The sequence below is a fragment of the Lissotriton vulgaris genome, chromosome 8, assembly GCF_964263255.1.
Source record: "Lissotriton vulgaris chromosome 8, aLisVul1.2, whole genome shotgun sequence".
Classification (NCBI taxonomy): domain Eukaryota; kingdom Metazoa; phylum Chordata; class Amphibia; order Caudata; family Salamandridae; genus Lissotriton; species Lissotriton vulgaris.
The window spans coordinates 1,213,404,697-1,213,476,785 of NC_141696.1; positions in this window are offsets into that span (position 1 = coordinate 1,213,404,697).

The window sequence follows — 72,089 nt, forward strand, 5'->3', positions numbered from 1 at the left end:
ATATTACAGTTAGATCCGTTGCTAGTGCATTCAATAAACATAGAAAAACAAGATGAGGAAGAAAACAATGTCTGATGTCCAGCTGGCTCCTCTGCTCACCTTAGGGGACCACATAGAGCAAAATGATAGAATCAAAACGGATTGCATCATTAATTCATACTTTGTTGACTACATTACAATCCTTACTTTATCTTAGGATAATTGCAATTGATTGATTTCCCCCTTTAAAAAAACTCAATCTCCATTATTCGCCATGTTAGTTTAAAATTGTTACATAATTCATCATATGCTTGGTTCATCTTGCTCAGAGGGGATGTGTCCATGTGTCTTAATATCTCTTGTTTCCATCCATGTCTGAGCTCTTTCTCATTTGTGCAAAAGGTACAGTTCCAAATTAAAAGCAAGTCTAAGAAATGTTCATACTATTCCACTGGAATTTTCAAACAGAATGATTTCTGAAAAATGTGTTTACAGTTTTTCATCTGAATTCAGTCCCCTTGGAGTCTTGGTGTTTGTTGATTATATATGGGGATTCCAGTGTTCTCAAGGCCATCACTCGATGACCACCATAGACTTGGCAGGTCTCTGTCTATACAGTAGAAATATAAGAGATTCCTATCAAAATTATGTATGATTTTAAAATGATGTTTAATTGCATAAAAGTCAGATCTTCATTAGTGTTGGCCCTCCTATGCTCCATAACAGTTTTTTTAAAGTTGGATAGTACTCCTTTTGTAGTGTTTGTTGCACAGATCCACTAAGCAATAAACAGTGTAGTCTGAATTACATGTGAGGAATTTCCTCATTTCTCTCCCCCAGGGACTGCTCGGTTTCTTGTATGGCAATTAATTGGTGCTATACCAGCAAGTTTTACACTTTGTAAATGTGTAGAAGCCCCTTCTCTGACCTAACCAGTTTTCAGTTTGTTTTTGGAAAATGATTGTACACTAGAAGGTCTTTCAGGGAGGAAGCCCTTCTGTATGTGACTTGCAGATGTGGCTGTAGGGTTTTTTCTATCATGTTATCTGTCTGTAGGAAAGGTAGTGATTGCTCTGTAGTTTATTTTCAACAACTTTGATCATCATACCTAAAAAGTCTACTTGGAGTCTGCTCATGTTGTTTGTAAAGTGTAAATTTACTTCACTACTGTTTAGCCAGGCTATATATTCCTCATCTGAATTTTTTTCACCCTTCTAGACTATCAGTAGATTGTTGATATAACAAAACCATAATATTGTGTGTTCCAGCCATTTTACATAATTTGTTACCCAAACTACCAGCTTCTTCCAACTCATCAATAATAAATAATTTGTGTAATTGGTGGCAAAGAAGGTGTCCATTGAAGTTCTCCTCTATTGTCTGTAGTACCTTTCCCCGAAAATAAAAATGTTTTCGGTAAGACAGTATTTAGTAATCTGGATTAGCATTTGATTATGTTGGTATAACTGGAGCGATCTTTCCCATAGGAAATACGCACTTGGTGCAATCCCATCATGATGTTTTACGCTTCTGTAGAGGATAGTTATACTGAGGGTGATATCAAGAAGTCCTCTTAACACCTCTAATCTTTTCAGGAAATCTTTGGTGTTTCCAGTGTAAGAACTCAGGCTAGTACAAAGGGAAATTGATAATGATCTATGTGAACCGATATGCTTTCTAACAGGCTTTTTTGCACCTTAGGCAAGTGGTAAAAGGTAGATAATTGTGGGTGGTCATACTTCAAAAACTAACATAGAGAACAGCAATTCTTCTGGACACCACCCAAACCGGATTCTGCCCCAACCACAGCACCAAAACAGGCCTGATCGCTGCTACCAATGAAATCAGAACCTTCCTCGACTGGGGAGAAATGGCAGCCCTGATTGTCCTCGACCTCTCAGCAGCGTTTGACACCATATCCCACCACACCCTTTTCAAGAGGCTTCACCTCATTGGAATTCAAGGAGACACACATCAAATGGATCGCCTCCTTCCTCACCTGAAGAACCCAGAGAACCCACCTACGACCTTTCACCTTGGAACTTAATACCAGCTGTGGCTACCCAAAAGCGGCTCGTTTGCCAGCTCTACACTGTTCAACATCTGCTGACCCCCTTTGCCAACATATTAGGAACCTCATATCCTACGCTAATGACACCCAGCTCATCCTCTCACTATCAAAAGACCCCTCCACCACGATGGACAGCTTCTCCAAGTGCATGACGAGCATCGCAGACTGGATGAAAGACTACTGCCTAAAACTCAACACAGTTAAAACGGATGTGCTGATCTTCGGAAACAACACCTGCCCATGGAACAACTCCTGCTGGCCTTCTGAACAAAGACCCTCACCCACTCCAACAGACCGAACATGCCTGCAACCTTGGCTTCATCCTGGACAGCAAGCTCAATATGAAAAGCCAGATCAACACAGTCTCATCCATCGGCTACCTCACTCTTTGCATGCTCCGTAAGAACTTCAAATGCATTCTATGTAGGAATCAGGTCGCCCCTCCTGAAGATCCTGCAGACCATACAGAACTCAGAGGCAAGGCTCATCTTCAACATCCCAAATCAATCCCCACCACAAGAAGCTCCACTGAAACCCCATTTAGAAAAGATGTCAATTCAAGATGCTGATTCACACCTACAAAGCCCTACACAACCAAGGACTAGCATACATCAACCACTGCCTGAACTTCCACTAACCCTCTAGACACCAGCACTCTGTCTCCCTCTCTCTTGCTCATGCCCCGCATTTGCTGAAGCAACAGCGGATGACTCTCCTTCTCCTACTTCACTGAGAAGTCCTGGCATAACCTACCCCTTCTGTCGGAATTCAGGAAAGGACTTAAGACCTGGTTTTTCAACTGAACCCTCTCTAAGCAGCAGGACTCTCAGTGCCTGGATACCCTCAAGGGTGATTAGCCCTTCTTTATAAGTACTGTTTTGATTGATTTGCATTGAATATTTATCACATTCTAGAGTTTTTTTGTCCCTCTATTCCTGGGGCACATCATGATATTTATGTATACTTGGAAAATAGGTCTGTTTGTCAATCAATTCATAGCAGTATTTATCCCTTAGTTGTTGTATGCTTCACCTAAATCGAAATCCTTCTCCAAAATCACTATCTTCCCACCCTTGTCAAAGGGCATGATCACAATATTGCAGTAATTCTTCCGGGCTGTCAGTGGCCTTCGATTAATTTTGATTTAGATTGTATTGCATCTGTTTATGTAATTTTCCTCTCATATATAATTTCCTTAGTTACCACTTTGTGAAAAATGTCCTTTGTATCATGTTTAATGCGTGGAACATACTTTGATTGATTTTTACTTGAACCCACTTTTCCACTTTGTTGTTGAATGCCCAGGAGCAGTTTTACATCCTGTGATTATACTGCGTCATTAATACTTTTATCTGGTATTTCCCTGAACAATATATCAAAGGATTTCAGAGTTTCCAAATTATTCATGGTCAAGCTCTGAGTTGCTCCAACTATCTTTGGGATATCTACTTGTTTTCAATTAGACAACATATAGACTTCTTTAGACTCTTTAGTTTCACTTTTCTTATGAACTTATACAGGTCTTTCCTTATATGGACATGATCTAGTTCAGTTGTGGGGTAAAAGTTCAACCCAAGTTTCAATATGCTTAGTTCTTTTGATGTCAAAACTCTTTGTGTGAGATTGATAACAGTGTTGCTAGTCATTATTATCAGTTCCTCACTCCTCTCTTGCTGCGTTTCGCTCAATGCTATTCCTCTTTTGATGTTTTTTCTAGGTTTGTTTTTTATCACCTCATCTTTTTTCTGTATTCCTGCCTTCTAGGTCTCTTCTGTTTGATTGATGATAGAGAGGTAGCTGAATTGGAGGACCTGCTTCTCTGGGAAAACTCTCACAGATTAGTGTTCTCTGCATATTTTGATGTGTGAATGGACTGTTGAAATTGTGGCAGCAGGGGCAGTAAAATTCCATAAGGCAATTGGTGGCTGTAAAAAAATAACATTATTTAAATTGATTAATTTATTATGTTTCGAAAAAGGTGGAGATGGCTTGGTTATCCTACTAATGAGAGTGTTTTGAATTTCTTCATGATATTAGACATTCGCCATTACCTGCCTCGTTTTTTGTTCCATAATAAGGAGGTAAGTAAAAAATATATATAAATTATAGAGAAATCAACAGAATGACAGTTGCATATCGATACCCTCTGCTCTTTTATAACATAATTGCCAAAAAGTCAAAATTGTGCTTTCATTTTTGGTGGTTGTGGGCCATTTGATCAATATGGGTCATTTCATTACCAGGGTTGCCCACTTCAAAAGAATTAGCACAAACCTTTGCATACCATATAATTTGACTACCTGGTATGCCTCAAGTTTCAATTACTGACAGATGTTCTCAATTCACCTCAAGATGTTGGTCCACTTTATGTAAACAATTAGATGCAGGACTCCATCTATTTACTAGTTACCACCAGCAGACAGATGGACAGCCTCAAAGATAAAACCAATGTATTGAACATTATTTGAGATGTAAATCTTTGAATGAAGAAGAAGATTGGAGTAAGACCATGTTAGAAGAATTAATATACAGCAATATGGAATATTCAGCTTCTGGGATGTGGCCTTTCTTTTGTATGTATGAAAATCATCCCACAAAAACACCATTAGATTTGTCATTGTTCACTTCATTAAGTACAATAACTTTTAACATAAATTAAGAAAATTCATAAATCAGCAAATTACAAAAGGTATATATAAGCTGTTTGAAAAAGAACCCCTGCACCAAAATACATTGTAGGTGAGAAAGTGTGTCTTCTCACTAAGAATCTATTTTCTCATTCACAACTATAACTGATTTGTCATTTTCATATTGAACAAACTTTAAAACCAGTTACTAATTGGCTAAAATTGCTCCCGTCCATGAAATTACCATGCTATCCCATGTATCCTTGTTGAAACCATGTTCTGCAAAAACAGATCACACTCCAAAGTCTGCACCAATTCATCAGAATACTGCAAAAGAATATTAATAAAAAAAGATTCTCCGTGCAAGAATTGTTAAAAAACAATTGCAATGTTTCGTAGGATGGAAGATTATCTGGTCAAAGGAGTGAATAGGAAACTGTTGTGTGAATTGTATGCCAATAACCTAGATAATCTGCAGAAACCTGGTGCTCCACTGCTGAGATATGGGTCTTGGGGGAATCTTTCACGATCTGTGGCCTACACTTACCTATCATCTCTTGGCAAGCATTTAATGAAAATACTTCAAATTGCAAGGTCATGCGCACATTTGGATGCTGGAAAAGTTGATAGCACACACTGCTTGGAGAAAGGCATCTTTGAATAATTCACTACGAAAGGCACTTCATTAAATGCCAGAAAACAACATTTTCCATGCTGTCTCAGAATTCTCATGCGATTTACAAATCGAGCCAGCTATTCTGTAGTTATTGAGAGTAAGTTCCTCATGGTCACCAGCACTCTAACTAGGCAATCAACATACATTGTTGCTGCTGGCAGGAGCTTGTGTCCGGAATTTCTAGAAAGTCTTGGAGATTGTTTGTGAACGATTCTGGAAACAAATTAAGTCACAGTCAACATATGGGAGTATTCTTAGGAATCCAACCCAACTGTGAAGATAACCTCTATTGTTAAAATACTATTTTGAAGATCTACTTAAATATAAATGTGTTTTTACAGGTACATTTTTGCTTAACTATGTAAAGAATGGAAAAGATCTTTGTCTCTTTAGAAGACTTTAATACTTTCCTCCTGACATATATTGTGTTAAAGTAGCAATATGAGATTTGGTACCAATGTGAACATTATAATTCTAATTGATATGTTTATATAGTTTAGGAAAACAACCTTGAATATATATTTGATCCAGAAGCATGTAAGTTACCTTATTAGTGAAAGAAGTGAGATCCTTCCAAAACCTCATTACTTGACTTTCATAGATATAATTGTATTATTCAATTTTTTGTTAGTTTAGAGTTCCAACATAACAAACAGAGCTATAGACATACATAGAGCATGAATATATATGATTGTAAAAAAAGTATTATATGCTGAAAAAAATTGTTGAGATACTAACAATTTTAAAATTGGTTTTAGATAATAATAATAATAATAATACAGATGCTTGTAGAGCGCGAACAGCTACCTCAGGTGAGGTGTCCCGGCGCTAGATGATCAGTCAGAGTGGCAGTATCCAGTATTTCTGTTTTCTCTCATATTCCACCCTCTTTCCCCTTGTCTACTGCTAACCAACATGTTCCTCTTGTGAATGGTTGGCTGTAGATTTGGAGAGGTACACAAATATTTATCGCTCCATTGGATCTGGACAACAAGTTTAGTGCTTTTTGACAGTAGGCCTCAGAACTTAATAGATGATAGTTTGGAAAGCCCATTATGCCAAATGTATCATTTCATCTTTTGAGCCAAACAACACATTTTTAGAATCACTTGTCCCCATCCATTAGCAGCTGTCCGAGAACAGCTGGGTCCTTGGCTTAATGAGCCTGGTCTGGTTAACAGCTATTTTTTCCTGAAAACCACATGCTGAAACAGGAGAGTGAAATTAAGCAGTGAGTGTAGTTAGCCATTAGTATCACAGCGATAGAGCATGTAAAACAGAGCAGACACTTTGGCTTCCAAGTGCTGTTGATCACATACAACTCCTGGGCATGTAGTATGTTCCCTGGTCCCTGATAACTGAAACATTAAAGAATGAAATGTTGCAAATAGCTTTTGAATACACCTCATATCACATAAATCATTATGCTACTCAGACATCAATAAGTATGGCCGCCACCGCAGGGGAGAGAGGAAGGGGCATTTCTATCGATAGACTGAAGATCTTGATGGTAATTCATTTTGCGGGAAGACTTCTGATCTCTTGCTGACAAGAAAAAGGCGAATGAGCCATAGCAAGATGTGCACTTTATTCGCAGAATGAACATACTTTATTGTTAAATTGTGTGGTGCTGGTGGTCTTTTGGGAGGTGTCAGATGTTCACAGTAAACTTTCTTGGCATAAAGCATTTATAGGATTTTATCTTTACATGTTCCTGGTAGCTGAGGCCCAGAGTCAAGAAATTCATGAACAGAGTAGTACTGGACTATGATCTCTATTTCATGTCCCTGCCGACAAGGAGAAATAAAGAATGCAGACTTTCAGACTTGTCCATTTCAGTGAATGAATCTACAACAATAAAACCATGTTTAATAGTTAGTAAGTAAGTACATCTGTTTGTCTGATTAATACAAATCATCACAAAATAGCACTTTACAACAAGTAACATATTAAATACAGAGGTACATAAAAATATATGGCCGTACAAATTCATACAACCATAAAAATTAAGTACAGTGCAATACTTTTGACAAACATACAAATATTGAGCTAAAATCTCTTGGTAAGAAAAACAATCAGTGCATTAAATTTGAACAACAAACAAAAGACCGTGTGAGACTTCAAAGTACCTAGTGCTTAAAAGCAGGTAGCGCTTTTCTGATCTTATAAAAACCCTTTCAGGAGGACATAAGCAAACAGAGCAAATCTACAGATACAAGCATTTTTTCAGCAATGGATAGAAAGTGTATCATCTGACAAATGAATAGAATCAAAGCAACAGCTAGGGCCTGATGAACAGTTCTCAGCCCTGCTTTAACAAATGCGGGATTTAATAATATATGGCGTACATTAAGCAGTTTTGGGCAGGCACACAGAATATGCAATAAAGTTTCATGAGACCACCCACACAGTCTATATTCACTGGTTGTATCCAGTTCGGTGTGCTTTCCTAAGTGGGGTACCTACCAAGTCTTAATTAAAAAATGTATCCCTTATATGTGCCGATAATAAGTAGTCAGATAGGGCTGGATTTGCAGTCTGATGAGAATTAATCACTGACTATGCATGTTTTTTTGCCGCTAAGGCCTCTTAATCCGCAACAAATAAATGAGTCTTATTCTTTCTATTTAAGAACTGTTTAAAACTAGACATATTCATTTCCGCAGACCCTGACTGCAAGTAAAAACACTGGAAACATGTTAAAATGTAGGATCTCCAAGCACCAGCAAAATCAGTATGATTTATTTAGAACCAGCAGTTATTTGCTGGGGAGCCGAGATTGGATAAAAACAAGGAGTGCATGCATTTCAAAAATGACCCTTGCACCAACATGGACTGTCTTCAGATACCAAACTCCAAACGGATTTCGGATTGGCCACTTGACCTAGGAATTCCAAAAACTGATATACAAGCCTTAATTAAGAATAGATTTAATAATTTAGCATCTTTTCCCCTGGTGATGGGCGCGCTATATGCAATAGTTGGCTGTAACTTGGCTCCTAGGACTTTAAGAAGGTGTTCATACGATTGACATCTCAATGATTTGCATAGTGATTTAAAAGCCCTTAAGACATTAAAATGCCTTTTGAACAAGACTTTATTATCCAATGAAATGCCCAAGTATGGCCAAGCTGCCGGCCAACATGGCCGCACTGCTCTGAAGCTTACTCCAGCCATCTCCAGTCCGACATCAATATACCCCGCACAGCGCCACATAATCGCCTTAGATCTACACCAGTAAATTGCAGACATCGAGATGAGCGCACGGTTACCAAACCATGTTCAGCTGGCGGCTAAGACAAGCTTTCAGCGATCCATGGCCCATGAGGTGGAGTGAGCTCCGGCCTGCACCGCTCCTTCTGGAGGCGCGACGCGCCCGCAAGGCAGGCACCAGCGAGAGCCGGCTTCCGACCAGATGTGACGTAGAGAGTTGTGGTGAGGCCACCAGGCACAGGCTGCGCTGTGCGCTCTCCCCCCAGACGCGCCCTGTCTCCTCAGATCCACGGCCCGTTTGGCCACGTACAGCCTACAACACCCATCCCTCCCCTCTAGAGGCCCCACAGGGACATGGCCCGCCCTGGGTTTGGGAGGAAGCCATTAACTGTAGCTGTAGATTGGGGTGGTGCAGGGGATCGAGCCGTAGTGCCTGGTGACCAGTGGCTCCCCCTGCAGCAACAAGCTTACCTCCTGCCCTCGGCCCAGTAATCCGGGCACTGGCCTGCCATCCAGCTACACAAACCCACAAGGACACAGCTGACTCCGCTATAGGCCGGTCTCCCCGCCACGCCACCTGCATCTACTCCTCAGCCACTGCTAAGAGTTGCCTCAAGTGAGGGGAGGCCCAGATACCACCACACACTCCCTCTGCGACCTAAGCTTCTATTGCGCACGCAGCACTATACTCATTTCTTGAGGGGTCTACCGAATCCCGGTGAGGTTGTTCTGAAAAGCGGTTCACCGACCCAATTCTGCGCTGGTTTGCCACCTCAACTGCCAGACCTCCATCCAGGCTGTGACGCGGTCATGATACCACTGCCTCTCCCGAAGCCTGGTCCCACAGTGGCATGGGCCGTAAAGACCCTAAACAAAGGACCCTCCCCGGGCCTCTCCCCACGGCCTCCAATCGCCCGCATCATGAACTTTCGTGCTGAGATACTGCGCTGCACCTTGCCAGAGGAAAAGGGGACACTGACTGGCAGGGCTTCAAAATAGCGCTTTATTCTGATTTTACACTCATGGTACAAGAAGCCCACCGTAAATACAATGGGGTGAAGGCCATCCTCAGAAACTTGGGATTGAAATATGGCATATTCTACCCAGCCAGGCTGCGTGTCGACATCAACGGCCAGTCTCTCATCTTTAACTCCCCGACCGCAACTCAGAAATTCTGCCATGCATACAAACAGTCCAACAACAAGGCGATTGCAGGTGACACAGGTCATCCCCCCATGGCAGCAGCTCCAACGCGAGCATGTAACTGTTTTCGATTTGCTGGCACTGAATGACTATACCTTCTCACACGGTGGCAAGACTCCGACATAACTAGTTTGGGATATCAACGTTCATTATTGCACAATGTTTCTAATGACTGACCGACTGGTGTGGCGTTGCCACCGCCCTTGGTGTACACCATTATTTTGTTTTTAGGGATTTGGATGTACCGAGTTAGGGTTCTTTCATTCCAGCTTCAAGTTTATTGGTATATCATGTTTCATTGTTCATTTTGGGGTGTACCTCACCTTTTTCAATGTGAGAGTGGGTGGGAGGGATGGGGTGGAATGCCGTTCTTCTGCAACAATTTAGACTTAGTTACTGTCAGGCTCACTGTCCTCTTAAATGTTTATCAACGATCGCTACATTGGCCATGCTTGTCAAAACGCTTAGATGGCGCAGCTAGGTAATGTTTATGGTCCCTCGGATTTATCCCGATTATCCTGGAATGTTTGGGCCTGAATGACAACTGTAAGAAACAACAGATTGTTCATTATTTGTTACGTCATAATGTCGATGTTGCTTTTTTACAGAAAACACACCTGCCCAAAACTGACCCGCCTGATTCGCCTTCAGCTAGGGCACTCATAGATATTTCTCCATTAGCTATTCCCGAGGTACGGCTATTATTATTCATAACCGGGTGCCCTTCAGTCCACATTCCGTTCTTAGAGACGACAAAGGTCGATTAATGATAGTCACTGGCCTCTTGATGGGCCACAGCATCACCCTGGTTTGCATCTATGCCCGAACACTGATTCTCCGGAATTCTTCCATTCCCTACAGGCCCAGCTCGCTAAGTTAGATTCCACCTTGTTGCTAATGGAAGGAGATCTTAATCTGCTTCTCGATCCCACTCTAGACAGCACCGCCATCTCCCCAGGTACTAAGCCACGCACACGCAAAGCCCTATCAGACATATACGGACAATTCTACCTACTTGACATATGGCGAATGGGCAATGCTTTCAGCACCAAATACACGCACTACTCCAGTTACCACAACACCTGGACCAGGATAGACTACTGGTTGTTCACCCCTGGCATCACTTGCTGGTATCACTCCATCTCAACACTTCCGAGACTGAGTCCGACCACTCCCCTGTTAAACTTCTTCTTACAGTGCCCAGACCCGATGGATACAAACGGCAATGGCATTTTCCCATTCGGGCCCTTAATGATGACCTCTTTCATTCAGAGGTTCACAAGGCTATAGAAGAGTATTTCACCATCAATACAGGCTCGGTAGACTCTTGGGCAGTTCTATTGAAAGGTTTTAAAGCCTACATTAGGGGTGTTTGCATTGCTAAACACGCAGGAGTCCTAACGGCTCTCCGCTCCGTGACTTAAAGGCCATAGATAGCGACATCACCAGCAAACCCACTGCAGAGTCGACAAACCACTGACTCGCTCTCATCGCCGAATACAAAGAGACAGCGGACCGGGAAATACTATTCTAGGCAAATATTCCACTGCATGGTGATATGGTGAAGGTGAACGCCCAGGGCGTGTCCTGGCTCAGCTACTCCGCCCCATACAACAAAGCATACATCACTGAACTGATCTCCTCCACTGGTCAGGCACTTACATCCACCTCTCAAATATGGGAAGAATTCCTAGACTACTACACCTCGTTATACACCTCAAGATTAGGGCAAGATCACACAGCGCAAGAAAACTACCTCTCAGAAATTGCTCTGGTATATTTAGAGAAACACATGCAGCACTTCTTCGCTGAACCTATTTCAATTGAGGGCGTCAGTAATGCATAGAGGCCCTTCACGAATCCTCTGCCCCTGGCCTGGACAGCTTCACTGGGGATTTTTACAAGGCATACAAAGACCTTTTAGCACCCCAACTGATCGAGGTCTATGCTGAAGCACTTGAGAGACAAATTCTGCCCCCACCTTCCGCGAGGCTGTCATTATCCTCATCCCTAAACCAGGCAGGGACCCATCCTTATGTGGGTCGTACCACCCCCTTTCCTTCTTGAATTTAGACTATAAAATCCAAGCCAAAGTCCTCGCCATGCGCTTATCTCTACTGACGGAGTACATTATTTCACCGGCCCAACCCGGGTTCGTCCCCCAGCGCTCTACCTCCCTGAATATCAGGACGCTATTTTCGGTGCTGCACAGGATCAACCCTGAGGACCCAGCATCCGCCTTTTCATTAGACACGGAGAAGGTGTTTGATTCTTTGGAGTGGCCCTTTTCTGTGTCAATCATGCGCAGAATGGGGATGCCAATGGGATTCATTGCCACCATGTAATTGTTGCACAAGCACCCCACTGCCAGACTCTGTCTAAACTGCACCCTTTCACAACCCTTTTCTTTAACCCGCGGCACTCATCATGGTTGCTCCCTGTCCCCACTATTGTTCATATTAGCAATGGACCCCTTAATTAGGCACTTTCAGGAGAAACATTTGAAGAGGGGCCTCCAATTCAACACTGGCCTCCTGCTAGTCTCCCTCTATGCCGATGACACAATCCTTTATGTTCCGGAGCCTGGCATCAACCTGGAACCGCTTATCAGGGAAATTACTCAATTTGTGCAGCACTCTGGCTTAGGCATCAACTGGCACAAGTCAGTTATTTTTCCTCTTACCCTCAGCAAACGGCAATGGGACTGCGAATTCCCCCTAGAATGGTGCACGGACTCCGTTAAATATCTGGGCATTCATATACACCTAGACAAAGCTTACATCATCCGACTAAACTATGGCCAAGCTATCAAGGCCCTAGAGGCACAGGTGGAACGATGGTTGCGGTTGCCACTTTCGATTGCTGGTAGAGTGGCTCTTATAAAGATGTTGTGCTCTCTAAATTCTTAAACCTCTTCAACAACATCCCCATTCCCCTTCCGAACAGGTTCTTCGCCACATTACGCTCGTATCTTATGAAGCTGGTTTGGGGCAGCAAACAGCCCGGGGTTCGATGGCAGATTCTTACCCTTCCTTATGAAAGAGGAGGGTTCGGGGTGCCTGATCTTCAACTATATTATGTAGTAGCCCAATGTAGTTATCCCTTCACTTGGTTCCACCCCGACACTAGGATCCCATATCTTCGCCTGGAGGTAGATTTGGTATTGCCTGACACGCTCTCAACGGTTTTACCCAGAGGCATACCCACAGACCCCGTGACATTCAAACTGTTTCAACCACCAGATGGGCATGGGAAAAACTGAAGCGTATTACCGGCACATCCATTCTTTAGTCCTCTGCACTCCTGCTTCCCATGCCCACTGGCTACCAATCACGGGAGAGGGGCTGGTGCAACGCACTGTGACAACATTTTCCATCTCCAAAATTGGGGACCTGTACCCCGATGGGCAAGCCTTTTCTGTTGTAGATGACGACCGTTTCCATGAGGCCACCTTCATGGATCGCTTTGTCCTGGTGTGACTCCGCTCGGCGATTCGGGCATCGCTGCCTGGTTCCCTGTTGAGCCAGACTCATTCACCCCTTTGTCCACAATCATCGAAAGCACAGGGAGGGATACATCTTATATCTAAACTATACAAGGCCTGCTCTGAGGTCATTCCAGTACAGGATGACAAGATTCGCAGGGATTGGGAGACTGATATAGGCCACCAAATCACAGATGACCAATGGGCCATATGTTGCTCGGTGACAAGAGAAGTCTCTTTAAACAGACAGCACAAACTGGTACATTTCAAGTTCCTGTGTAGATTGTACATCACACCTGCCAGGTCCCATAGACTTGATCCTGCCAGATCGCACAATTGTCGTAAATGCAAAGCCCTCCACGCAGACTTTGCCCATCTTTCATGGACATATCCCAAACTACTGCTATTTTGGGAAGCAGTTTACAAAACACTAGGGTATATGATTGCGCTGACCCTAATCCCCACTCCTAAGATTGCATTATTGGGCTATGTAGCGAACTTTCCCAAAACGTTCAGGTAAGTTTGCTGCGCTCAGCTTGCTGCTTGCCAAAAGAGAAGTTGCACTACACTGGGGACGGAAAACAGTTCCCACATTGCATAGATGGCATAATAGTCTGGCCTTCTGCAAAACTAATAATGAGCTCTACTCCACCACATTGCCATGATGCTCTCGGCCCAAAGACATTTATGGACCTTTCAGGGCTTACACCCTAGCCAGCCGCCCAGTTGCTGCCTCTCCAATTGCGCAGGGCATTGTCCGGCAGAGGTGGGATGAAGACTCTTGCAACGCATTACCCATTTCACTACCGCCTACTAGAGTTTACTTGAGAGATACTTTCTTGTATGTTTTTCTATGCCTGGATGGAGTGGTTGGCGAGAAGGATACATGGTGGGCACCTAGAGACAATCTATGAATGCAGCATGCATGCCATCGGGACTATTCTTGCATACTTTTAACGATCTTCCTTCTGTAGCAGAATATTGTGGTAAGGGCTATCATAGCCTTACACTTTTGTAATAATTCCCAATGTAACAATGTCCGTGTTCAATCGTGTTTGTTTTGAAGAATTGGGACAAAACGGTAAATAATGTTTAAAAAAAAAGTATTTATATGTCTTCACAACCTCATTTGGCCCACCTCTCATTATCCACGATTGAGTCTTAAACTTCACTGGGCCTATTTCCATAATTTTTGTTTTCTTAACATTCAGCTCCAAACCATTAGCTAAAATGTAATCATCGAATGCAGTAATTAATTGTTGTTAACCTATCGGAGTTTGGCTCAACAAAATCGTGTCGTCAGCGTATTGAAGATATTTAAGATGGACATTAGCAAGTTTAGGAGGGTGTGTATTACCAGTTTCAAAGTACTTCAACAAATCTGACATAAAAGATTAAAAAGGCAGGGGGCAAGTACACAACCTTGTTCAAGACCATTACTAGTTTTGATGTTCAGAGACAAACTAAGACCATCACCTAGCTTAACCTGAACCCAAGTATTTGTATACAAGAGTATTATAGCACCAAGCAGCTTTTGGGTAATACTTCACTCTGCAAGTTTTTGTCATAATAATAATCAGGGTGCAGAATCAAATGCAGCTTTTAAGTCTGTAAAACAAATACATACGTTTGTTTTTTTAACCCCTTCGAAGCTCATGACGAACTCAGCTCGTCATGAGGCACGGTGCTCGTGTGCTCATGACGAGCTGAGCTCGTCATGACCACACCCAGTTCTATTATGGCCCAGCACAGGAGAAGAATATCTCAAGCATCGATGAGGTTAAAACAGCCCACTCTGCCAATAAAGTAAGGGTCAGTAAATTAGTAATTGTAGATTAGCCCTTACGAAATTCCCACTGGTTTATTGGAATTATTTTGTGTGATGTTGCCCAATCTTCCAAATCTATCAATAATCGGGAGGCAAAAACCTTAGCTTCTACACTAGTTAAAGCAATTAACCTATAGTTTGAAGGATTGTTTGTGGGCCACTTTTATACACTGAGTGTATAATACTTCCTTTCCACAACTTTGGAACATTCTTCGATGCTAATGCCTTATTGTACACAGAAGTCAACACCTCGGCCCACATATCAATGTTGGCACTAAATATAGCATTAGGGAGTCCATTTGGGCTGGGAGCTCCATTCGATCTAATCCGGTGCAAAAGATAAGTTATTTCTTTATTGCTTAAAAATTCCAAGTATGGCGCCGAAGTTGAGCTGCTCCCTATCACTGCGGTTGCCTTACTACATTTCACATAATAGTAACTCAGGTCTGAACAACTTGTGTTAGCAACACTTGGACCATACAGGTTAGCAATAAACCTTACCCATACCCCGTCCATAATGTTGACACTATAGGCCCTGTCCCCTCTATTTATTTATTTATTTATTTATTTATTTATTATAAAGTTTTGTATAGCGCGAACAAGACCCGTGGGTATCAGAGCGCTTAACATGAAAGAGGAAAAGGGTTAACATATATATAAACAGTTAGAGAGCAACCGCTGTGAGGTAGATGATATATATATTCTTAACACATGTGATGTTAGCGTAAATAAATATGCTATGACTAAATTAATAACAAAAACATGTATATATAACAAATATGAGGTAGCTCGGTATAGGTTCATGAAAGATGCTGTTCTCCTGTTCAATCAAAATAACCATTACTAGTGGCCTTTAGGTTGTTCTCATATCATAGGATATGTATTCCATTATAGTATTGCCTATGCCTCCCTTTCTAATGGCGTACATGATCTGTACTAAGGCAGTAGTATATCAGAACCATGAACAGTGTTCTTCACTAAGTAATGTATCTATTCATCAGCAGGCTCTTCACTTCCCGCTTGAATGTTACCAGATTCTGGATCTTCCTGATGTTTGGAGGGAGTGAGTTCCATATTCTGGGGGCAGCTCCTGAGAACGCTCTGTCATAGGTTTTTTTCTTTCGGAAGAAGGCTGGCCCTAGTAGCAACTCCTCAGCACTCCTAGCTGGTCAGTTGCCACCGGACAGCTGAATTTTCTTGGCTAGATATCTTGGGGTGTTGTTGTGTAATGCTTTGTGTGTGATACATGCTATCTTCATTTGGATTCTTGCTTCATATGGTAGCCAGTTTAATACTTTCAGGTGCGGGGATATATGATCATATTTCCTGGTTCCGGTGATAAGTCTTGCCGCAGCGTTAAGGCAGGCTTTCAGTGGTGCTGTGGACATTTTTGGTAATCCAGCCAAGGTGGTGCAACCATATTCAATCCTTGAGATAACTAAGGATTGGATTGCCAATTTGAGGTCTGACTCTGTGATGAATGGTTTCAATTTTCTTAAGTAGTTCAAGTGAAAGCGGGCACTTTTCGCCATTGAGTTAATGTGGGCTTTCATGTCTAGATTCTCGTCTAGGGTGATTCCTATTGATTTAGCTGAGTTGACAAGGGTTGGGGTGCAGTTTAGCGCAGTCACGACTTTCGCCCATTCCTTTATTTCTGTATGGCTCCTTGGTGGAGAAATTAGTAGGAACTCTGTTTTATGTGCATTCAGCTTCAGGTGGTTTGTGGTTAACCATTGAAGTGCCATTTTTAGTGTCTCATTCATTAATTCCAAGTCTTTTAGGGATCCGATCTTTAAGTATATTTGCGTGTCGTCAGCATACATGTGATAGGATATTTGAGATTTTTGGAGAATTTCTGTGAGTGGTTCGACGTATAGGTTAAACAGATCTGGGGATAGTGTCGATCCTTGAGGGACTCCAATTGAGATAGGGCACGGAAGTGAGATTGATTGGTTAACCAGGAAGCGCTGCGTTCTGTTCTGTAAAAAGGAATCGAACCATTTCAGCACAATTCCCGACAATCCCATCCTGTCCCGTAGCCTGGTCAGTAATGCTTCATGATTTACCGTATCAAATGCCGATGACAGGTCTAGGAGAATCAGCAAGCATGCTTGATTTTGGTCAAGGGCCTGTAGCGCGTCATCAATAATATGGAGAATCGCTGTTTCCGTGCTGTGCCCTGCTCTGAATCCTGATTGACATTCATCTAGCAAGGAGAACTTGGTGATGTGTTGGCTCAGTTGGTTCTGCACACATTTCTCAGTCAGCTTGGCCAGTAAAGGGATGTTGGTCACTGGGCGAAAGTTATTTGGATCTGATGCATCCGCTGTGGGTTTTTTGATTATGGGAACGACTTGACCTGTTTTTAGGCAGTCGGGAAGGATCCCTTGTGAAAGTGACGCATTTATTATTTCGGTCCATATTGGAATCAGGATGTGATTGATTTCTTTTACGCATTTTGCAGGCAGAGGGTCTTGGTAGTGGTTGTTAGGTTTGATTCCTGAGAGCGTCTTAGCAATCATGTGTTGGTCGTACAGTTCGAATGTTTCCCAACTCGCCTTGTTTTTTGCCATAGAGCAATCCGTTGTAGAGTCGGCATCGTTAGTAAACCGAGGTTCGTTGGGAAGGTTCAACGCCGAGTTTCTAAGCTCTATTTCGAGTGCTTTGGCCTTTTCCGTGAAAAATGTGGAAAATTCATCACAGCTTAGAGGTGTTTTTGAATTTTCTTGCACTGTTTTGGCTAGTTTGTTTGATTGCTCCTTTAGGATTTCAAATAGTTTTCGGGGTCTGTTTTTGGCATTATCCAGTTCTGCTCTTATAAATTCCTTTTTTGAGTTGATGATCTTTTTAATATATTGGTTCCTTATTTTTCTGTGGGCTTCCAGTTCAGGAGATGATGGGTGTTGCCTCCATTTTCTTTCGGCCATTCTCAATTTGCGTCTATCTTCGTTTAGTGCTTCGTTAAACCACTGGTTTTTAGTCTCCTCTGAGATTCGTTTCAATTTTAATGGCATGGTGTTATTAACGATATTTTCGACAGCTGCTATGTAGTGATCCGTCAGCTCGTTAACTTTTTCCAGGTTGTTGGGTGGCTTTAAGTCTCTTTCGCAGTTTTCGACCAGTAGTTCCATATTTGCTTCTTTTGTGTCTCGAGTCCATTTTTTGGCCTTGAAAGGTTGTCTGGTCCTACCTTTTCTCGTTGTAGGTATCATGAATGTTATGGCGTGATGATCAGACCAGTCACATGGTGTTATGGAGTGGATTGTTGCAACTTTGTTTCTTGAGATAATCCAGTCTAACGTCGCTCCTTTAGAGTGTGTGGGTAGTGTGCACGCTTGAGTGAGGTTTAGTTCAGTGAGGAAACCTTTAAGCATGTTGACCAGTTTGCCATTGCAGTTCTCCCAGTGAAGGTTGAAGTCGCCTAGAAATATGTTATTGGCAGCGTTGTTAGAGTTGGATGTTATGATCTCCATTAACTCTACTATAAACTTTGCGTTATCTCCAGGTGGGTGGTAAAATGTATGCAAGTTGCATCGTTGAATGTTAGTTGATCTTATGTTAAGACCAAGATACTCACAGGATTCTAGCGGGTCGGCCTGAATTTGTTTAACCTCTATGTCAGATCGATGAATACAGGCTATCCCTCCCCCTAGCTTTTTGTGTCTATCAAGTCTCAAAATGTTGAATTGCGGTGGTACTAACAGATCCATGGTTGGGGATGAAGATTCCGTAAGCCATGTTTCTGTAAGGATTGCCAGGTCAATGTCCTTGTTGAGGATGAGGTCTGCTATGTCCGATGCATGTTTGGTTGCTGATCGACAGTTGAGTAGTAGACAGGTCAGATGTTTTTCTTTTTTACTAGCGTTCGCGTTTTCGGCTTCGTTTGGTGTTAGCTGTATGTGCTGTAAGTTGTGGGGGTTGGATGTTCTATCGTTTTTTCTCGATGTTCTGTTAGCGTCTAGTGGTATTGTTTTGATTCTCTCCTCTTCCTTGTGGTCCGATAGATCATATGTTCGGATTAAGGTCAGCGTTTCCTCTTTAGATAATGATTTAGTCCTGTCTGGTCGGTTGTCTCTCTGTTTTAAACGCATGTCCGCCTTGTTACTCTTTCTATGTGAAGAATGTTCAAGGTTTTGGATATCCGTAACTTTAGCGTGAATGTTCACCGTCATCTCATCAATTTTGTTCTATCGCCTGTACGGTATTAATAGTGGCTTGTGCTAGCTTGCTCACTAGTTTCTGAAGCTTATTAAAGTCCTTCTTGTTCTGGTGAGATTTCTTAGGGGCGGCAGATCTGTACATCCGCTCTACTCTTCTCCTTTTTGGATCGGTTCTTAGTTGCGCTGCCATTTTCTTTATCTCCTCTTTTTGATTGTCGGTTCCAAATCTATTAGGTGTGTCGTTGGTGTTGGATACGTTCAGAGTTGCTAGGAGCATGTTTGTGGGTGAAGGTCTGCATGTCGCTGGTGTTGTACTAGCGCGAGGTATAGGGAGGTTGATGGAGTTAGATAAGTCCTGTGTTGTTGGGAGTTCGTTTGTTGGTGGAGGTGTGTACGATGTTGGTATTGTGCTGGAGAGGGTGTGGGATGTAGGAAGGCTGATGTCTTCTGTCTCATCCAATTCCTGGTTGTTAGGTGGTACTACCCTCAATGTCAGTGTATGATCTACGTGAGGGGCCTCGTGATTCGGGAGTAGGGACGACTCTTCACTTTGGCGCTGATAATGTTCTTTGTTTGTCTGATAGGTAGACCTCTCAGTTCTTACAGTCGTGTTCTCCGGTACTGGCATTACTAGACCAGTTAACTCTACCTGGTTAGGGTTTTGCGCATGATGGTTCCTGGTTCTATTTGCGCCTCTGATGGTGACATCGTGAATATCTAGAGTGTCTACTGGTGGGGTTAGGAGAAGTTGATTACTCGGGTCGTCCATTGAGTCTTTTACCGATTGGAAAGTCTTGGCAAATCTCTCTAGATCTCGATTTGCTGCTTGTATCAGCACCATTCCAGATTTATATATCGTGATGTTAAGTTCGGCTCTGCATCTTTCTGACGGTGAGGTTGACATTTTTAAGCCATGAGGGATGTTTTTCGTAGTTTTTATGGTAAGCATCTTAGTGAAGGCATTGCGCCATTTAGCTGTTCTGTATGTATAGAATATGAGGTCATTCATTTTTGTACCATTAGTTGCATTAAAGTATAGGTCTGCGAATAGTATGTCCGGGTTTTTCCTCAGGGATTCGTGTTTAAACTTCTTAGCTGCATTTTTAGTTAAATTATGGGGGTATTTTATACTCTGGGCACTCAAGCCAGCAGACTCTAGGTATCTACCTCCTCTTTCCAATTCATTAGTGACCTCCCAAAATGCTTCAGCATTATTGAATTTAGTAGTGTTTATTAACCTATGCCATGGCGCTGCTAGGTATTGTGATTTCGCCAGCCAGAATTCCTGTCTATACGACTTTCTCAGTGACCTCAACTTCTCTTTGAGACAGTGATAAGATGGCCAGAATCCATAGATAAAAAGTTCCCTGGAAGCCCCATTAAGTGACGGTTTCAAATTAAATAACTTAGATGAATACAACTTTATAAGGGTTTCAAGGGATTCACTGTTGCTGGATTCAGTGTGGCAAATTTCTCCACCAGTGATGAGGTGATCTAATTAAACTTGGCCATCATCATTCCTCCTAACGAGCCTAGAGCACTATGATTGATCAAAAGTTAAGCAAACTGTAATATTTCTGTTTATTTTTCCCATTGCCAAACCTGCCTTTTCAAATTATATGTCCATGGCCAGACTTGCCATAGCGGGCACCAGGCATTTTCCCGGTGGGCCGCCATGGCTGTGGATCAGTTTTGGGCCCCTGGGAACCGATTTTGTTACAGGGACGTTTTTGCTGCATAGCTGCAATATCGTCCGCTGTAATGAAATCGGCAAAAACCGGCCCTGGTAAACCTGGGGGGCTGGCCAAGCACTTTGCCAGGGCCGGTTTTGGGGTCCAGTCCGGCCCTGTATATGTCGAATGTGCTGTGTGTTGAAGCACTTTGGCTTTATGGTTATTGCATACTGACAGATAATGTCTGAGGGTTACAATCACTTTCTACTCTTGGAATTACCTTGTATTCAACTATTTTTGGGCCTATGTTATCTGATGTAAATGTATAGTCAAAAATGTATCCATATTTTGACTGTTTAAAAGTTGGAACTTTCTTTAATTTACACAAAGATGATTGATTTAGCATAATTAAACCAAGCAGCTGTAAAGTATCACAACACATCCTAGGAGGACCAATGTTTGGCCAATATATATACATTTTAGTGCAACTAAATGTATGTTAAAATCACCAGAGATGATTAAACCGGCCATTTGGTATCGAAGTACTTGTGATTTTAAAATATCCCACAAATTAAACAACTGGGTAATTTTATTACTTTTCCTTGTACTCGGGTAGAGATTCAATATTATCATCAGGTAAAAATCAAACTGTAATAAAATACCTTGAATGCATGCCAACTGCAAGTCAATTGCTTCTGCCTTTACACTATCGTAATATATAGTGAAAGACCACCCTTTGCACGACCTTGATTTGTAGTGTGCATAGCGGAAACATTAAATTCTTTAAAAGCAATGAAATATCTTGTTCTCTCAAAATTTCCTGAAACATCAGAATTTCAAAAGCTTTTAAAAAGAAAAGTGTGTCAGGGTCAACCAACAAGTGAGCTAGACCATGGACATTCCAGGAACATATTTTCAATTGTTTATCATTTCCATTAGTATTATTCAAAGTTCAGTCCCCACAACCAGGTGACATATTTGTAAGGGTTGCTGGGAGCCACCCCCAGTCTTTGGATGACATTTCATTTTTAGTTAACCATTCACAGGTGAGAACCACTTTTACAGTATTTGTAACTGAAATGGCTGTGATATTAACTGGGTTATTCAGTGGACCAGTCACACATCTAATTAATGGAGTTGACTTTTGGCAATCACCTTTTTGTGCGGTTTTTGGAACTACTACTTTCAATATAGAGGGATATTTTATAGGGTTGGGTTTCTTAAACTCAATACGCCACTCTATAAAATACAAACTGAATTGAAGAATTGTATTTCCGATTTCGTTATTAGACCAGGTAGTATTAGTAGATTCACAGGCTAAATTTGGGTGAACTTGTTTAAATTGAGCAGATAAAAGGTCTATAGACTTATTGGACCCTAATTCAGGAATAGTAGAGATAAGTTTCAGAATTGAACCCCGATTTAAACTATCATGTATGCCTCTGCATTCGTATAAGGGATGAAATGCTAGTTTTAAAGCATTAAAAGAATGATTTTCTGGCGTGATCACTGTAGGTATGCCGGTTTCAATACCAGAGGACGGGCCACTGGCTAAAATGCTATTCCTATGTCCTTTAGGGGAAAATGATCTCTGATTAGCTACATGATAATTTCCATTAAGCAACATGGACCCAGAAGTTCTCTGAATAGAACTACCTGGTGACACAGACACTACCATGTTATGTATAGTTGATTCAGTGAAAGTTTGTGGATGACAAACCTTGCTGCTACTCGCCATCTCTTTATCAACAAATTTTGGGAGACTTAATACCTGAGAACTAGATTGGAGAATCCGATGGGTTGTTTGATTATGTCCAGGGAAGTTCTCTATACCCGTTAAAGTTTGATCCTGGCGACTGAGTTGCTGCACAGATTTAGGGAATGTATCTGAAGCTTTCTTACCTTTATTCCAGGCCTTCCGTAACCTCTATCTAGCCCTTTTTAGGTCGAGCCTCGACCTGTTGTATTCTTTTCAGTGGGTATTTCGCACACCCACCTATTGCCATTGGTTATTACCTGTGGCATTCCGAATTGCTGGCTTGCTATTGAAGTTTGTCAGTGTTGGTCCCTCCTTTCTATGTCTGTTCCGCCCTGTGGCAATTTGGATAATGGTTTACTTTGGTCAGCCACAACACACTTTCATAAAGTGTACTAATAGTTTCCATTGGTCAGATGCAACACTCCTTCTAAGCTCACAATGGCCCCTCTTCCTGTCTGGGCATGCTTTGCATGATAGTTTCCTGATGCAGAGGTGCCTGCCCAGCCTTATTTACCATCCTGCTCCATTAGTTAAACACCCTCCCTTGCCTCTCCCGTCCTGCCTGTCACTTTGCTTTTCTGCTGTTACTTTCCGTCCTCGTTGCTTTATTTTCCCTTTAGGAGCACTTTTCACAAGTGCTGTTTAAACTCGCACCTTTCCTGCTCATGCAGCCTCACATGAACCTCTGCAAGACAAACCGAAAAGTAAGTGGCATCACGTCTGTTGAACAAAGCGCTGCACCCTGTGGGTGAAACAATTAGGTGTTGCAGCTGTCCGCCTGCAGTTTGGCTGTACATCCTTTCACAGGAGCTTAATTGGGAAAAACTCAAATGCCAAGTAAGGTGTCTGGAGGCAGAAGTAGTGCATGAGAGGTAATAGGGAGCTAATAAAATGGGAACACTGGCCAAATTTTTCGTCTGCCATGTTCTATTCGTAATGGATATCAATATAGTATCTCTTCTCATCCCTGTGCCTCTTCCTCCTCTATTTTTGTGAGCTGTCTCCGCCGCCCAGTGTTGCTCTTTCCTCCATGTCCCCAGCAAACCCCTGCTCAATTGCTTTTATGTTTCCCCCTCCCATGTTTTCTTCGCAGTTTTATCTAACTGCAAACCCAAAGGTATCAGAGTGCACTTACATGAGTGCCGGATACATAAATTCTTTTAGGCATTGGGAGATTAATTCATTTGCCAAGGATCACCAGGTGTTGTATTCCGCTTTAGGCGTCCGTATATAGGTTTTCCTAATACATGTCCTTATACAGAGACAATTTGCATTGCCCTTATATAGGCATAAGATCCCAGTCCTCATTTAGGCATTAGCCATGCATTCCAAATACAGCATGGTCACCTACATCCGTCCACCCCAACGTCAGAATGAGTTCTTAGAAACCAGACTCATAAGCTCTTGGGAGTTTCCCTAGCCCAGGATCATTGATTTCTCCAAGAACTCATTTATTATGCATGAACCGCTATTTCCTAGGGGTTCATTCCTGACATCTACCTCTGCCCGACTTTACGTCAATGATAACATGCCAAGGCACCTACCAGGTATAAATATATCTTCCCTTGCCCAAGCAAGTAGGAGGAGAACTCAACTTTAGAGGAGCCCTTGTCCCGGCCTGACGCACTGACAAGACTCTGGCATCCCTGCTCGCAGAGAATCCAGCTCCCATTGTTCTGACTCCCTTCGTGGGGTGTTAGAGTTCGAGACCCGGAATGCGATTCCCACCTCTCTCATTCTCAAGGTATGGAGCTGACTAGAACCTAGAGGGATTCTTGGTAAACAAACTTGACATCAAACTTGGCATACAAACTCGGCATACAAGCGTGGCATACAAATTATAGCCTACCATACTATAGCCTATAGCACCTACTTCTTACCTTGTACTACACTTAGGTACACTTAGGTAGAACTAGTTAGAGAACGCATCTTATGAGTACTTGCATTTTTAGAGTATGTTATTTATGTATATAAATATATGTGTCTTAGCTAAAAGATAATGCTAGCGCCGTATTATTTCTTACTACTGCTTACTCTGTACATAATATATCTTGCATACTGTCTTATGATTGTAACAGCTCATATCTCTTACACAAGAAATAAGACTGTTCAATAAATCCTTTTTATTGAAACGCCTGTCTATTCTTTCTGTGTAACTCTGAAGAAAATAAGCATGCACGATTAGCTGAGTAAAACGGATCTATTGTTTCCATGATTCTGAGAGTGGTCCGATTCTAAAGGGATATAACGTTTTCATGTTTATGTGGTCGCCAGAAACTAATCCCTTCTTGTTTACAAGGAGTTTTTAGTGGCCTCTGAGTTAGCTGGCACACAAAGTAATTAAGTTTAATATACTTGACAGGGGCATTTTGACCTCAGTCCTATGCCAAACCTATAGTGTATATTATTTTAATGTGCCGAGCCTAATAGGGAAATAGGAACTACACTACACAGGTGTTCGTCCAACGCTGAGACCCGAACTTTGTTCCCCAGTTGGCTCTGAAGAACCACATCCTCTCTCCTGTTGTTTACACACACTTTCTGCCCCCACTGCATTGTCAGGTATCAGCGATCAAAACAAAGCACTCGGGTAGCAAGCAATAACAAAATGTGGTCAAACTCATCTCGTATCGGTTTGCCACTATTTTTGCTGTATGTATTATTTTTCCATTCATTGCTGCCTTGTCCCTAATACCTTATTCTACATCTACTCCACCCTATAGAAAACTCAAAGTAACAAAAATTACTACATAGCTGTTTTATGAAGGATTTTAGTTTTGACTGACATTGTACAAATGTTTTACTTTGACACTCAGTCATAAGAATGTCATATTATCATCACATTCTTCCCATCCACTTGATAAAGTAGGTTACCCATGCCTCGACTTATTTTATGAATACCGTTGCCTATCAAATAAGCATTCATGGGCATTTTGTGAATTACAAATGTAATGCAAATGGAGAACAATTAAAGAATGAACAACATCCATTAATAAAAACTCAAGAGTACACAGCATCTTTACGTTGATGGCAATGAACAGAAGTGCATGTCCTACCAGATTTGCTGCTAGCACATGTGCGGTTCCTCGCAACACTTGTGGTGGAGATTTTTGCTCCAATTAAAATATCCCTCTTTAACATGGCAATTTTAAGGATTTTGTGGGTCCAGGGCCAAACGTATTTTGGGGGCCTCTGTTCGGAACAGCTTTGAATTCATGATCCAGCTTCAGCTCTTTTATGCCTTCTTTGGCCAGGTCACTGACATTCCAGCATTTTTGCAGCACAGATCTAGCCATGTAAAACAGTGGAGTGTATTACACAGCGCAGTGAACATGCAATATCATGGTGTGCGCGTTAAAAAAAAATATGAAATGACTTTATTTGAACACTTTACTTTCAACATTATGATTGCCAACCATGCTTTGTATGACTTTAAAATGCTATCACCCAAAACATTTTACTCACCTACCTGCATTGCTTAATGTGCAGGGTAGAACTCAATAGATGGCACCTCTGGCGCTTAGCAGTTTGTTTTATGTGCTACCAGTTCGTAGCTCCACACCTGACTCAGTTATTGCATTGAATAACCAAAGGGAGGGGGAACTGGATACATTTTAAGCCTTTAAGTTTCAAACTATTTTCTTTTATGCTGATTTTATGTGTCGGCTGCTTTCCCTACAGCTTGCATAATCTTAGCACATGGAATGTTTTGATCTACGACGGGGATTTAATGGAAATTAGAAACATGGATTGGCAATCCAGGTCTTTCTGCTCCATTTCATCCACCCTGCTTTTTTCTGTTTTGCTCTACTTTCATTTGTTATTTTCTTCCCCTGTTTCTATTTGTTCATCTCTATTTCCTGCTTTTATTACTTAGTTAATCTTTGGACATTTTTGCTTTCTTTAGTTCTCTTTTTGATCATTCTATCTTTATTATGGTGTTTCCATTTTTCCCTTTACTTTTCTTTCACCCCAGTTGTCCCCTTTCTCCAGATTCGTTCCATCTTCGCTTCATACTCCTCCTTTCTTTAGCATCCTTTCTGTCTCCATATTCTTTCCTCTTTCATTCCTTTGGTAGGGAAAAGACATTCGGGTCATTACAATTGTGGTGAATCTGCCACCAGTAGCCTGCCAGTGGCGGATTCACCGCAATCGTGTGGACAAATCCCGCCCGCCATTTAACAATGGTGGGCGGTGTGCTGGCGAGTCCGCCACAGGCAATTGTATGATTGCCTGGCGGACCAACACTGCATCTCAGTATGGTGGCGGTGCCTAGCAGGCACACGTAGCACCATATTACGTATTTGCTATTCTCTAATTTCTAATCGCAAATTGAGAATGTCTTCCCATTCATTCTTATGGGCCTCCTAGCCCATAGGATTGAATGGGAAGGTATTCCTTATTTGCGAATCTCAATTTGCGATTTGCAAATAAGGAATATGTAGGATTTGCGTAATTTGTAGCAAATCCTACATATATTGCATTTTGTGAATCTCTAATTGCAATTCGCAAAACATTGCAATTAGAGATTCGCAGAATTTGTTTTTGATACATATGGCCCCTAGTGTTTCCTCATAGCATGAAACTGGTATATAGGTCCAATTGGCAGACATTTTAGCAAGAGAGATCCTTCAGAGTTCCAAAAGAACACCAAGACTGTAGACTAAGCATGAGCGAATTTTGCGGATCTCGCGTTCGCGAATTTTGCGGATTTGCGGATTCGCAATCCGCAAAATCCGCGAATTCCCGCGAATTTGCGGATTTTTTTTTTTGTGTTCGCCCGTGTTTCTGCAAGTTCGCGAGGGTTTTGTACACTTTCGCAAATTGCGAACTTACCTGTCGGGTCGCAAGTTTCGCGAACTTGTTGTTTCTACGTGTCCAGCCTGTTTGGGACACTCTTCTTCATCACTGCCACTCTCTGTCACCACTGCCACTCTCTGACTACTCATGCCACCCTCTGGCCCACCCATGCCACCCTCTGTTTCATCACCACACCCTCTGGTTGTCCAGTGTACATTATTTTCGGCAAAGCAAATCACACCTTCCCTGCCTCAAGTGACCTGAATTAATTTGGGGCTGATTAATGTGTCACAGAATATTTTTTTAGCTGGCACCTGCTTCCTTAGTGCGCCCTGATTAGTGATCTTTTGCACTTGCTAAGTGCTTTCATTGTTGCAAAATTAGTTACAACACCTGCCCTGCCCCAACTGACAATAATGAATTAGGGGCTGATTAATGGATTTTAACTTCCAGCCTGGCTCCTGCTTGTCTCCCTTAGCTGTAATTCAGGACCTTTGTGGCATATGTGTAACTATTCTGAGGTTCAGAGCAGGGTCACATAATAGTTTCAACTGGCAACTGAACTCTGGAGGGGCCCCTCAGGAAGCACTACAGGAAATGGCTACTAAAGATGAGCCTGAACTTTTGAACCTGGTAAGTAGTTACTTTCAGTTTTGCTAAGATCGTATTTCTGCAATTTTGCACTTATTCGCGGGGCGCGAACTCACGCGAACTCACACGAACAGTGCGAGCAAAATCCGCTGCTCGCGGATTTGCGGATTTTGCGGGAGATTCGCAAATCTCGCGGATTGCGGATTTCCCGAAAATCCGCAAAATCCGCGAGCGGAACGGATTTTCCGCCCATGCCTACTGTAGACACTTTCATGATGGTCATTCACCAACACTGTTGGTGTAATCTGTCTTGTTCCCAGGGTGAAGTGCAACAGTATACAGACATTGGCATCAGTTTCCACAGCATGACAGCAGATAGAAATCAATTAATCAATCAGGGATTTATGAAGCACATTACTCACCCGCAAGCGTCTCAAGATGCTGGGGAGGGGGGATTGCTTGCAGCTTTGTCACTTAGTAGGAGGTCTAGGCTGCGATGTAGGAGAAGAATCACCCCTGCTCTGGCTCTGCGGGTGCGTGGGATTTCAGCTAGGGTGAGATCGGCGTATCGTAGGCTTCTCTTGGGTGCTTAGAAGGAGATTCTTTCGTTGAGGTATTGGGGTCTGATGTGGAGGGATTTGTAGGCTTGTGTGAGAAGCTTGATGTTCACTCTTTTTTAAACGGGGAGCCAGTGGAGTTCTCGTAGGTGTTGGGTGATGTGATGTTGTCGTGGGATGCCAAGGACAAGTCTAGCTGTGGAATTCTGGATTGTCTGGAGTTTGAGGAGTAGATATTTGTTTATCGGGGTGTAGAGGGCATTCCTGTAGTCCAGTCTGCTGGTTATGAGTGTGTGAGTGACAACACTTCAGGATTCAGGGGGCATCCATTTGAAGGTCTTGCGGAGGGTGTTGAAGCATGTGGAGTGTATGGCAATGATTTGTCCGTGCATGGTGAGGGAGGAGTTGCGTATGAAGTCGGTGTTGCAAGCGTGGTCTGTGGGAGTGGGAGTTTTGCTGAGGGTGGTGAGCCACCAGGTGATGCCCCATGCTGAGGGGGTTGATCCAAGGATGGAGACCGTTTTCTCAGAGTTGAGCTTTAGATAGCTGTTGCTCATCCAGGAAGTGATGTCTTTCATACCTTCCTGGAATCTGTGTCTGGTGATGTCGGGTTTGTTGGTGTAGGAGAGGATGAGCTGGGTGTCGCCGGCGTAGGATACTATGCTGAGTCCATGTCTTTTCACAATAGTAGCAAGAGGGGGGCCACTCTTCAACATGTACATGTTGAGGAGTATGGGACTGAGTGAGGATCCTTGGGGTACGCCCCAGCTAGTCTCCGTGGGTGTAGAGAGGAGGGGTGGGAGTCTGATTCTTTGAGTTCGGTGAGTGAGGAAGGAGTTAAACCAATCGAGGGTGGTTCCCCTGAAGTATTTCGGGGTTCCCAAGGCCTACACGCTCCAGAGATTACCCACTTACACAAGAACTGTTGGCACGGAAACTGTAAAATGCAAAGAACAAGTTTATTAAAACCCCATGGGGTGGTGGTACACTCAAACAGCACCCTTCGGTAATGCAAGAGATATCACACCGAACACCGGTGTGACCCCGTTTATATACAATTTTGGGGCAATAAAAGATAGGCGGCACAAGTTAAGACACAGTTTTAGAGACATATATGGTCATGTTTTGGAATACTGCCAGCTCATTGGAGAGTTTCAAACCCACTGGTCAGTTAGCGGCACATTCCTGAAGGTTTACGGGTCAGTGAGAACTGCGCATGTGTGGCTTGACCAGTACTAAAAATAGCCTGTTGCTGGGCAGATGAGAGTGGTCAGTGGAACGGACAAAGGACTAAAGGGCACGTCGGCCACGAGGCCGCTCATGGTCTAAGATGGCCGCTGCAACATTCAAAATGGCGTTTATCGTATATAGCCAAGTTAAGGAGGACAACGTGTAGGTTCAGCTAATCGCTAATCCGAACGGGCCAATTACGACAGACGACCCTTTTAGCGTTTAGCTGAATCTACCTCATAATGAACATAGTCTGGATGTTCGTCCTCGATGTCTATTAACATAATTTGTGTCACCTCTTTGTGTAGCATCATTTTGTCATGGGCAAGAGCTCGCCTCGATGGTAAACAAGCTGATAGACACATTGAACATAAGGCAGGGCCACATTGGATACACAAGCATATAAAGAACATTGCTCCCACAAGTATGCAGAGAATTGTCAACAGTTTCCAGCCCCAAGTTACAATCATGGACCAGAACCATCCAGAAAGTGTCCAAGTTCCATTGTCCGGGTGTATTTCGGCAGCTATTTTATGCAGCTTGGAAATCGCATCATACACAGATGGAGAATTATCAGGGACGTAAACACAACAGCTGCTTCCGATGATTCTACATGCCCCCCCACGATCAGCCAAAACAACGTCCAGCACCATCCGGTTTTGGAGGGTGACAATTCTGGAAATCTGCAGTTCTTCGGTAATATTCCCCAGGGCAATAGCAGTGTCATTCGCAACAGCCTCGACAACGCGAGTCAGCCGTCTGATTTTCCGGCTGTTCAATGCAGCCCCCACAAAGGAGAATAGTCCCAGATTGAAATCCACATACTGTTGTAATGCAGTGTCCGTTTGATCAATGTCCTCTAGGGCAACAGTTCGCTTAACTCTGTTCAAAACAAAATCGTGGTACAGAGTGTAGTCGTTGTGGTACATCGGAGGGGCAATGAATACAGGAGGTAGCACAAACGATACATAACATGTGCCCAACCACCCCACTGGAAGCTGATGGTACCCCTTCGTTCCACAGATGAAGTAGGTGTTTCGAGATGCAACAAATGAAATGCCATTCGGGCTATCAAACGTGAGAGTAATATTACATTCGCTTTTCCCCACTGCAATCGTGCCCTTGTTTCGGATACATAAATCGGCTTTTGTGGCAATGACATTTATGACATGAGCACTGGATACATTCACATTTCGCTGATTGCTATATATTCGTGGAGCAGATACATTATCAGGCCTGTATTCTCCCCACTCGAAACGTGTACCCTCAGCCCGGGGAAACCCATCCTTGTCATGGGAACATACTTTATTCAAACGGAAAAGCACCCCCCCTTTTGTTGGCCATCTCAAAGTAAAGAGGAGGGTGTACCAGGCATTGCATGACCCATTGTGCGAAAACGGGAGTGGAATAAGTGGGGTGCCCCCTCTCTTCTGGTGCCCAGGCAACATTCCACACACCCAGCAGTTAGAGGTATTGGTCATATTATGCGTGTGGTGAAGAATCTGAATGAAGCTGTTATTTAAGTACGTTTGGCGATGGCGTTCTTCATGGAATGGCAATGTAAAATGGAAATGTTCAGACGGTGCCGGGGTAGTCGGCAGCAAATGTTCTCGTAAAGGCACCACAAGTTCGACTACCCAGGCTATAACAGCTATCACCACAATGGTTAGAACAAAGAGAAAGGCACCCAATATTTTCTTGTCACGAGATGCCGTTGATGCCATAGTTCAAGAAAGTTTGTACAGAGTCTCAAGTAGCACGAATTGTTCACAAATTGTTCACAAATTGTCCCAGATACACGTGCGTGTATACCTAAAAAAAAAGAAAAATGCGGTGCTGAACTCCGAGGTAGCCGTTGTTTTTTTCTCCGGGCCAAGACGGGTGTCGCTACTCTGGCAGAACTGATCCCCCCCCCTTGGAATTCCCGGTTTCCGTTTCACAAACCTGGAGCGGTAACCAACCAGTCATAAAAAAAAGGAACAAAAATCTTCTTATCGCGGGCGTAGATTGTAGCGCTCTCTTCCGGTAGCAGATTGGTCCGGGAAGGCTCCCTCCACTTCGGCCGACGTCACAGCTGGGCTCTTTTCTTTCTCCAAGATCTCCTTATAGTCAGTCAGCACAGCAGGAGTCACCAGGTCCGGAGAGACACGGCGACAATGGGTCGAATGCACCCACCGCTTCCTGTTCGTCACTCGTACTGCGGTGCGGGTCGCCAAGAGGACCTGCTCGGGGCCTTTCCACCTGGGCTCCAAACTGCTTGCTCTCTCAAACGAGCGGATCATCACGTGGTCCCCAGGACGAAGATCGTGGCCTTCTCCAGTGGAGTTATCAGGGAGCGCTTCTCGAACCTGTTGATGAATAGAGAGCAAATCATTTGTTAATCGTGCCAAATAATCATTCATCATAACACAAGGCACATCATGTATTAATCGCGGCTTGGGCACCCCCCAGATATTCATAGGGCGGCCAAACACCACCTCATAGGGCGTAAGGCCAGTTCGTGAGTGGGGTACTGATCTAAGAGAGAGCAGTGCTAGCGGCAACGCATCTGGCCACTTCAACGATGTAGACGCCACAATCTTGGCCAGTTTAAGTTTCAACGTTGCATTGTACCGCTCGACCAAACCTGCTGACTGAGGGTGGAATACAGCGTGGAACTTTTGCTGAATCCCTAACCCCTTCAGTACATATTCCACAATCTTTCCAACAAAATGGGGCCCATTATCGCTCCACAAAAATTTGCAAACTACAAAGCGAGGAAAGAACTCCTTAAGCAACACCTTAGCTGTTGTCAAAGCCGTATTGTCTTTCGTGGGGTAGGCCTCAACCCATTTGCTAAAAGCACACACCACCACTAGGACGTACTTCAGGTTATTGCAGCGCTCGAGTTGGATGTAATCCATTTGAAGCACTTCAAACGGTGCTGAAGGTGGAACGAACCCTCCTTTCGGAGTATGGGTCCCCTTCCCAGGATTGTGTTGCAAGCATATCAGGCAGGTCTGCACTACTCTCTTTGCAGTATTTGCAATCTCAGGATGTTCCCAAACTCGTGTTAAAAGACGAGCGATTGCAAGAGCTCCGACATGGGCCAGTCCATGAGTCATCTGGACCATCGCCTGTAAGTAAGCCGCAGGCAATTTCCACTTCTCCATGTCTTTGCTTCTCCAACAACCTTCGTCATCTAGCACCCCATCTGCTGCCCAAGCCGCAAGTTCAGATTCTGTAGCTGATTTTTGAATATCCCGTATCTCTGCTCTAGCATCACTCCATCTCTCAGCCTGTGATTGTACCACGTACATAGGGGAGCTAGTTCGGGACATAGCCGTCTGCCTTGCTATGCTGTCTGCAAAGGCATTTCCTTGACCCACTTTATCCGTAATCTTCTTATGGGCACTACACTTCACTATCGCTACTTTTTTAGGACTAAGCAACGCATTCAGGAGATCACGCACTAGCTCTCCGTGCATAATGTGCTCCCCGTGTGACGTCAAGAACCCGCGTTCCCTCCAGAGAAGTCCGAAGTCATGGGCCACTCCAAAGGCATACCGGCTGTCTGTGTATATGTTCACACATAGGCCAGCACTCAATTCGCAGGCTCTTGTTAAAGCTATCAGCTCTGCTGCCTGAGCCGATTTTTGTGGTATTCTAGCTGTTTCAACCACCGTCTTAAGGGTCGTGATCGCATATGCTGCGGAAGTCGTACCATCTGGTAGCCTCAAACACGATCCATCAACCCACAGTTCCCCATCCACATCAGGAAGTGGCACATCCTGTAAGTCAACACGACCCTTTGTCTGTTCCTCAGTCAGGAAAACACAGTCATGATGTTTTTCTTCCTGACCCTCCTCGGCCGGATAGGGCAATAAAGTCGCGGGGTTCAAAGTAGCACATCTTTTCAATGTTATGTGTGGCGCTAAGAGTGTCAGCTCATATCCTGTAAGTCGTGCACTCGTGAGGTATTGGGTCTTTGTTTGGTTTAACAGGGCATCTACTGCGTGAGGAACTAACACCAACAGTTTGTGTGATAACACTATGCCCTCACTCTGTCGTATGGCTACTGCTGTTGCCGCTACCGCTCGAAAACACCCAGGCAACCCTCGTGCTACAGGATCCAAAATGGCAGAGAAGTATGCACATGGTCTCTGCTTATCCCCGTGTAACTGCACTAACACTGACAACGCGCACCCATCATTCTCGTGCACGTACAATGTGAAAAGTTTCGTGTAATCTGGTGTTCCTAGCACGGGTGCAGAACAAAGGGCCTGTCTCAACTGCTCAAAGGCTTTCTGACATTCGACTGTCCATTCAAGAGGCATCGGTGTAGTTTTGGACAATAATGCTAGCAAAGGTTTTATGATATGTGAAAAACCCATGATCCATTGTCTACAAAAAGATGTCAACCCTATGAAGGCACGCACATCTCTCTGCGTGCGGGGGACTGGTGTGTCTAAAATTGCCTGAATTCGATCAGATGTTAATGCCCGCCCCTCCTTAGACAACAGATGACCGAGGTAGGTCACCTGGGGTCTACAGTATTGAAGCTTTTTCTTGGAAACCTTGTGATTGTTTTGTGCCAAAAAGGAAAGTAATGCAAGCGTACTCTGTTCACATTGTGCATAGGAGTCGGCGGCAAGCAAAAGGTCATCCACGTACTGGATGAGCGCCACACCAGACTGCAATTTAAAGGAATCTAGTTGACGTTTCAAAGCCTGGCTGTAGATGCTAGGGCTCTCAGTATATCCTTGGGGAACACGACAAAATCTATACGATTTATTATTGAGCGTAAAACCAAACAGATATCTGCTATCTGGGTGAACAGGGATAGAAAAGAACGCATTCTTTAGGTCAATAACGCTAAAAGTGGTGGCTGTCGGTGGAACCAAAGTAAGCAAAGTCGTGATATCAGACACCACTGGGTATTGGGGAATGACAATTTTATTTATTTCACGCAAATCAATAATAAATCGATAGATCTTGCCATCTGAGTCTCTCTTAAGAATCGGTAGAATAGGGCTGTTACAAACATTATAAGGGACCTCCTCCACTACCCCTGCAGAAATCAAATCCTGGACAATATGTGTCAGTGCAATTTCACCTTCCTTCGAGATCTTATACTGTGGCACTCGTGGTAGAGGGGCCCCCTCCTTAACAGTAATGTGTATTGGTGGAATGCGCATCTCTCCCACATCCGTATCTGATGTCGCCCACAACGTGTGCGGCAGAGAGGCCAAAGCGGGAATATCTAAAATGACACAAAATCTGTCAGGGTCAGGGCAATCATCAGGGTCAGGGTAGTTGTCATTCAGAATAACCCGCACTCCCTCTGGAGCGCAGCGTATTGTTGCTCGAAAATATTTAAGCAAGTCAATGCCCAAGATATTATCTGGGGTATGGGGCGATAACAAAAATTGGCCAAAACTAAAGTATTTGTCAATGCATAGTGCAAGGGGCTTGGACAATGGGCTGGGGGAGGGTGTGCCATCAAACCCTACACACGTAATCATTTCGCCAGACAGGGGAGCCCTCGGAACCAAGTTTTTCGACAGAGCGCTACGAGTAGCTCCTGTGTCGACTAGAAACTGATCAGTAGAACCCAAAATACCCGCTGTTACATATGGACCTTGCTGATCTACTGGCACTTCAACTGATTCCTTACCCCATCCTACGCAATCCTATGCATACACATAATCCTGATGTTCCACATTCTCTCCTTCCAAAATCTGATATTGATTCCGTCTATCAAACGTATTTCGTTCGTCCTGGCCACGGCCCCTCTCCTCAACCTGTCTACGATCTCCTCCGCCACCTCTTGTTCCCGTATAACTTCCTCTTGACCTTCCACTACCTCGACCACGCTGACTACGCTGTTCACGAAGTACCGGACAATCTTCGGCCCAATGCCCAAACTCCTTACAATAAGCACACTGATCCTCCGCAATGTCCGTACGACCATACGATGCGTTACCTCCACCTCGTCTACCTCTCTCATTCCCTCTACCCTGTGTTCCCCGAACCTGCGCCAACATCACCTTCGTTTTCAATTCCTTCGTCTTTTTCTCTACACTTTCTTTAGCCTCCACTTCCTGCCGCTCATAATACTGAGCCATAGTTAACAAGGACGCAGGGGTCGCCGTGGCCCAGGAACTCTCACTCGACTTCAATCGCTTTGCAATCTCTGGTAGGAGATTAGCCACATACTTATCTACAAACAAATGCCGACCCGTATCGTCAGTTAAAGATTGACCACTGTAATCATGAAATGCCTCCTCGAAGCGTGTAAAGAAATCTGAGACCGTTTCATCGGGTTTCTGCTTGCACGACGTTAACATGGTCCAATCAATCTTTTTGGAGGGAACAAGCGTTTTTAATTTATGCAAGATAGCTGCCGGGAGATCTAGAATTAGCTGACAAGGCTTACATGCTGGTTCTCTATCTAAATCTGCAGCATTTATCTCTTTCCATGTCCCCCCCAAAATCGTTTCGTCATTAGTTTTACGAATTTGCCTCCACATATCAGGTGGTAAAATTAGCCCAAAAAACAAATCTATATCTACAAGAGTCATCACACAAGACGATATAGCCCCCTCCACCCCTTCATAAAATGCCGCCGGATTCTTCCGAAGATCAGGTAAAGAATTTTTCAAGGCCATCACATCTGCTCTATTCCATGGCGTATATACCCAATTATACACAAAATACCCTTTCGCATCCTTCGACAACTTATCATCATCCGTACCTTCCCCTTTTGGTGGAACATACAAAGGCGCGGCTTCACGCATAGGCATAACATGCAACGCAGAATTCTTATCTGAACCACGAAGAGAACACTCCTTAGCCTCCCCGTTATTTCCCGGCTCGGACTCCTTTTGCCTCCGTTTTCGTTCCTGTCGCAATTGGGTTGTCTCATCCCGCAGCTTGATCAATTGCTTGAACAGGTCGTCAACATCTGTAAGATCAAAATCACCTTTAGCTAAATTCTCACGATACACCGACAACACTTTAGGCTCAAGCGTATCAGAAAGTTCACGATATGCGTTTACAACTTCATCCGCCAGACTGGACAGAAAATACATTAATTCAAGATCCGACCACCCTTTCTTCTCTGTCAACAACTGCTCCTGAGTAACACAATGCTTATTCACTTTACGAGCCCAACTACGTAAATGAGCGGACCTATCCGCAGTAAACCTGAGAGCAGATACACCCTTTTGGTTCGACTTATCCTGTCCATCATCCTCGGAATCCGCAGCCGGAGCCGTCGGCAAAACGTACGGAGGCGGTGACCGATCTAACAAAGAAAAATCATCAATTTCATTATTAAGGACAGGATAGAGTGGTTGGCGAATAGGAAACTGACCAGTCGTTTGCAAATTACGCTCCCGTTCCCCCCTTTCTTTCTTCTCCTGAGCCTCCTTTTCCTCAAGCTGTAAAGCCTTATCCCGAGCAGCCTTGCGCTGCTCTTTGTCCGCCAAGGCAACCTCACGCTTCATTCGCTCACGCGCCGCTTTCTCCCACATTCGCACACAATCAAACATGTTTTGTCTAGACCTGCGTTGAAACATACATTGCTCTACAAATTGGATTTTACTCAAATCGTACGACCCGTGTAGGGGCCATTGCAATTCGGGATCGGCCTTAGTGTACTTATGCCATAATTTACTGTACATAATAGGGGGGAGGCCAAACTTGATATACATTTCCCTATTTGGAGTCCCCTCTGGGGGAGCCGGCTGTGATTCCGCTAACCTAATTGAGGTACCTTCTCCAAAACAACACATTCCTCGAAGTGTGCTAAAAACAGGCATGTTCGAAAAGTATCACGAAAGTGTGACACCAGACAAAATGGCACTTACAGGTCTCCACACGATTGTGCCGCTCAAGGGAAAAAACAAAGTTAGAGAAACATCTCTACATGCCTGCCTATGTGAAGTGCACTACACATATAAGTTCAAAGATCACAAATTCACAATGTTAGCTAACTCAAATCAAAGTTCATAGAATTCGGCAAGCGTCCTCACCGATCACAAAGCACAGATTTTCAGTAAGCGTCCGAAGACTACCTTACCGAACACAATTCGTAGAACTTCAGTAAGCGTCCGAAGACTACCTTACCGAACACAAAGCTTACCAAATACTCAACTGTCCAGGTTCCAACTGCCAAGGTCTTGTAAGCCAAATCAGCCAAACGGCACTCTCTCAGTGATGCGGACACTTCGAAAACTCAGTCGGAGACCGGCGCCACCTGGAAGGTCAGATCGGAAGGAAAGGAAAAAACACCGTGGCAGCCAAGACTCGGGTCACTCGTGGCAGCGCGCGCCCATGGCGGATTTCCAAGCCTTCGTCACGACCTCTCCTTCGGGCATCCGAGTCGCCGATGAGTCCCTTCGTGGTCGCCAATTGAAGTATTTCGGGGTTCCCAAGGCCTACACGCTCCAGAGATTACCCACTTACACAAGAACTGTTGGCACGGAAACTGTAAAATGCAAAGAACAAGTTTATTAAAACCCCATGGGGTGGTGGTACACTCAAACAGCACCCTTCGGTAATGCAAGAGATATCACACCGAACACCGGTGTGACCCCGTTTATATACAATTTTGGGGCAATAAAAGATAGGCGGCACAAGTTAAGACACAGTTTTAGAGACATATATGGTCATGTTTTGGAATACTGCCAGCTCATTGGAGAGTTTCAAACCCACTGGTCAGTTAGCGGCACATTCCTGAAGGTTTACGGGTCAGTGAGAACTGCGCATGTGTGGCTTGACCAGTACTAAAAATAGCCTGTTGCTGGGCAGATGAGAGTGGTCAGTGGAACGGACAAAGGACTAAAGGGCACGTCGGCCACGAGGCCGCTCATGGTCTAAGATGGCCGCTGCAACATTCAAAATGGCGTTTATCGTATATAGCCAAGTTAAGGAGGACAACGTGTAGGTTCAGCTAATCGCTAATCCGAACGGGCCAATTACGACACCCCGGATGCCGGCGTCATGGAGTCTGGCGGTTAGTGTGCGGTGGGAGATGGTGTTGAAGGCTGCTGAGAGGTCTAGTAGGATGAGGGCTGCTGTGTGGCTCTGGTCCAGTAGGGTGCAGATGTCATCCGTGGCAACTAGGAGGGTGGTCTCAGTGTTGTGGTTGCTGCAGAATCTGGATTGGAAGGAATTGAGTATCAAGTTGGTTTCTATGAAGTTAGTGAGCTGGTTGTTGACTAACTTCTCGTTGACTTTGGCTGCGAAGGGGAGAAGAGAGATGTATAGGTAGTTCTTGAGGTCCATCGGGCCTGCAATGGGCTTCTTCAGGAGTGGCTTGACCTCCGCAAGTTTCCAGTTGTTGGGGAAGGTGCCTGTTTTGAGGGAGAAGTTGATAGTACGTTGTAGTTCAAATGCGATGGAGGAGAGGGCTCTGTGGAAGATGTGGGGTAAGCAGGGGTCAGTGGGTGCTCCTGAGTGTATACATCTCATGGTCTTGGCGGTGTCTTCTGTGGTGACAGGGGTCCAGGCGCTGATGATAGGCTGGGTTGCGTTGTCTGTTGGAGGTGTAGGGTTGGTGTCTCTGTTCTGCTTTGTGAAGTTGTTGTAGAAAGTTCTGATCCTGAGATCGAAGTAGGAGCCAAGTTTGTTGCAGAGGTCCTGGGAGTGAGGGACGTCAGAGGATTCGCTGGGGGTTTGGTGAATTCTTGAATGATGCTTAAGAGTTCCTTAGAGTTGCGGGAGTTGGTGAGTATTCTGTTCTGGATTAAGTCCTTCTTCGTGGTTCTCATGAGTTGGTAGTGTTCTGTCAAGGCAGTCTTGTAGGTGGAGCATGCTTCAGGGGTTTTGCTGTTCCTCCAAGCTTTCTCAAGTCTCTGGCAAGTGCGCTTGGATTCTCGGAGGTCGGTGGTGATCCAGGTGGCTTTTGTGGTGCGCTGTCTGTTGGAGTTCCGGAGGGGGGCGAAAATGTCTGCGCAGGCTGTGACCTATCTATGGAGTGCATTGGCTGCAGCGTTGGTGTTGGTAGTGGTGGGGAGAGGTGCGCGGTTGAGGGTCTGTGTGCTGTGGGCTTCGAGAAGGAGAACTGAATGTAATGTTGGTCCATCCAGATGGGTTGCCTGGTGTGGCTGAAGCGAAAGTTGTGTCCTCCCACGAAGATGGGGTCGAGGGTATGTCCTGCTTTGTGGGTAGTGATGGTGACAAGTTGTCTAAGTCCGATGTTAGCGAGGTTGTACAGGAGGGCGGTGGAGTGGGAGGTCACTGGGGTTGTCGAGGTGGAGGTTCAGGTCTCCGAAGAATACGTACTCCGTGGATGCGATGGAGCGGGGGAGTGGCGAGGTCTGTGATGGTAGTGGTGAACGTGGCGCATGCTCCAGGAGGTCTGTAGGCGAGGGTGCTGCATAGAGTCGTTCTGGGGTTGATCTTGATCTGGAAATGCAGGTGTTCCATGGGGGACTTGGAGGTGTTTGTGGTGAGTCGGAGGGAGTTTTTGTGTACGATGACTAGTCCGTCTCCAGGGTGGTTGGGGCGGTCCTTCCCCTGGATCTTGTATCCGTCAGGGAAGGCGGTTGCGATGTTAGGTGCGGAGCTAGTGTGGGACCAGGTTTCTGTGAGGAAGGCGACTTCTGGTGAGAGGGTGCTGAGGAGGTCCCAGATTTCTACTGCATGTCTGTTCAGGGAGCGAACGTTGACAAGGATGCAGCTCAGGGGTTTATGTTTGCTGGCGTCCAGTGTATTGGTGGTGGCAGTGGACATCAGTGGTGGGTGAAGGTGTGGCTGAAGTGTCTGCATGAGAACTGGTGGTGTTCTTATGTTGACAGCTGGCAGTTCTTGTTTCTTCTGGGGTTGTCTGTGTGCAGTGTTGCTGAGTCACAGCACTGGCAGTTCATAGGACCAGGCTTCCTAGCCTCGTTGCGGGCGGGTCAAGGACAGACGCTGACAGGCTTGCCCTTGGTGCGCCTTTGGTGTGCCAGCGGCGTGGCCACACAGCAGCTGCCATTGAGTGGGGTTAGAAGGGGGGCAGGATCAGCTGAGAGGTAGGAGCGAGAGGGGCTGCTGGGGCAGCAGCGGTGGGAAGCGGGAAAAAGAAAGGCACAATAAGTTAAATAAATGAAGAAAAAAGAAAAGTGGCACAAAAACACAATAAAATGTGGTAGCACAGTGAAATGAAAAAGAACAAGAAAATACAAAAAAGGAGGGAAAAATGCAGCAAGATGCTGAGGCAAAAGGCAGAAGGAGCCCTGGGGACTCAAACCATGCTCTACTGTGCAGGAGGCAGGGGCACTAGCACTCAGAGCAGAGGCGGAGCTTCGTGCTGGGAGAGCTGAGCCTAGAGGTCTTGCTCAAATTCAGCGCCCAAAAGTGGTACAAAAGGGGGTGGTGATGGACGGAGCATCTGAATCACTCAAACACTCACACCCAGTCAAAAGATCTGGGTTTAATCCATCACCGTTCTTTAGCCCACTCTGCCACCCCAGTTCAGACATGGCTATATGCAAATCAGTCTGACCCTGTGCCTCATGGGAACAGTCCAGCCCGAACTGCCAAGCCATGTCTTCCCTGGACCGGAAACAAGCTTCCGAGGACCGGTTTCTGGCATTCCGGCCGTCTTTAGCCCGGCTTGCTTGTATCCAGTGGCAAAGTGAGCAAGGGACACACGTCTGAGCATACCCTGCCACACTTATGGTGGCCAAAAGCGGTACAAAAGGGGGAGGTGATGGACGGAGCATCTGAATCAATCAAACACTCACACCCAGTCAAAAGATCTGGGTTTAATCCATCACCGTTCTTTAGCCCATTCTGCCACCCCAGTTCAGACATGGCTATATGCAAATCAGTCTGACCCTGTGCCTCATGGGAACAGTCCAGCCCGAACTGCCAAGCCATGTCTTCCCTGGACCGGAAACAAGCTTCCAAGGACCGGTTTCTGGCATTCCAGCCATCTTCAGCCTGGCTTGCTTGAATCAGTGGCAAAGTGAGCAAGGGACTCACGTCTGAGCATACCCTGCCGCACTTATGGCGGCCAAAAGCGGTACAAAAGGGGGTGGTGATGGACCGAGCATCTGAATCAATCAAACACTCACACCCAGTCAAAAGACCGGAAACAAGCTTCCGAGGATCGGTTTCTGGCATTCTTCGAACACCTGAGAGACCTGCACTGGCTCCCCGTCAGCAAGAGGATCACGTTCAGACTCCTCACCCACGCACACAAGGCTCTCCACGACCTGGGCCCCAAGTACCTCAACAACCGCCTGACCTTCTACACGCCCACCCGCGAGCTACGGTCGACCATTCTCGCCCTCGCCGCCGTTCCACGCATTTGCACAGCCACCGCCGGAGGAAGATCCTTCTCCTACCAAGCAGCCAAGACATGGAACTCCCTCCCCATCCACCTTCGGCTGACCCAGGACCATCTCTCCTTCAGGAAACAACTCAAGACCTGGCTTTTCGAGCAGTAACGGACCCCTCTCCCCCAGCGCCTTGAGACCCGTCCGGGTGAGCTGCACGCTTTACAAATGTCATGATTGATTGATTGATAGAATAATGTAACTCAGTAATATGTATATTTGTTAAACAGAACTAATGAATATCTCTATTTTTTAAAAACATAATTATTCTACACGTTTATACAAAGCGATACACATACATAGGTACATATCTATAGTACAAATAAGTGCTTATATACAGAGAGATATGATGTATATTTCTGTTTGTCTATGGTGGTGTAATGGCTGCCCTTCTGCTGGCTCTTTGGAGAGGGAGAATGATGGAGAGTGACTCCAGCCTATCACCCCCATAGCATAGGGACTATGACTTTAGACAGGGCCCCTGTCTTACATATATTAGGGCATTTTCGTGTTATTTTCCTTAAAGTAGGGCTTATGAATTTAAGTTAGGGGATATATATATAAGTATTAGTCATGATTTGCTCATTTGTTAACATGCTGGGATATTTTCCATGGAGCTATGCATATTGTGGGCTCCGTAGGCCTTAAACGAGACAGACTCCATTTTGCTTTCTGCCTGGTAGCTCGAGAAGGCTTTCTAGGTCAAATGTAGTGTTTTAGTTTCAAGCTGTTGTTCGCTTGGAGAGAACCGGTTCAGGCTGACCCTTATCGAAGGAATGTATTTTTCTCCACTCCGAGGACACAACTTCAGGCCGGCCGGCTGGGAAAGTGTCCTTGGTACGGGAAGGTACAAGAATTTGGTGGGCGGCAGGTTACTGGCCGTGAATTTCCATGAAGGAACGGGCTTTGATATTAGCGAAGGTGTTAGTCAGTTTTTCAGTTAGTCCGTAGGTGGCACCTAGCCGTTAGCATCTCTGCCATTACTCATCTCATGGCGGACAGTTGCCATCTTTGAAGTCCGAGAAAGATTTAAGACCAAAACTCTCTGAGAAAGACTGAGCGAGAATTAGCGCGGAGCGCACTGATACAGAGAGAGAAAGAGGCGGTATCTAATAATCAGCAAGGTTCCGGTGTCCTGAAGGGAAGCAGACGAGGTTGAGCCTAGCGGTGCAGACGTGTACTTGTGACGGCTGGGGTGTGACTGCAAGGCGAGCCAGGATACAGAGACGAGAAGGGAACCTAGATGACTGCCGAGCCCAAACTTCATATTAATCAGGTGACGTCCGACCAGCTCTAATAGAACGTGCACTCTAATCTTTACCTTTTTCTTTGCAGAAGTTATGTTGCATAGTAATGTGATTTGTGTCTACTGTTAATAAATATCCTAATTCTTATGGAATTATCGTGTGCCTCATGTTCATGTTCAATCTTGGTAAATGTATCTCCTAGTTGAGCGTTGTTTATGTGAGCGGATGTGAAATCCCGATCAGGTAAATAGTGACCGAACAAAGAGGGAGTGAGTGGACCTTTGATGCCAAGAATAGGAGGTACACCATATAATTTGGGAACCGTATCAAACGTCATTATTATAGTTTTATCCCGAGTAGGTAACTGAGATATTATCCTGATGATTGTTCATAGGAATGTGGTCGTCGTTGATATACGGCGTTAGTGAGAACACTGGGGAGGATTACCAGTGCCGATACCCACAGGATTGTGGCTTGAATAAGTGAGAGCGCTAGGAGGTCGAACTAGCGTGTAGTTTCGCAGGATTGCGAACAGTTTGGAAAAGGGAGCATTGGGTTCTGCAGGCCCATGTGTAGACACACCAGATTGTGTGTCAGATCTGCCCTAGGGTAGACCGGTCTGGGTCGGGGTGGCCGCGAGACCAACTGATGTGATATTGTAGAAAATCTATGTATATTCCCCATCCTTAGGTACGACCTGTATATATATCCGTACATCTATCCATTGTGAATACTGTCTAAGGAGGGAAGGTGAGTACGTTTTGGCTGGGTCATAGGGGCCCCTGGGGGCTGATCCCATTTCAACGGAAAATCCAGCCATAACATCTGGCGTCACGAACTGTTTACGAAGCCTGTGTGCATTGTATTGTTTTAATCTTGTTGGTTTGCGCTCGGCTTGTACGTATAAAATTTTGTTTATAATTGTGTATATAACTTTGTTGTGTCATTATGTTTGCGAAAAAATCATCGTCGGTTTTCAAGTTACCGATTCAGATTCCCGGCTGGGAATGTACCCCTTACGAGGCTTTGGCCCGTGAGTGGGCCGATTCTACTGGTTTGAGTGAAAATTGGTCTTCATGCCTGGAGCAGGCGGAGCCTGCCGATGTGGTGTCGTGCTTGCAGAAAGCGCCAGTAGTGAAGGGTGATGAGCTTCCTATTTTAGGACGCAGAGGTTGGATTGTTCTTAATGCATATAGAATACTGCATGAGAGGTTTGTACAGCTACAAAAGCAGTTTAAGGACATGGAGGGACAGTGTGTTGAGTTGCAAAATGCGCATACTCTTTTACGTTGTCAAAATAAATTGCTTGCCGATAAACTTGAAACATATCAGACCATTGCCGAAAGAGCTGCGGTCCGTATTGCACGATATAAGTATAAACATCGTCGTGGTCGTGTATCTACACGCAAAGTGCGTATGGTTGTAGCAAAAGCTGGAATGGATTGGAACCCCGATGAGTGGGACGGTAATATCTGGGATTCTCATACTTCTGACTCCTCGGCAGAGGAGGGTGACAAGCGCGAGTCTTCTCGCTCCGGACGTGATTGTAAATCTGCTTCATGTACTGATTTAGGTCCTGTTAGTGACCGTGCTCGTTCTTCCCGTTCGGATGACGTAGCTTGCCCTGATTGCCATACTAAATCTAAGATGAGGGCTTCCTCGGAAGCTCTTCCTGAAGTTTCTGCTCACCCTGTGTTTCGACGTAAACTACAACAAGCCCCTGGTAACCCGGCTGGTATAGCTCTAGATTGTATTGAAGATTTTACTCAGCAGGAAGTTAGTGACATTTTACAACGATTTCGACAACGGCCTGGTGAGGCCTTGCTTACCTGGATGGTGCGTCTTTATGAACTTGGCGCTGCCGGTATTTTTCTTGATGCTGTTGATTGCTTACGGTTTTGCTCTTTAAGTTCTGATTCTACGATTCAAGATCATTTTCGAAACTATAAGGGTGCTGGTCAAATTACTTTGCTCCAGCTTGCGTCTGACTGCTGTAATCATAAATATCCAACTGAATCTGATTGGCCCACTGATGAGAAACCGTGGTACACTTTGCGCGATGCGTCGCAACGTTTAAAGGAGGAAGTCATGAAAACTGCTATCTTTCTTAGTACTGCTGATAGGTTATTGGATGGTCTTTTAACATCTTCTGTGCGCAATCGCATTATTCGTTCTTCTCCTGTTGCTTACAAGCAGGTCATGATGACATTATTGATTAACCAAACTGGCAATCCTTTGTCTGCTGTGCTTGAGTCTGTTCGTCAGCTTGGTGAGCTGGGTGAATGGTTTAAACCTGAAAGACAATCTCGACCTGAGGGTCGTACTGGTGGGGACTATAAGTTCTCTAGACGTGACATGTTTCTTGCTCTCATTGCTGATGGTGTCAAAAGGGAAGACATTGACGGTGAGCCTAATAATCGCTTACGGGACATGTTTCGTAAGCGTGGTTTGGATCGGAAGGAGGGTGCCCGTCGTGTGCGAAAGAATGAGTATGATCGTGGTTCGGATGACAGTGGTGATGAGAAGCGACGTGTGAATTCTGATCGCAATGATGATCGGCGTTTTGACCGTGATGGATCCCCTCATCGTAATGACGGGAGGGGGAGAGAGGATGATCGTGAGAGGGGGAGAGATGAGCGTGTTTCTAACAGACGAAAAGATGAAAGGAGTTATTCCCCTGACATGAGAAAGAGAGAGGATCGTAACAGACTTTCTGACCGTAATTCACAATTTTTTGAACATGACACTAATCCGTTTCATACTGGAGACGGATATGAACAAGAAATATTGATACCAAAGAAAACTGAGAGCATTTACCCTGATTTGTCTTGGTTGACGGAACGCGGGAAAAAGGACTAGGAAATAGGTCAAGCTCCGGTACGCAAGTGGGCTCACAGAGATAACAGACCCTATGTAGATATTGAGATTTTTTGGAAACATCGTAATATCCAAAGGGCCCGAGCATTAGTTGATACTGGGGCGGAGGCCACTTTAATTCATGGTAAGTCGAAAAAATTTCATGGACAGTCTTTTACAATTACTGGTTTGGGTGGTAAAGAGACACCCGCAGTTCAAACTGCACTCGAAATTAAAATTGGTAGAATTCCTCGTAGAGAATATTCTGTGTTGGTTGTGCCACTTTTGGAATTCATAATTGGAATTGACATTTTGAAAGGAATGACTTTGCATCTGGATGATGGTTGTTATCAATTTGGAACTAGACAGTACATTTCGACCAGACCTGTACGGGTTGGCCGCTTACGAATGCCACCTATTAAAATACCTTTGGCCACGAAGGTGGTTTGTCGGAAGCAGTATCGTATCCCAGGTGGTCATGAAGAGATTACTGCTACTATTCAGGATTTGGTTGACGCGGGAGTCATTACTCCGGTCACATCTGCTTGGAATAATCCCGTTTGGCCCGTGCGCAAAAGTGACAATTCTTGGCGCATGACTGTTGATTATCGAGAACTGAATAAAAATACACCTAAATTGACTGTTGCAGTGCCTGACATTGTCACGCTGATTCAAAGAATTCAAAAGCATCCAGGTACATGGTATGCTTCTATTGACATTGCTAATGCATTCTTTTCAATTCCGATTGCCCCCGAATGTCAGGAACAATTCAGTTTTACATGGAATGGACATCAAATGACGTTCCGGAGTCTTCCTCAAGGCTATATACATAGTCCTACGATCTGTCACCGGCTGGTGGCGGAGCATTTGTCTGAAGTGCCTACGAATCCACAAGTTCAGGTTTGTCATTATATTGACGACATTTTGATTCAAGGTGAAACGCAAGACCAGGTACAGTCCCATTTAGATCAGATCATTGACTGTTTGCGAGCGAAAGGCTGGGAAATTAATCCCGACAAATTACAAACTCCATCCCAAAATGTGAAATTTTTAGGTATTAATTGGCATGAGGGTCACAGAGAAGTGATCCCACAAGTAAAGCGTAAAATACTTGATTTTGCAGTTCCCAGAAACAGGAAAGAGGCTCAATGCTTTATTGGTTTGTTTGGATTTTGGCGTCAGCATATTCCCCATTTGAGTCAAATCTTGGCTCCACTGTATCGAGTCACCCGTAAAAAGAATGCGTTTGAATGGGTTGAACCTCAACAGACTGCCTTTAATTTGGCTAAAGAAGCTATTCAGTATGCTTTGGATTTGTGGCCCGTGAGTGAAGGTGATGTGGATTTGAATGTGTCCGTGGAAGGCTTGTATGCCAATTGGAGTTTGTGGCAAAAGCAGGGCAGACAAAAAGTGCCATTAGGTTTTTGGACCAAAAAATTACCCGAGGCTGGTGAGCGTTACTCACCTTTTGAAAAACAGTTGCTTGCTTGTTATTGGGCTCTGGTGGATACCGAGCAATTGACCCTAGGCCATGCTGTGATTTTGAGGCCCGAAATTCCCATAATGCAGTGGGTTTTGAGTTCACCGAAGTCTCACCGAATTGGACATGCTCAGGAGGCTAGTGTGATTAAATGGAAATGGTACATTCAGGACAGGGCACGTGTGGGTCCGAAAGGTGTGGCGGTTTTACATGAGCGAGTGGCGCAGGCGCCCTCCAATGAGACTGAAAGTGAGTGTTCGGTTCCCGTGGTGCAGGAGTCTCCCGTGAAGTGGGGTAAATCATTTGATGATCTGTCCGTGCAGGATAGAAAACATGTGTGGTTTACGGATGGTTCTGCGAAGTTCATTGGTGACAAAAGACATTGGAAAGCTGTTTCATTCAACCCGATTACGCAGAAATTGTTAAGCACAACTGGAGATGGTAAGAGTAGTCAATATGCTGAACTCTATGCAGTTTACCAAGTTTTGAAACAGGAACTACCTGGCACATGTCATATTTTCACTGATTCCTGGTCCACTGCGAATGGACTGGGGGTATGGTTACCAACATGGCATTCTCATAATTGGGAATTGCATTCCAAAGAATTATGGGGTAAAGAACTGTGGCAAGAAATTTGGGAGTTGCTCCCGCAGAGTACTGTAACAATCTTTCACGTGGATGCTCACACTCCGAAGTGACTCCCTTGACAAATTTTTCCATAACATTGCAGATGAAAAGTCTAAAATTGCTGAGGCAGTGGTGGACATGCAGGATTCTGATTTGGCGGGATTGGCGAAGTGGGCCCATCAAAAAGCAGGACATTTTGGAGAGAAAGCCACTAGCAGGTGGGCTGCCGATAGAGGAATTCATATTCCTTTTTCCTTAATAAAAGATGTCATTCTACATTGTCCCATTTGTCAGCATTCTAGGAAAAAAGAGGTGCCTCAGATTGTTCGAGGACACTTACATCGAGGTAAATTGCCCGCCCAAATTTGGCAGATTGACTATATTGGTCCGCTCCCTATGAGCAGAAATTGTCAATATATTTGTACAGTGGTTGACACTTATAGTGGCCTTTTGGTCGCTTTCCCTTGTAAGAACGCTACCCAAGTGAATACCATTAAGACCCTGGAGCTGATTATTTTGTACTATGGTGTCCCATTCCAAATTCAATCAGATAATGCATCCCACTTTCGTGGAAGATTGGTGCAGGAATTCTGTGTAGAAAATAATATTGATTGGGTGTTTCATATTCCATATTACCCACAAGCTTCAGGACTGATTGAGAGGATGAATGGCTTGTTGAAAGAACAGTTGCGCAAGTTGACTGATGACCGTTACAGCCAGTGGAGAGATGTCCTACTTCAGGCTTTATTGATTTTAAATAATCGCCCTTTGTTACATGCTGAATCTCCTTTGATGCGTTTGTTTCCTCCAAATGTTGATGCGAAACCTAATTCTGTATCGAACACTGTTATGTATTGGGAAATTACCCCCGGTGCTTTGGCTCCATGTAGAGCGACCCCAGGTTCTGCAGGCCTCGACCTGCATGCTTTAAATGATGCTAAATTTCCAGGAAAGGATCGAATCATTGTTGAAACTGGCATTGGTGTCTGTATACCTGCCGGTAGCTTTGGATTAATTGCCCCTAGATCTGGCCTGGCCCTGAAAGGTGTACAAGTGCTCGGAGGAGTAATTGACAGTGATTATCAGGGAGAGATTAAGGTTCTCCTGCTTAATAGCAGTGAGACGGATTTGTTCATTAAGAAGTCTGACCGTGTTGCTCAGTTACTGATTATGCCTGTCTTCAGTGGTGAGATAAAAAAAGGCTCTGCCCCAACGTTGCTAACTGTGCGAGGACAAAAAGGCTTCGGATCGTCTGATCTTCCTGGAGCTAAGATATGGGTGCAATCGCCTAAAAATCCTCCTGAACAGGCTGATATTATTGCGACCGGTCATGACAACACCGTTTTGGTGATGAAGCCAGGGAAAGATGGCTGGGAAGCTGTCCCAGCTGATAAATGTTACTTACGAGAATGATTAAGGTCTGTGTTTGTATTTTTTCAGATCATTCTCTGGACTGCTGCTGCAGGATGTGTCGGCGCTGGACTCCTTTTGGCCTGCTACGCCGGGAGAGGAGAGGATCCACCGACGCCGGTTGATGGGATAATCCGAGCCCCGCGGTCTGCGTGGGTTACATCGTCCAACTTCTGGATTACACTCGCAAAGCGGGTGACGAACTCTCCGCATTTTTGTCTTACCCCAATGAAATCTGTTACTGACATTTTAGCGACCTGTTTGGTTGCTGTCCCTGCATCTACCGAGACTTTGCGACACATTTTTAATATTTCAAATGCCCGACCTAATGTTATCTTGGGCGATTTTGCGGCTCACGAATTCTGCCCCTTATGTACTGCTCTTCCAGACCTTGATATTGCTATTCATTCCCGTATTACTACTTTTAATATTACCCCTGGAGATTTGTGTTTCATTATGACTTGTGACCCTAAGGCTATTACTGAGTGCTTGAAGCTAAAGCTCCAGGCCGCTACTTCTTTTTCACCTCATCAACGATTGCTATGTTCAAAGAGACTTCCGAATTCATGTCTTTCAGTAAAAAACAATATGACTTGTAAACGTTTATTAGTAGCCACTAGCCATTATCGTTCAATGTTACTGCCAGCTGGATGGCTATTTTCCTGCGGGAATTCATCTTGGCCCTATATTCCTGCCAATATTTCTGGTGGCCCATGTGCCATCACTAGATTGAGTTTGTTAATGTTTTCCTCACATCCCACTTCACATTCCCGTATTGTACGTGATTCGATGTCATTGCATGAAGATTGTGATTCCTCTGTTCATCTCTATTCCAGATCAGAGTACCTTGGTTTAGCTTTTTCTATCATTGGAGTGCCTGCATTGGCCGTTTATAATGCCAAAACAATCGGCAAAATGGCCTGCTGGATGGTTAAGTCCATTAACCAAACTTCCACTGTTTTATCTGACCTCTTATTAGATGCCCAAGGTGAACGTAGAGCTATTTTGCAAAACAGGGCCGCCATTGATTATCTCCTGCTGAAACATGGACATGAATGTTCTGATTTTGAAGGTCTGTGCTGTTTTAACTTGTCTGACCATTCTAAAGCTATCCAATCCCATATTGACAAACTCCACGACTTGACTGCAGAAATTAGACAACATATAGATCAGTGTTTCTTTGACTGGCTTTTTAATTGGCTGCCTGACTTGCATTCCTTACGACAGATTTTAGGGGGGTTATTGTCGCTATTTGTATCTTGATAGCTATTTGTTGCTTTATTCAGTGCATCCCTTCCTTGCTCCAATTTTTTAGACTTAGTAAGAGACATAGATCAGTTAATTTTGTTTCCTATTATTCTTCTACTGATGTTAGTTCCATTTAGTTTGAGGTTAATAGACTGGAGTCAAGGGGTGTAATGTAATGGCTGCCCTTCTGCTGGCTCTTTGGAGAGGGAGAATGATGGAGAGTGACTCCAGCCTATCACCCCCATAGCATAGGGACTAGGACTTTAGACAGGGCCCCTGTCTTACATATATTAGGGCATTTTCGTGTTATTTTCCTTAAAGTAGGGCTTATGAATTTAAGTTAGGGGATAGATATATAAGTATTAGTCATGATTTGCTCATTTGTTAACATGCTGGGATATTTTCCATGGAGCTATGCATATTGTGGGCTCCGTAGGCCTTAAACGAGACAGACTCCATTTTGCTTTCTGCCTGGTAGCTCGAGAAGGCTTTCTAGGTCAAATGTAGTGTTTTAGTTTCAAGCTGTTGTTCGCTTGGAGAGAACCGGTTCAGGCTGACCCTTATCGAAGGAATGTATTTTTCTCCACTCCGAGGACACAACTTCAGGCCGGCCGGCTGGGAAAGTGTTCTTGGTACGGGGAGGTACAAGAATTTGGTGGGCGGCAGGTTACTGGCCGTGAATTTCCATGAAGGAACGGGCTTTGATATTAGCGAAGGTGTTAGTCAGTTTTTCAGTTAGTCCGTAGGCGGCACCTAGCCGTTAGCATCTCTGCCATTACTCATCTCATGGCGGACAGTTGCCATCTTTGAAGTCCGAGAAAGATTTAAGACCAAAACTCTCTGAGAAAGACTGAGCGAGAATTAGCGCGGAGCGCACTGATACAGAGAGAGAAAGAGGCGGTATCTAATAATCAGCAAGGTTCCGGTGTCCTGAAGGGAAGCAGACGAGGTTGAGCCTAGCGGTGCAGACGTGTACTTGTGACGGCTGGGGTGTGACTGCAAGGCGAGCCAGGATACAGAGACGAGAAGGGAACCTAGATGACTGCCGAGCCCAAACTTCATATTAATCAGGTGACGTCCAACCAGCTCTAATAGAACGTGCACTCTAATCTTTACCTTTTTCTTTGCAGAAGTTATGTTGCATAGTAATGTGATTTGTGTCTACTGTTAATAAATATCCTAATTCTTATGGAATTATCGTGTGCCTCATTTTCATGTTCAATCTTGGTAAATGTATCTCCTAGTTGAGCGTTGTTTATGTGAGCGGATGTGAAATCCTGATCAGGTAAATAGTGACCGAACAAAGAGGGAGTGAGTGGACCTTTGATGCCAAGAATAGGAGGTACACCATATAATTTGGGAACCGTATCAAACGTCATTATTATAGTTTTATCCCGAGTAGGTAACTGAGATATTATCCTGATGATTGTTCATAGGAATGTGGTCGTCGTTGATATACGGCGTTAGTGAGAACACTGGGGAGGATTACCAGTGCCGATACCCACAGGATTGTGGCTTGAATAAGTGAGAGCGCTAGGAGGTCGAACTAGCGTGTAGTTTCGCAGGATTGCGAACTGTTTGGAAAAGGGAGCATTGGGTTCTGCAGGCCCATGTGTAGACGCACCGGATTGTGTGTCAGATCTGCCCTAGGGTAGACCGGTCTGGGTCGGGGTGGCCGCGAGACCAACTGATGTGATATTGTAGAAAATCTATGTATATTCCCCATCCTTAGGTACGACCTGTATATATATCCGTACATCTATCCATTGTGAATACTGTCTAAGGAGGGAAGGTGAGTACGTTTTGGCTGGGTCATAGGGGCCCCTGGGGGCTGATCCCATTTCAACGGAAAATCCAGCCATAACAGGTGGTTATGTGAATAAGAGCCAATTCTTGAGTAGTTTTCTGAAGATAAGGTAGTTATCCGAGGAACTTTTGTTCGGGGGGTAAAGAGTTCCATAGTTTGGATGCTTGAACAGAGAAAGATGTGGCACCCATGGTTTTTTTCTTGTACGTTGGGATTATGAGGCAAGGTGCCACTCTAGAGCAGTGGTTTCTTTTTTGACTGTGTTTGGTGATTTTATTCCTGTTGAAGAGCGGTCCTGTTCCATGTATCGCTTTGTGGGTGATACAATACAAAGCATCTTCAACGTGGATCTTCTGGCAAATGATAACCAATGGAGGGCTTTTAAGGCAGGAAAGATATGGAGTCTTGCAGTCTTTTTATGTAAGAGTAGTCTGGCAGCCGAGTTCTGAACTGGTTGTAGTGTTTTCATGGTTCTTAAAGGTGATACATGGTAGAGGGTTTTGGCGCAATCAAGTTTGGACAGAACAAGGGAGATGGTAGGCTGGACCTTGTGTGAAAATCCTAAATGGGGGAAGATTTGTTGCAGAGTTTTTATAGTAACAAAGTTTGATCTTGCTAGTTTGTTCACTTGGGCGTTCAGTAATAGCTTTGAGTCCATGCTCATCCGAGGTTTCATACCTCCTTCAATACTTTAAGTGCTGTACCCAGATCATCAGGTCACGCGGCAAGCGGGTCATAATGTTTCCAATCGCCACACGTGAATATTTCCGTTTTTGGAGCATTCAATTTGAGATGTGTCCAGTTCATCCATTAATCACGGCTCTTAGACAACTTAAAATTTGCGAGTTTCCAATGGCTTTGGGGCTTTCCAGTTAAAAGAGTATTTGCGTGTCATCTGCATAGTTATAGCACATGAGGTGAAATTGATTGATCAGTGCCAGTAATGACTTTATAAAGTTGTTGAAAAGCATGGGCGAGGCGATAGAGCCTTGAGGGACCCCTGCTTTTGTGAAGTACAGTTTGGGCGAGGAAGGGGGGGTATGGTTGACATCAGTTCTGGCCTTGTAATGATTTGGCAGTTTGTCTGTGAAATCTTGAATAACGGGATGAGCTCTTTTTAGGCAATTTAGTTTCCGAAATTCATTGAGAATTTTATAAAATTCTTTATTTGCTCATTTAGCATTTTGAATTCTGTCTGAATCGTATTTTTTCTTAGCTTTTTTGATAGCTGACTTGTATAATATGTTAGTTTTGTTTAGGTAAAGTTTGTCTTGATTGGTGTTTGTTTTGAGCCAGGCATAGTGCAGCTTTCTAATTTGCTGTTTTATCTCTGTTTTTCTCCAAGGTGCATGTGTTCTTTTATTCTTTTGTGTGGTTTTTAGTGGTATCAGGATATAAACAACTTCCTGTAGCCACTCATATAGCTTTTGTACAGAATTTATTGTGTCTAGATTTGTACTGAATGTTAGTTATGTTTCTAAATGTTCCAAATTGGGTTTGTTCCATGGTCAATGGGAAACAACCTTTACTACGCAGTTTTTACACAGCAATACAATCACAACGCGGCCGTTACAATGACTGCATTGTGACCACGCAGTGCCATTACAACGCAAGTTGTTACAATGACTTGCGGTAGATGGTGCTCTAGACTAAGGAACTGTATGATTTACTATTCCAACACCTTCCCTAGTGTTGCACACACTGAAGTTGGAATAGTAAATCATACTATTCCTAAGTCCAGCGCACCACCTAGCACAAGTCTTTGTAATGACTTGCGTTGTAATGGCACTGCGTGTTCACAACGCGGTTGTTGCAACAACCACGTTGTGATTGTATTGCGGTGTAAAAAGCGCATTGTAAAAATATATATTCATGGTCGATAGGTGGATGCATGTAAGGTTGTTTAAGTGCGTTGTTTAGTTTTGTTTTATGTTGGAAAGCAAGCAGATGGTGGCCCGACCATGTGACTGGAGTCATTGTTTAAAAGGTAACTACTTCTGTATTTGCAAAAATTACATCTAGGGTGTCTTCTGCGACGAGTGTTGGTTTGTTGACAATCTGATACAGATACTGTGCAGCTAGGCCAGTGATGATTGCTTTGGGATGGACCATATTGGGTTTGTCAAACCAAATGTTGAGGTCACCCAGAATGCATAGGTTGGAGTGTAGTTTTGTCTGGCTTGAAACCATGCCTAGAAGAGTGTCTGGGAATCCTGCATTGCTACATGGAGGTCTGTAAAGGACCATGAAGTTACAGGAGGAAGACAGTGTAGGATTGCATTTGGTGAGAAGGGCCTCACAATCTTTAATGGAGATGTCATCAGCTTTAGTGATATGTAATGTTTGCCTGAACACAACAGCTAGGCCACCTTCGTTTTTGCCTATACGATGGGTGATGCAGGGCTGGAGTCATATCATCTCCCAACCATGATTCAGTTCTGAAGAGTAAGTCAGGCTTTGTGTCACTGAGAAGGTTGTAGACGTGATGTTTATTTTTAGAGTGCTCGAGCATTTATTAGTAGACAATTTAGAGAATGTAATTTGGCTACAGTGTGATTTTGTATTGTAGAAGAGTGAGCAGTATTTTGTGGGCTTGCACCAGGTGTTTCCTTAGTGTTGGTATTAACTGTTTGAGGATAGCTTTGTATAGCTGTTCTTTATCATGTTCCTCGTCCAGCAGGCTAAGAAGGTATTGTGATGGGTCTGCGTGTGTAGGTGTTGGAGACAGTGGTTGAGAGTGAGTTGGTGTGCTGAGTTGTTTTTGTAGTGTAAACTTGTTGTGCATCAGACATCGAGAAGCAAAGTTGTGAGGTGTGGCATGTTGCTTATTTTGTTTGTGTCTGTTTTGGGTGGAAGGTGTATGGGTTGGGGTGGTGGTGCAGTATATGGGTCATGTAGTAAGGTTCTAAATTGTCCAGTTGATGAGAGGTGTTTAAAATAGACTTGCTGTGTTTCTGTATATGTGTTAGGTGGGATGAAAGAGAACAAGCTTGGAATGTGAAATTGTTCATTTGTGTAGTCTGAAAGGTGGGTGTATGTTTGTAGTTTGGGATGGAAAGTATTATGTGTTGTGCTTGAGAGATTTTGTTGTGCTGGTGAGTGTGTTGTGTTTAGTTTTTGAGGAGTAGTGAAAGTTAAATCCTATATCATTTAGCGGAATAAACATGAAAATGTTGACACACAAATAATTAACCCTTTGGATGAGTTGGACGGCCCCTGCCGTCCGACGTCAGGGTGGGCGTGGGCGTCGGACGGCTGGGAGCTGTCTAATCTGCGCACTCGTAAAATTTTGCTGCATCGGGGGGCCTCATTCAAAGGGCTAAACTCAATAAAATTATACCAAATCATAAATAAAGTAAAAATGTGCAGCCCAAATTCACCACCAAAATTTAAAAAAAATGATTTTACAAAATAAAATGTAACACTGCCTCCTCAATCTAAAAACATATTGCACTTTAGAAGGATAAAATGTACTGTACCCAATCTAACATAAGATACAAAATGGAATGTTTGGTGTCTGGAGAGGGCTGATTTACTATTTCCACTATAACCCCACCAACAGAAGCAAAAATTGTGAACTTTAGAGGAACCAGATTTATTATTCCCACTCCAATCTAATGAACAGAAGGGAAAGTGTTGTACTCTGGGGGGCGGGGAGGAGTTATTTACGCTTCCTACTCCAATCTATGTAAAATTTGTGATATTGTTAAACTTTGGTGGGATCATATGTACGATTCCCATTCTAACATAAGCAATAGTAGGAAAAATGTTGAAAAAATATGTAAAAATTATTATACAATATATTTTTTAAATCACATTAAATATTCATACCAAACATCAAATAAATATTTTAAAAGTATTTTTTTTTTAAAACAACCTCCAAAAGCGATCAAAACTGTAATAAATTACTTAAATAATAATACAAAAACTATAACAAATTACCCATGTACACATTATTTACCTTTTTAAAAACTAAAAGATTATATAAAAACACTTCCTATTGGTATCCCCTAATAGTGTTTCTCACCAAAAACACCAAGAGCAAGAATAACAAGCAGAGACGCCATCGGGCGGTGCCGTGAGGGGAACGGCGAACAACCTTCACACGGTAAAGTGACTTAAAGGCCTGAGGGTCTATTGATATATACGGTAATATTGGGAGCTGAGTACTTTGAGATACCTGAGATCAGGTTAACCTTCACTAAAGCATAAATCTGACACATGTCGGGATCAAAGAAGGAAAAGGCTTCTGTGGGGGCAGGTCCCATTGACAACTTTTTAGTGAAAATGGTTAACAAGATCAACAATGACAGAAGGGCCTCATTGGGTAAAGGTAACTTATCAGATCATGACCTATCTTTAGTGGGTCTTCCCCCAATGGAGCCTCCACCAGAGATCGAAAATGGCACTGATTCTGGGATGGAGGTAGTCAGTGTAGTAGAAGCGCTGACTCACCGGGCCCCGGACACAGTCACTCTCGACAAGTCGCTTTCGGACTCGGAGGAAGAGGTGGTTCCAGTGCAGAAATACACGAGACCCGTTAGAACTTGCAGAAAGCAGCAAAGTAAAAGGGGGGGTAGGAATGCTCATAAAAGAAAAGTAGATACTTAGCCACCTGACAGCCACACCTCCCCGGTGGCCACTTCGATCTTGGAGGGTCAAAAAGAGGCAAGCATAACCCTAAGCCCTGAGCAGTTTGGCATGCTAATTAGAACACTAGAAGCCAAACTTGAACTAAAACTCGAGGAATCCCTTAATTCCTTAGTGGCCAAATTGGATACTGCTACTGCAGAGATAAAAAAATTAGGAGGTCTGATAGAGAAACAGCTAGCCCACCCAGATAAGGTTAATCCTCCGCCCCCTTCAACTAGTACGGTTCACTCAGAGTCTATTGAAAAAAATGTAGTAAAGGTGTTTAAACCAACTCACCCCCCCCCCAACAGGTCAACAGAGCCGATACTGACCCCATTGCTCCCTCGGCCCAATTTCCCTTGCCATTAGTCACCTCTGTAGTACATCCTAAGCCAGGCCCCGCTCAAGACCCAAATGCCATCCCAAGTAGGCGAAGCAATTTTATTAACTTACCCCCGGATTGTGCTCCCTACGTAATTGTACTGGCCAATGTCCCGATTCAAAACCCGGTTGCAGCCGAGTCACACGAGGAATCGCATGATTCTCTTAAAAATAAAGTGGTAGCTTGGCTGAGTTCAAACTGTGGTTTTCCTACAAAATTTGCCGGAGAAATTATCACGACCAGGAGGGTAAACTGGATCGGTCCTACGAGAAAAAACTGCAGAGGGGACTGCGTGGTTGTAAATTTTAAATATCCACAACACGTGGCCACAGTTTTATTACGGGCAGCATCGATGTTGAATGACGGTAACGGTATCCAAGTGCGCCCTTTGGGTTATTTTTACAATCATCTCACTGTAGCCTCTACTCCTAGACAAGGTCCCTTTACTCCAGTTGGGCCCAGGTCTATGTCTCAAAGTCAGGGACCAGGAAGGGATAATTTCTTCAGATTTGGACCCCCCATTGTAACACATAATAGGTTTGACGCACTTTCAGGACTCGATCTGTGCGACTGACGGGGGGCCGGAGAGGGTATAGTGGATGAAGTTATAGTGGAAATTACCCCTATGACTCCTGTACCTTCTTCTGAGGTTGATGGTAATATTCCGACTGAGGTCATTCCTGGCAAAGGGGACACTATTAGGTTGTTAAGCTGGAACATTGCCGGTTTACGGTCAAAGAAGGGTGATCACAACTGGTCTAATTTTGTAAAGCTTTATGACATTATCGCCATACAAGAGACTTGGGACACGGAATGTGATTATTGGTTGGATGGCTTTATTTCCTTTTTTGTACCTGCCTTGCCCTCCCCAGCAGGTCGGAATAGAGGGGGCCTCTTGACGTTGGTATCTGTGAATGTAAAGGGCAAAATTACAAAGATTGATTGTGCCACTCATAATTTTCTTGTCCTAGAGATAACCTTGGATGATGGCTGTAAAATGCTTCTCGTAAATTGTTACAATTCACCGAATGGCTACCCTGTAAATGTGCACCTAATATGGCTAGCAGATTTTTTAACTTCATATAAGGAAAAGCAAACCACTTATTGTCATTTTATTTTGATGGTCGATTTTAATGTACATTTATGCTTAAATTGTGCTCTAACGGACGCAGATGGGCCGGATAGTGTTTCTCCCCCTCATCTAGAACATACTCAGAAGGGACAGGTTCTTGAAAATCTATTAAGTGGAAATGATCTGTACGAGGCGGAGTTTTATGACAATAGTACACGGGTTGCCACATACACGGGAAGGGACTGTGATTCGATAATTGATTTTATTTTTGTATCATTAGGTCTCCTTAAATATGTGATCTCCTACAATGCTGTTGCTATGCCGTTGAGTGATCATAACCCCGTGGGGATGGAGCTAGCAAACGGTTATTTGCCGTTAAAATCATCTGTTACCCCCCAGGCTACATTGTCACTAAAGGTTAAGGACCAGGGGAGAAGGATTAAATGGGGAAAGGTAGTTCCTGATGACTTTTTCTTAAACTTAATATCTACGGCTGCTGAAGAATTGAATGTTTGAGCCAACCCCCACTCTAGGAGTGAGGAGGTTTTATCCTCCTTTGAAGGTGTCTGTCGGACAGTGGCCATAAACTTAACAGCTAAAGGCCAGGGGGGTAAAAATAAACCGGTGATGGGCTGGTTTGATAACAACTGTAGTAAAGCCCATAACCTCCTGAAAAAAGCACTTAATACTCATCCGAGGGACAAAGCCCTAGTAGTGCATCTCAGAAAGGATTACACTAGGGCAATTAAAACTCGTAAAAATGAAATAAAGAGTGATGCCTGGGCCGAGCTTATGGACAAAGCCACCTTAAAAAACAGCGCTAAGTTTTGGTCAATTATTAATACTCCTTTGTTTTCCTTTGACCAAAATACTGTGCTGGAACTTAACATATCTGAGGTAGATTGGCTTAGCCATTTTGAAAAAATCTACGGTAGCAATATGGAGCAGGAACCCTTTGTAGTCCCTACGTCCGATCTCCCCTTGGTACCTGTTAGTTTTGATATAGCTGAAGTGATCAGGGCAATAGATGGAACTGCGGGCCGGAAGGCCCCGGGCCCCGATGGGGTCCCAGCTGATATGTTTAAGGCTAACCCGTTGTACTGGGCTAACATTTTAACTAAAGTCTTTAATGCATCTGCAGTAGTAGGATTCCCTAACTCCTGGTCCTCAGCTATGATAATTCCAGTGTTCAAAAAAGGTCAGAGGGGAGACCCTAGATGCTACAGACCTATATCACTGCTGGACTCCTCGGTTAAAATTCTAGGGAAGGTTGTCCTGGCGAGAATAGCATCTTGGGCCAAAGGGAATAATATTTTGTCCGAGGCACAATATGGTTTCAGGTCGGGGAGGAGTACAGAGGACCAATGCCTCAATCTTCACCTTATAATTTCCAAATGCACAAGGGCAAAAGAGGGAAAGATTTTTTTAGGCTTCATGGACCTGTCCACAGCCTTTGATCTTGTCAATAGATCAAAGCTGTGGACAATGCTATTGAAGTTGGGTCTTGATAGTTCCCTGGTACATTTCCTGGGGGAGCTTCATAAAGATCTGAAAGCCTCCATTAGAATGACAACAGAGGGGAAATGTACGGCAAGTTTTAGATCAAGCAGAGGGGTCCGTCAGGGCTGTATTCTGGCCCCAATGTTGTTCACATTATATGTGAATTCATTGAAGGATGACCTAACGACTGTCACGCAGGATATCCCGTGCATGGGGGGTGCACCAATCCCGGTGCTCCTCTATGCCGATGACGCAGTGTTAATAGCCAGGACCCCAATTGCCCGGCAAAAGCTACTTGATTCATTTGGAAATTTCATGTCCAGCCTTGACTTGGTGATCAATAGCAGTAAATCCCATACAATGTCAGTAGGCTGCTCTAAAAATAAAGAAAAAACCTTCTTCTGTGATGGAGAGGTTATCTCTAGCGTTAAGGTTTTCACCTACTTGGGTGTAATCTTTGACCAAAGGGGTACTTGGTCACCGCAGTTAACACCTAAAGCAAACGCGGTGAGAAGTTCAGCCTCTGCAATTCTGGGGTTCGCAAAAAGGTTAGGGGGAAAACCCATAGAGGCTATCTTGGCCATTTACAAAGCAAAGACTGCCGCTATTGCTAGATATGGGGCTGCAATCTGGGGTTACGTAAAATCTGACCGTATCCAAATAGAGGAAAATAAATTCCTGCGGTCATTGCTGGGCCTACCTCAGTCAACTGCAACTTATTCCCTACACCTTGAGCTAGGTCTTGGGTACATTCTAGACACAATAAATCTAGCTCCGCTCCTGATGTGGATCAAGCTCTGGCTAAACCCGAACCTTAGTCTTAACCACAAGATCATAAAAGACTGTCTTAAATTAGACCACAGGAGGGATATTCAGTGGCTGTCCTATGTAGAGTTCCTGGCTGTGAAGCTAGGACGCCCAGAGATCTTTGACAGTCCAGAATCCCTGTGTAAAGCAGATCTAGCGTGGGTGAAGACCAACTTTTTTAGGCTATGTGTTGCCGAGCGTGAAACGGTCGAGCTAAGCAAACCCTCTGTGAGGGTGCATGTAATGATAATTACATCCCTTGAGCTGGCTCCTTATTTGTCAGTGGTTACAAATTTCTTCCATAGGTGGCTACTGACTAAGTTCCGTTTCAATCAAATTTATATGGTCCTTTGAGACGAGAAAGATTGGTGTGGGCTTGAGGAGTCGTCCCCATGCAAATGTGATGGTCTTTCCACCCAGGACAATGCGCATTTCCTGTTTTTTTGCTCCTTTTATTGTGAACCTCGGATTCCATACTTAAAACCAATACTGAAGGAGATGAGATTTACGCAGTACAAGCCCGCATTGTTATATTTACAGATGTTGGATTCTCCTGTAATTATGTATTGTACCGCTAGTTTTCTGGCTGCATCCGTAAGAAGTAAGAGACTAAGATTAAGATCGGATTTTATTGTTGAAAGATAATCAATTTCTGTTCAATGTATCGGATTAATGTACTGTTGGGCTCATACAGAAATGAAATCGTGTAATTACCCTTTTAAACTGTGTTTTAACTCTTGCCATGTTTAATATTGTATTAATTGATTTAAAAAAAATTTTTTTAATTGTTTTAAAAATGTATAGAATACTTTTATGATTTTAACTAATCGAATAAAGTGGTTTTGACGCCAAAAAGTGAAAATACACTAAACAATTAAATCAGTCACAACAGAAAAAATATAAAATAGTAAATCTTTAAAAAAACTCAAAAGCATAAAGAAATCAAATATATTAAACATAAATAATAATATATTATCTGATTAAAATTAACAACATTAAATAATTAATGAATTTAAGAAAATATGCAACTAAGAGTGTTATTAACCAATTGAAAACTACAAATAACAATTTTAATGTTTTTATAAATAAAATAATGTAACAACTATAAACCCTAAATATATTACCAAAATAATAAAACAACTGCTAAAAAATGACAAACACCAAGAATTATGATATTAACAACTTAAAACACACAGTCATAAAACATTACAAAATCAATCATATATAAAACTGTATTTTGAAAAACAGCTTTAAACACTTGATAATATTCTTACCTCTAATAAACAGTACCATGATATTCTTGTCACCACAATATTTTTGACAACATTTGTGGTTTATGATATTTTTGAGAGCATATTAATGTTGTGCACCTCCTCACAAGAATTTTCAGATGTAATCTCTACTCTGCCACCCCTTTAAATTTGGATTGTTGTTCCTTTGTGGTATTAGCTTATCACTAACATACAGTATGTTGTTTTTATTAAAGTTTGACTCTAATTGTCTTAGACCAACTGCCATGATCAAGCCCCCCCCCCACTTTGTGGCAAATTATGTTGAAACACCTACGACTATTGTTTCAGACTGAGTAAATCAAAGGAAATATAATGCAACTGACAGTAAACCTCAAATGTTAATATAAATCCCAGCTTTGGGCCTGATTTAAATCTTGGCTGTCTTACCGCCCTCCCGTCGCAGAAGTGATCCCAATGGTGGATGAAATCATAATAATAAAGCCACAATTGTCTGAAGCCCAAGTCTAAAATACACCCTTATCACAGAAAATGCTAATGTGGTCCACAGAGTGAATGCTGTAGGAAACAATCTATGCACACAGGGGAAAATTAGGAAGAGGTGGAACGACCTGCTGAGGAGGGTGCATTCCCTGGCCTCCAAGTGTCACATGGAGGCCAACCAGATTGATGATGGTTCTCCCAGGCCCCCAATACCATTAATGCCCTGGAAGGAGAAGGTGTTGTAGATCCTACATACCGAAGGCTTAACAGGAATTTCTGCTGGAGTGGAGTCTGGTAAGTTACACGTTACAAACTCTCACTGAATCTTAATGTCCTGTTTGCTCTCTTGTTTACTGTTGCTAATGTGTTCTGAACATATTTTTACAACATAGAAACCTCTAACTATCAGTATCTGATAAGTTATATTGTTTGTGTTAATCTCCATTACATGGCACTTGATGGTATGGTGCCCGTAAGTGTTACAACACCAAATAACCCATTACCCGTATGTGTGTCATATTGTAAGTGCCTGGCCCATTTCCTCTGCATAATTTCCACAGGTATGTTCCACTAACCTTTTGCAAGTGTTGGGAAGTTGTATTTGAAATGACTACAAATACCATGATGCCCTGTTTCTGTTTCCAAAAAGAACATTGCTATGTCATATTACTCATGCTCTCTTGTCTAACAGATTTGAACATATGGTAATGTGTCAGGTAGTGATCAATCCCTATTCAAAGCTCTCTTCCGAAAATGGTTTGTGTTGTTTTCAGAATGTTGTCCTGTTCTTCTCAAACAATTGAATTGATGTCATGAGTTTCACAAATCAAACTGTGTTGACACAAAAAAAACTGTCCTACAACATCTGAGCCATTTCCATTGGCCACAGGAAGGGAGGCCCTGCCACCTGAAGAACCACCTACAGCTCCCCCAGTCCATGCTGTAGATCCCTCTCACCTGCGGCACGGGACACCCATGCAAATCACCAAGAGGTTAAGATGGCAAAACCTATGCCACTGCCAACAAGAAAAATCGACACTAATTTCGTCCATTGTGTGCCTACCATTCACTCTGTGGACTATGCATGGACACATTTGCCTTTCGAATACCTGTAGTCTTTTGGACATTGGGCTTAAAACCAGTTTGGCTCTCCAATTATCCTTTCAGTCACAATGTCTGACTTCTTCACTTTTTGTTTACTTTTGGCATGTTCACCCTATTTTATCATGTTTAGTACAATATGTTTACAAGTTACAAAGTCATAGACTAGTGTTGTATATCTCAACTCTGCATTTGTTTTCTTCCATCATAAGTTGTTAATGACAGAAATCAGAAGATTGTGTAAACCACGGATGATTTGCAAGTAGGTAATGTTTATTTCATGTTCCCTAACATGACTGCCAAAAATGTCATATTATTCAATTATCAGCTACTGTGTTTATTCCGTTTGACCAATATTTGTCTGACAACATTTCATTTTACTAACAGGAAAATCCATACAGGACGCTAAAACTCAGTGCCAGTTTTCACATTTCCAGATCCAGGCCATGCTAATATGGAACAGGAGATATATCCAAAACAATCAGAATAAATAGGCAAATTATCATTGACTTGTGTAATCAGCTGGATCCAGATCTTCTGGCTCACATAAGGAATCCCACATCAATAACATCAACAGACAAAAACATGGCAGTACTATATTTTGCACTGTAAATGGGGGGTCAGGATGCACACCTCGTAATCCAATTTATCAAAGTAATTTCATTTCATCTGATGCTTGCGTGCTGATTGGGTATAGTGCCATGCCCTGTCGGCACTAAAGTTAACTACTTCACTGTAATGGGGGCTACATCTAGCCCCGAACAAACGCACAGCTGAATGTGCACAATTGCATGAATTTTTACAATTTTTTTTAAAAAACATATGTGTCCATTTTTCTCCATAATTTTCCGGATTTATGATCATTATTCTTCTGTTTTAATCCGAGTCCACCCGCTGAAGTTGTCTATGCTATTTCCGAATTTTTACTGTTCAACCATGTCTATCCAGACTTTAAGAATGAACAGGACTAGAGCATAAATTCATTTCAGGCAGTGTTTATTTTAAAAGTACCCAATGCATTTCGGGCTAAACGCCCTTCTTCGGGGGTCTCTGTAAACAAATAAAAATAATCACAGTCACCAATTCAGTTGTCCACTTAATTATAGCATTACCAACTGCTAGAACCATTTTAATTCAAACTATTATTCTGTTGCTGAGAACATTGATACATTTAAAAGACTTTTCGCCACTGTTCTGTGCTTCGCAAGTGTTCCTGAGTATACAGCGCGTTCATTAATTTGTTCCTGTCTGTTAAATCTTTGTCGGATTGCCATTCTCCAAACTGTTGAAACCTCCCCATCATTCAATTCATTACGTTCGATTTTACACGCAGTGCAAACCTCCCATTTGCCCGGTCCCTTACGTGCAAGTTTCTCACAAATACCTGTTTAGTATTCCCTGGTATTCTCTTACTAGTGTGCCCCTTCGAAAGCCCTTCACATTCAAAATCCTCTGCATTCGCCCCTTTCCTAGATCGTGACCCGTCTACACATCGCCGTAGCCTGTCTCCCATGCTTCACTTCTATCCCGTAATTATTAAACATTTCAATCTCTCTCTGTGCCCACCCCTCTACCGTTAATGTTTTAACACCAAACCAAGCCCTTGCACAGTGTTCTATTTGTAACGTACCTGCCTGCTGTTGTTTAAAATTCGCTCGTTCTTCCTCCGTTAAGACTGCCTCATCTCCCTTCCTGAAAACCCTTTCTTATAATCCCCTGGTTGCAACTTCCTAATTAGGCTCCCCGTTCAAATTTCCCGCCCTTCAGGTGTCCCTCGTTACATTTTGTACACAGAACAATACAATTCCCATAATGCAATTCAAAATGGTTTTGACAGTTTTGGCTCAATGCAACTCTCGGTAATATTCCCAAATTTAAAACCATTTGGTATACCATGGTTTTAAATTTGGGAATATTACCGAGAGTTGCATTGAGCCAAAACTGTCAAAACCATTTTGAATTGCATTATGGGAATTGTATTGTTCTGTGTACAAAATGTAACGAGGGACACCTGAAGGGCGGGAAATTTGAACGGGGAGCCTAATTAGGAAGTTGCAACCAGGGGATTATAAGAAAGGGTTTTCAGGAAGGGAGATGAGGCAGTCTTAACGGAGGAAGAACGAGCGAATTTTAAACAACAGCAGGCAGGTACGTTACAAATAGAACACTGTGCAAGGGCTTGGTTTGGTGTTAAAACATTAACGGTAGAGGGGTGGGCACAGAGAGAGATTGAAATGTTTAATAATTACGGGATAGAAGTGAAGCATGGGAGACAGGCTACGGCGATGTGTAGACGGGTCACGATCTAGGAAAGGGGCGAATGCAGAGGATTTTGAATGTGAAGGGCTTTCGAAGGGGCACACTAGTAAGAGAATACCAGGGAATACTAAACAGGTATTTGTGAGAAACTTGCACGTAAGGGACCGGGCAAATGGGAGGTTTGCACTGCGTGTAAAATCGAACGTAATGAATTGAATGATGGGGAGGTTTCAACAGTTTGGAGAATGGCAATCCGACAAAGATTTAACAGACAGGAACAAATTAATGAACGCGCTGTATACTCAGGAACACTTGCGAAGCACAGAACAGTGGCGAAAAGTCTTTTAAATGTATCAATGTTCTCAGCAACAGAATAATAGTTTGAATTAAAATGGTTCTAGCAGTTGGTAATGCTATAATTAAGTGGACAACTGAATTGGTGACTGTGATTATTTTTATTTGTTTACAGAGACCCCCGAAGAAGGGCGTTTAGCCCGAAATGCATTGGGTACTTTTAAAATAAACACTGCCTGAAATGAATTTATGCTCTAGTCCTGTTCATTCTTAAAGTCTGGATAGACATGGTTGAACAGTAAAAATTCGGAAATAGCATAGACAACTTCAGCGGGTGGACTCGGATTAAAACAGAAGAATAATGATCATAAATCCGGAAAATTATGGAGAAAAATGGACACATATGTTTTTTAAAAAAAATTGTAAAAATTCATGCAATTGTGCACATTCAGCTGTGCGTTTGTTCGGGGCTAGATGTAGCCCCCATTACAGTGAAGTACTATATTTTGTACACACATGATCAGTCCAATCCACTGGTCCAGTATCTGGTGGAATGTCAAACAAAGTGACAGTGGCACAAGAGGTATGTCCTACAATGATGAGACATGTCAACAGCTACATACACATTACAGAAATGGAGGATTTTTCCAAGGTGAAGGGGGATTTCCATGATTTGGCTCCTCTGCCACACGTGCTTTGAGCTAATGAGGGCACACATATTGCCTTATTGCCATCACATGACAGAGAAAAGGTCCAATATAATCTTTAAATCCTCCATTCAATCACAGTGCAAGCTGCCTAGGTACCAGATGTGTACACCCAAAGTCTGTATCTGTCTTTCCCAGGATCAAACCAAGTTCCAGTTGTACTTCAAAACAGCACCATATATATACAATTGTCACAACTCTGAAATGTCCAAATGAAGATGACATGGTGAAGGAACCTAGAAAAGATCAAAACAAAAAGATTACCAATCAAACATTACATAATGGAAAGTCAACTGTTGAAGGGCACAGTTCCACCAAACAATGTGAGAGATGCAATGTAACTGAATACTGTTGTCAATGTGTTTAAACTTTGAGCAACAAACAGCTTTGTCCTGAATTTCCCTAAACTTGCCTTCCTAAAAATTACCACCACATACTTCTCTCATCATCACATCGATAGTTGGTTGAACTGTAAAAGTGATAGCATGTACAGATGTACTTACATTCATTAAAAGTTGTTAATGACATACGTCAACTCCTTTCTCATCACCACTATAATCGTCATTTGGCTTTTCAGGATCCTCATTCGGTGGCTCTTCGTGGTCTCCATCCTCTGCAATGTAAGAGATGTTCCATCGCAGGGCTATGTTGTGGAGCATGTGGCAGGCCACAGTGATTTAGCACACTTTAGCAGTTGAGTAGAGGAGAGCTTCACCAGTTTTCTCCAGACAACAAAATCTGGCCTTTAGGAGCCCGAAAGCCGGCTGCACTGGCCAACATGTTTTTCCGTGGGCCTCATTGAAGCGGACTTCCCATAGCGTTGTTCTATTCCTCAGTGCCACCAACAACAATGGTCGGTTGGGACAAGCTGAGTCTCATAGATGGAAGACAAAAAAAGGGCAAATAATGTAACACAATTCAGATTGTCCAAGTAGAAATTCCACCAACACGTTTATGAAATATAGTACTGACGAACAAGCCAGGCTCTCTCAGTTCCAAATTGTGACATTTGCAGGGCTATGATGCAGTTCTGTAGTACAAAGGAATCAATGGCAGAGCCGGGGAAATGTACACAAATGCTTGTGATGTACAAATCCCATAAGCAGGCAACTTGCAGGTTGATTGAATGGAAGTGTTTCAGATTCCGGTAGCCCTGTTCCCTGGTGTGTGGTGGCACTAAGGCAAAAGATGGGCCATCAGTTGCTCCAACCACATGTGGTAGGCAACCCAAACTGTTCAAGTCCCCCTTCACCTTGGCCTAATCCTGCTAATGTGGGAACTGAATAAAGCTGTTGATGTGTCTCATCATTGAAGAAAGAACTTCTTGTAGCACATCACTGAAAGTTAATTGTGACATTCCACCAGATACTGCCACAGTATATTAGAAAGGTCCTGTGACCACAAAATAAAGTACAAAAGGAAACACTGCCAATTGTTTGTAAAATAGATGTGTGACTTTTGTTGTGAGGCTGAAGATCTGACTCCACCTGATGACATAAATCCACTATTGTTTGCCTATTGAATCCAAACTTCTTCATAACATGCCTTTTCTTCATGGTGGCAAGGTCTGGAAATGGGCAGAAAAACTGAGGTTTGGTCTTCTCATTCTCCCAGGGTTCCTATGTCTGTATTGGAAAATAAATTGCACATTTTCAACATTTTTCCATAGCACCATATTTCTTATCTAACACTAATGTCATGTAGTTATACAAAATATAGATGTTGCGCTTGTTGTCCATTATCCTTACAAATTACATTTATAGCCTAAAATAAATATCAATATGATGAAATGTGTAAATAATAAATTTCAATTTTTTATGTTTCCCTCCAAAATATAACGTCAAGGTAGGTGTATACAATACCACGCAAATAGCGTATTTCAGCACAGTAACAAACTACATGTAAATATATATATATATATATTTTTTTTTTTAATGAGTGTCCAATTGAAGTTCAAATATGTAAACAAATTAGCCCCCATTTTGAGTGGTAGTGACGCACTAAACCGTTACAAACACAGTCTTTTGAACATCTAAAATGGCAGTTGGCTGACCTTGCCAATTGGACATTTGGAAGCACCCGGAATAGTGGGTGCTATACTCCACAGTGGACACAGCCAAAGGCTAACCTTAGTGAAAGCAACGTACGAGGGCAAATGGCTGTGTCCGTCTTCACTGAAGATCTCGTACGTAAGCAGCAGTTGAAATAAAAGCTAATTTGCCTCCTAACACTGCTGCTATCAAGACCTCCTCCACTTTTGCTGCAGTTTATCACCTCTGGGAGCAACAATGTCAGGGCAAGCAGATGAGAGGGCCTCTGTCTTCATTCCAGAGGAGCGGATGTTGCTTACAAAGGAGGTCCTTTACAGGTATGGCCAGCTCTATGGCTCGCCAGAGGGACCGGTACATGTCTGGAATACATATGTGAATCTGTCTAACTGTCTCTTTTCCATTTACACAGGCTACAATGTTCCTTTGAGTTCCAGACTGAAGTGTAGTAAGTGCTGATGTTAAGTGTCGCATAATGTGGTCATTATACAGGACAATGATGTTAGGGATGTTTAAGCAGTCTACAATGTTAAATAAACAACACCATCAATATGCATTGTGTGTTTAAAGCCCTATATCCTATTGTTGTGTATGTCGAGATCTATGCATGTATATGTTTGATGTACTTGTGAAATCTAGCCAAAGGACATCATGGTAAATGGTAAACAGACGATATACCCTTTAAGAACAGAGCTGCTTTTGAAGTAACACTGTAACTGGACCCTTTAGAGACCAACCTGCAACATAAATGGGATGTCTTTTTTCTGACTTAAGTTATTTTATCAATTAATTGGAGAGCATATGTACACAGATTTTTCCTACCACTTTAGGAAGACACAACCTTAAAACCTAACAGTGACAGAGGAAAAGGCCAGAAGATATCATGTTGGACAGGCCACATGAAGGGCCGCTCTCCCCCGGCCCAACCAGGCCTGAGCCCAGTCCCGCAAGTACCACACACCACCATTGCACGTCCTCCGTCCCCTCAGGGACCCCTGCCCTCGAGCCTGCCGACCTCGTGGGTCCGATCCACTGCCGGCCCACGCGCCCAGCCTGGGGCGCCATCTTGGACACTCCACCACGAGGCCGCCTGGCCCCCGATCGACCTCAACCCTGGGCCTGGCCCGGCCTCAGACATTCCGGCACCACCCTCCACCCAGGAGGTGAGCGGGCTACTTGGCAAGTCAATGGGAGAAAGAGGTGCCGATGGCTCTCCCCCACCAAGTGCCGCTCGCCCATCGCCTCCCCGGGCGCTGGCTCCACCCCCCTGCTGGGTGTCTGGACTCCCCCATCCCGGACCTCCCGACCTCCAAGTGCGAGGGTCCGGACATCAAAGCACGCCAGCCCTATAACTGGGGCAGCTCCAGAGCAGGAAGGCAGTTGTATCTTGGAGTCGAGAGACGTAAAGAGGAACTCATCCTGGACGGACTACTGGCGCTGCCATAGCTCTGTCCTGTGCACCATCGTCCTGCCTGTTGGCGCTGCCACAGCCGTCGTAACCTTCATCCTTCATCGTCGTCGGGATCTGCTGGCGTGGCCGCGGACCGTTGTAACCGTCATCTTCCACCGGGACCTGCAGGCTCCGCCGCGGACCGTCGTCCTTCCTTCATCCATCTCGGGACCTGCTTGGCTCCTCCACGGCCCGATCATCTAGAACGCCGAGCTCGAGGATTGAGAGCTATTTTGTACTCATTGGTAACTAAGACTGTCCCGCTACCCCTTTCCTAAACCAGAGACTAGAACCGAGGGGACCCCTGAGTCCAGACCTCCTTGTATCCATCATCGTAACCTAAGAATTGCATATAAAGTCTCGTTAACCTTCAACCTTGTGTGGTGTCCGTCTGTGGGGGGGAAGTTACTTATCTGTACAGTCGTTGGAGACGGCTCTCCCTGGAGACCTCTCCCCGTAACCTCGGCCGACCCTCCCGGTCCGTCTAACATTGGTGGCCAGCGGCGCGATCCGAATCACCGCATAAACGTACAGAGAGTAGCTCACCCCACGACGAAGTCACAATGACCACGAAAGAGAGCGGATCAACCGAGAAATTCCAAATGGAGAAATTGGAGGAGTACAACCATCGTGAACTTAAACAATTCTGCATCGAACTGGGTATCGCTACCACCGGACTGAGTACCAAGGACGATTTTAAGCATGCCCTAGAATCTTGGGCAGAAACCGGGGCTGCCGGAACCCCTGATCAAAGCACCGTAGAAAAAACGACCACGGCCCCGGAAGGGCAAAGAACGGGTCTCTCGCAAGGCGAGATCCAGGAAAGAGAAAGGACCCGACTACACGAACTAGAAATGGCCCGACTTAAAATGGACGTTGAACTTAAGTTGGCCGAACAAAAAATCAACTTAGAGCACCTGCGTCTCCGAGAAGAAAGAGAGGAGAAACAGAGACAAAGGGAGCTCGAGGAAAAAAAACTAGCGTACGAACACGAACGAAACCTAGCCGAGATCAACCTACGCAAGCAGAATAAAGAAGCAGGGGTGCCCGAGCGACCCCCCACCTCAGGGGCCACAGACAAAAAGGTACACATCCCCAAGGATGTTGTCCGAGAATACTTCAGAGAGGACGACATCCAGCAATGGTTTAAAGCCTATGAAATCGCTATGACTGCACACCGGATCGATAGAAGCGACTGGGGAGCCGGTCTCTGGGGAAGATTCCTCAATGAGGGCCGCGACACCCTACTACAGCTCCCGGACCA